At 43.3% G+C, this 60948-nt stretch overlaps 1 protein-coding gene across 1 annotated transcript; it reads left to right on the top strand.

Annotated features, from left to right (window-relative positions):
• The first annotated feature begins 384 nt into the window (after window positions 1-384).
• LOC102541874 (ankyrin repeat domain-containing protein 26-like) lies at window positions 385-53021 on the top strand. Its single transcript, XM_072942159.1, is given in 31 exon segments — window positions 385-4380; window positions 5049-5163; window positions 5326-5499; window positions 8904-9010; window positions 10328-10465; window positions 11915-11997; window positions 14078-14296; window positions 14907-14958; window positions 15337-15406; window positions 18065-18125; window positions 18213-18400; window positions 19677-19803; window positions 20216-20277; window positions 22789-22882; window positions 24581-24641; window positions 24643-24662; window positions 25295-25323; window positions 25509-25581; window positions 27339-27593; window positions 29211-29284; window positions 29766-29907; window positions 32044-32254; window positions 33430-33613; window positions 34460-34597; window positions 36057-36566; window positions 38003-38155; window positions 43903-44268; window positions 44844-45034; window positions 46631-46841; window positions 51558-51603; window positions 52745-53021. Coding segments are annotated over 31 exon segments (4389 nt in total). The 5' UTR covers window positions 385-4168; the 3' UTR covers window positions 52768-53021.
• Window positions 53022-60948: the final 7927 nt, after the last annotated feature.

Genomic DNA, 60948 nt, shown 5'->3' with positions numbered 1-60948 from the left:
GTGTATACTATTATTGTTTATATGTTCATGTTACCTTCTGTGTCATGGATACACATAATTCAGGTGCATAACAACTTATAAAAAAGTGGAAAAAAATGGTGACCTTGGTTCATTTAATGTCCCAAATGGGCCACTCCAAGACTGGAAAGTCAGATGTTTGCACATGATACTGTAAAGTAGTGTACTACTAGGGTTTGAATTCATTATTTATTATCAAGGTTTTTTTTTCCCATCTGACCAGGATCTTGAGACTCCAGGAACAGGATTTGTGAAGGTTTATCTTTTATTTCGTAGATTACCCGGAAGTATCATTTTCTTGAAGTCAACTGCCTTTCTATTAGAAAAGAAAGGAGATGTTCATGGTGCCTTCTTAACCAGGAGGCCACCCATGCCCAGCTCCTGCTGTGCCTAGAAGACCTGTCAGGAAGGACGCCAGGAGGGGACTGCAGAACAGTGACCGACCTTGGGTCACTGCTGGGCCCAGGCAACAAGAAGCAACGAGTCCCTGTGGGCAGGAGGCCGGCATGTGCACAGACAGCAGAGCAGAGGTGCTGGCACCAGGTGGCCGGGTGGACACTGGGGTGCAGACTTCCGTCTCTCTCCACCTGCTGGCCTAGCTCTGCATGGGGCGATGGCCGGCCAGGGGCTTTAGGAAGGATGGGAAAACTGAAGTTAGGGGCAGAAGGAACTTCCCAGGGTTCACGTGGGGGCGAGTCCAGGGTGTGCGGTGCTGGCTTCCTGAGGCCAGGACAGCTCTGCTGCATCTCTGCTCACCCGGGCCAGGAGTGCCCCCCACCCCTGCTGTGAGCAGGTGGCACATGGCCAGCACCCTCTCCTTAAGCAGGGCAGGTCACCCCAGGGTCATTAGATTGGGGTCAGTTGGTGAGTTCAGGGGTGGGAACTCCCGCCTCCTCACTGTGACCCTGTCTGAGCCTCAATTTCTTCACCTTGAAATGAGGGGAGGGTAACAGTGCCAGCCTGGCCAAGGCAGGAGGCAGTGGTGGGTCCAGGCTTTAGCTCCAGGAGAGTTTGGAGGGGTTATGGGAGGAAGGGAGCTTCCTGGCAGGAGTGCAGGTGGGAGACTGAAGGGGACACCTGAGGGGCCATGTGACAGGCAGCGGGGTGGGCGGGGCAGAGAGGAGGCAGTTGGATGTCAAAGTCACAGCCAGAGACTGAGGTCTGACCCCATCCTCATCCTCCAAAGAATAGGTCACTCTTGATGTGAGGAGGCAGAGGTGGGAGGGGTCTCTGCACTGACATGGGCTCAGGTTCAGAGAGTGGGGCTGCAGGGAGGCTGGGAGATGCCTGGAATGACCTTTCTCCTCTGCTCCGCTGTCCTGCATCCCCTCTGGCTGGGTTTGTAGATCCTTCCCTGAAAGATGGGGTTGGGGAGGGGTGAGTTCAGAGAGGCCACAGAGGCCCAGGATGGTAATGACCCCCATGGCCACCATGGGGCGTGCAGGCAGGCCCAGAGCCCATGGGGCCGTGCCAGTCTGTCTGCCCATATGGGCACAGCCAAGGCTGCTGTTGGCTGTGGCCCTGGCCGGGGCTGCCCACTGTTCCCACCCAGGCCTAGGTGGGAGAGGGCGTACCGGGCCCCTGACTTCCTGTCTCCCTTTGAAATGTGAGGGCTTGGCTTCTCTGTTTCATTCAACAGGAAGTGGTCAGAGTAGTTGAAATCCCTTTTCTCTCCCAGTCTGCACATTTAGGTTCCAACCTAGTCTTTGTCCCTGAAAGATCAGCATGTAACCATAGCTCTGAGTGGAGCACTTTCTTTTTAACATTTTTTTTTATTGAGTTATAGTCAGTTTACAATGTGTCAGTTTCCAGTGTAGAGCACAGTTTTTCACTTACACATGAACATACATATTCATTGTCACATTCTTTTTTGTTCTGAGCTACCATAAGATCTTGTATATATTTCCCTGTGCTATGCAGTATAATCTTGTTTATCTATTCTGCACATGCCTGTCAGTATCTGCAAATTTTGAACTCCCGGTCTGTCCTTTCCCACACCCCACCCCCTTGGCAACCACAAGTTTGTATTCTATGTCTATGAGTCTGTTACTGTTTTGTATTTATATATATATATAATATATATATATGTGTATATATATGTATATATATATATGTGGTTTTTTTTTTTAAGATTCCACATATGAGTGATTTCATATGGTATTTTTCTTTCTCTTTCTGGCTTACTTCCCCTGGAGAGAGAGGGTTAGACGAGGAGAGGGCAGGCCCAGGGGAGGGCAGGCAAAGGACATGACAGGCCCAGGTGAGGGTAGGCCCAGGAGAGTGCAGCCCCATGAGAGGGAGGGGAGGCCCAGGAGAGGACAGGTCCAGTAGATGGCAGGCCATGTGAGGGGAGGCCAGGGAGATAGTGGGCAGGCCCAGGAGAGGGCTGGCCCAGGGGGAGGGCAGGTACAGGAGAGGGCAGGACAGGTGATGGCCGGCCCAGGAGAAGTCCTATTAGACTTCCAAGAGATGACGTTGAGAGGCAGTGGGTATTTGAGTCTGGAATACAGGATGGAGGTCTGGATTGGAAATAGCAGTTTGGAACTTACCAACTTGTAGAGAACACATAAAGCTCTAAGGCTGTTGGGGGCGGCAGCAGACAGTAGCAGAGGCCAGAAGACTGAGCCTCAGGGGTGCTGTGTGCCAGCACTCAGGGGCTGGGACTGAGAAGACTGGCCAGGGCCGTGGGAGGAAACCAGAGCAGCCTGAGAGCCAGGAAGCCCCAGGCCGTGCGAGGAGAGGACAGAGCTGCCCGTGGAGTCAGCACCTGGTGGGTGGTGGGGGACCCTGTCATGAGCAGTTGCAGTGAGTGGACACTCTTGCTTGGGTGGAAAACGAGAGGAATCAGAGGAAGCGAATGTGAACAGCACCTTTGCAGGGGCAGAAGGCGTGTGTGCCGGAGAGCAGAGAGATGGGGCCGCAGCTGGAGGGTGAACGCATCTTTGTTTTTTAAGATGAGGGAAATAACAGTGTATGCTAATAGAAAAGATACGTTAAAAGGGTAAATTAGTAACACCACAGTCACTTAGGTCAGGGGAGTTGCAGGTGGGGGCACAGAAATGCCCCTGAGAGAGTCAGCTTGAAAACACTTGCCAGGTCCAGTCCACTCAAGACCAGCTCCTAGGAGTGTCAGCCACTTAGGAACTCTCCCGCCCTGTAGTTTTGATCCTGGCAGGGCCAGAAGCCGTAATTAGCCAGCTGAGGGAGGAAGGATGGAGTTTGGCAGGAAGAAGAGGCCTGCCCTGCCTCCCCCCACCTCCTGCAAGTGGTCATCCCGCAGCGTGGCCTCGCTGAGTAACTGACGTGGTGTTTTCATAGTCACGTGGTTAAAACGTTCTCAAATGTTATATTATGCTCCCAAATAAACCTTGGATTGATTCAAGGTTTAATTGGTGGAAATAAAAGCAAAAAATAAAATAAAGTGAAGAAAGCACGTAAACATAAGGCTGAGGGTAAACATAAGGGTCGGCAGGCGTGCGGAAACACGTTTCCATTTCATCTGGAGAGCGTGTGTTGGTTGCTCAAGTTTGTACTTAATGATACATATTGCCATAATCTCTGAAGCCATGAAAACAGCTTTCTGCTGTTTGCATGTGGCTAAATTCCCTGGAGACTGGCTGGGGCCCAGAGGGATGGGGAAAGGAATAAACTGAGGGATAAGGAGATACAGAGATTTTTGGTGGGGAGCTCTCTGGGGGACTAGGCCTTCAGCCTCCTGTGGTTCCACCCCACTCTAACCGCAGTTGCATACAAACATGGCTTTCTCAGGGGCAAGCCTCACTTCTGGAAATGTCCCAAAACACTCAGCCACCCAGCACCAACATTTGAAAGGAATCCAAAATGGCCCACAAGCAATCAGAGAGATTTGAAATGCCTTAGGCTCCCACGTGCGCACCGGGCACACTGGGCCTCTCGGCCTCTGTGCGCACTCACAGGGACACTGGCTCTGGAGGGACAGTTGATGGACAGTTGAGGGTCAGTGCTGTTGCTAGGCTACGAGTGTTCCGGACCAAACATTCCGAGCCGTTGAGCTTCGCAGCCAAGGTGTGGAAGCGAGACCTCTGTGGCTCTTCTGTAGCGCCAGCGCTGAGATCGGGAGGCAGCAAGAGGCCAGGAGGGAAGTGAGCGGTGTCGGAAGGCGATAAGCCAGATGAAGAAGAGACTCGCTAAGTTTGTGAGCTGGGTGGGCTTCAGCGCCCTTCAGGGAGAGCACAGGGATCATGAGCACCCCGTGCCTAGGTATCCCATCCGTAAGCACGAACTAAAGTTCCACAAAGCCGCATATGTTGGCGATCTGGACACAGTGGAGGTGTTGCTGTTACGTAAGAAAAATGTCGTACACAGCAGAGACGAGAAGGACAGGTAACAGGGGCGGGGCGGGCCTGGGAGGAGCTGCCAAATAAGGTTGTAAGACATGAATTTTAGATTGCCTTCCCATGTCCGAGATGTTGAAGTGTGAGACAATGAGCATGTTAGAATCATTGAAGTACAGTGTTCTCTCTCATCCTTGCAGCAGCAAAGTAGATATAGTATCATTTTACTTAATTGAAATGTTGTCTTTGTAAAATAGTAATGGTAACAATTATAGTATTACCTAACAATTATTGAGCTGTTATTTTGTGCAAGGAACTGCCAGACATTTTGCATAGCTTTTCATTTAAGCATCACAGTGGGGTCCTGTAAGATAACTACTACTTCACGCCCATTTTGTTGATGAGGAAATTGAGGCAGAGACAGACTAAGTGAGAGCTAATAAGTGACAGTGTTAAAGGAGAAGTCAGACCCAAGTTGAGCTGAATCTCAACGGCATGCCGTTTGTATTCAAACAGGTAGTTCTTCCATTAATGTGGTGAGTACTAAGGGCTAATGAATATTGTTCTTTCCCCATAGAAAGAACTAAGATAAGAAGACTAAATGTTAGTTTTAAAGGGGTAGGAATAGCATGCTGTTGAATGTTTACAATTACATGAGTAACTGTATCTTTGAACTAGTGAGCTCTGATTTCCTAAAAAGTCCTCTCATGTTCGCAGGACTGCCCTACACTTAGCCTGCACCAGCGGCCAGTCACCAGTGGTGACTCTCCTTATAGGGTGGCGTTGTGATCTGAATGCTCGTGACAAGGAAGGCAAGACAGCTCTCATCAAGGTGTGTAGCAGCCAACCGTGTCCATGTGAGAGGGATTTGATTTAATTACTTAGAATAAAAGTGAATTTATCTGTTTTAAATATAACGAACTGCTGGGACTTGAGGAATGTTAACTTGGAATGCCTAGCACTTACAGTCTGTTTCTTGGTGTGATACCAACAGGCTGTACAATGCCAGAAAGAAGTGTGTGTCAGTATCCTGCTGGAACAGGGTGCTGACCCCAATCTTGCGGACGACTTTGAAAACACTGCTCTGCATTACGCCGTCTTGGCTGGAAATACATCAGTTGCAGCAGAGCTGCTCCGCTATAATGCAGATATCGAGGCGATAAACAAGGTATAGCTCAACTGACTTTTATTTACAAGATATTTGAAATACAGGGTCTTTTCTAGCTATAGGTGTTTTATTTATAGTAATATGTTTACTGAATACAATACATCAGGCCCTGTTATCATGGAAACAACTCCAAAGTCAAGGCCAGGGGCTAGAGGTAGTGCCCACAGAAAGGGCAGAGCTGTGTCTCCCAGCCACACTTGTACCCCAGAAGGAACAACTTCCTGTTAGGAAGTGCCTGGGAGTGGGTGGTAGGCTCATAGCCTACAGAAGATGAAGGCTTGCGGGGAGTGAAGTGATGGCAAGGGCGGGCTGCCTGCCTGGGGATGGGTGGGAGGAGGAAGGAACCCAATACCCAGCAGGGGGTGCTGAGTGACTGCACCTGGGCAGGGGAGGCAGCAAGCCACAGGCCCTGAGCACCCCAGGATCCCAGGTTCTAGAATCTGGGCAAGTGAGGTCAGGTCATGTTTGACAGCCAGCAGGGGCATTCATTTGTGCTGGTGGCCACATGGCCCTCCATGTACACCTTCACCTTGGGGTCTTCCACGCTCAGCCTGGTGTAGCTCCCCTGCGGGGCTGTGGCTGTAGGTGGGGAGCAAGTGATGGCGCAGCTGGTCCTCCTGCTTTTCCTTCTGGCTCTCCCCTGAAGATTTTGATTGAATAAATGTACTCAGGTCTAGACACAGGTATTTAGAAATACTTGCTTGAGATTCTGATACAACCCTTGGTTAAGGACTACTGAATGGATACGTGTAATGCATGTAAAATCACAGATCTCAAAAATAAGACGTCTCTCGAAGAGCAGGGGTTTGATAGATGCTGCTTCTTTCAGTGCTCTCCTTTCCAGCCGTGTTAGCCTGACTTTTATCCGTCTCTTCCTGGCAATATTACTGGCAGCATCTATTGCCTTGAAGAATAGCTCCTTTTCCTTTCTAACCACTGATCATTCAGTGGCACTCAGTCTTAGAAACTTGCTTGTGGTGAGTGATTCAATAAGTAGAGTCGGACCCTTTATAAAGATTTTGCACCTTTTTCCCCATCCAGGTCATTAGGTCAACAGGGTTTTTCTGATTGCAATAATAAGAAATCATGAGCCTTCTTTTGGTTAAAGCTGTGTAACGGACTCTTGCAATATATCTGTTAGATTCACTGAGCCTTAGCATAATCAAGATGACAGTTTTTTTTTAAATTAAAGTCTAATTGAATTACAGTGTTGTGATAGTTTCTGGTGTACAGCAAAGTGATTCAATGATATATATATTCAGTTATATATATCCTTATTCACTTATATAAACATTCTTAGTTATATATACTTATTCAGTTATGTATATTCTTATTCAGTTATATATATACTCAGTTATATATATTCTTATTCAGTTATATATATTCTTATTCAATTATATATATATTCTTACTCAGTTATATATACATTCTTAGTCAGATACATACACACACAGACACATTCTTTTCCCTTATGGTTTATTACAGGATATTGAGTGTAGTTCCCTGTAGTATATACAGTAGGACCTTGTTGTTCATCTATTTTATATGTAGTAATTTGTATCTGCTAGTCCAAAACTGCTAATTTATTCCTCTCCCACCCCCTTTCCCCTTTGGTAACCATCAGTTTGTTTTCTATGTCTGTGAGTCTATTTCTGTTTTGTAAATAAGTTCATTTGTATCGTATTTTAGAATCCACATATTAAGTGATATCCTATGGGATTTCTCTTTCACTTTCTGACTTACCTCACTCAGTATGATAATCTCTAGGTCCTTCCATGTTGCTGCAAATGGCATTATTTCATTCTTTTTTGTGGCTGTGTTGTATTGCATTATATATAAGTATACCATGCAAGATGGCAGTTTTAAACATCAAGACCCATGACATTAGTAACAAGTTGGAATTGTTCTAATAATTTAGTTTCGGCCATCTCATGAACTAATTATCCATTTGATTAACAATTGGGGAGAATTAGATACAGGTAGATTGTAGTTTTAGTAGGCATTGGAAAAATTCTTGAAGCAGTTGTTATGAGCCTTTTTAAAATGTATTTATTTTACAACCTGTTTTTTTAATTGAGGTGTAGTCGATGTACTATATTGCATGTTACAGGTACACAGTTGAGTGTTTCACAGATTTTTAAGGGTTAGGCTCCACTTAGGGTTATTATAAACTATTGGCTCTATTCCCCATGTTGTGCAATACATCCTTGTACCTTATTTTATGCCTGATTGTTTATACCTCTTAATCTTTAATCCTAATTATCCATTTGATTAACAATCAGGGAGAATTCGATACAGATAGATTGTAGTTTTAGTAGGCATTGGAAAAATTCTTGAAGTGGGTATTATGAGTCTTAATCACAATTTTTATTACATGTTGGGGCCCAGTGTTTTTGTGCATAAGACATATGATTCTAAAGAAGGGCAAGGTTTTACATACAAATACTTGATTTATACCCAACTGTTTGGAAGCACAGCAAACATAAAAACACAAGTGGGCTATAGACCAAACATGCCTGGATATGTTCAGTTTGTCTCCACACATTGAGTCAACATTTAAAATTTAGGAGACTTGTGCAGAAATCTACACTTCAGAACTTCTAAAGAATCAAATCTGGTCCCCCTTGAGCCCAGGCTCCTATGTGGTCTGCTCTGCAGAGGTGGCCCCTTCTCGGTGGGGCGTGTGTTCTCCAGTTTGCTGTCCTCACTTGTGACCTTCACTTACTCGAGCCACCTATGTTGCCTCTGTAAGCATTTGAATTTCAATTCCTGTTGTATATTTTGATAAATATATCAAGATTTTAAAGACAGTCTATATTAATTTATAGTCTACTTTGTATTTTATAATAATCCCTTAAGAGTGGGATGGAATTTTTCAAATTAGAATTTATAAGTTGGTTTAAGAAACACTTTTTCTTTACATGCAAATAATCATATTCCCACTGGAATGTCTGCAAGCTTTATGAGATTAGTCGTAGTGGTAATTGGATCGGTTATGCATGTTGCAGACAGTATGGTATCTTTCTCCTCAGCGTGGCTCCTTAGAAGTGTAGTTGATTCAGTAGCTAAGTGGTTCTCTCTGGAGCAGTGTTTAGAGTGTCGGGAGTAGTAGTTGAGCAGTAAGGTAACTAGAGAATGCCTGACACACGCTGCAATAGAAGTGAAGATTCTTGGAACCAGCAAATGTCTGAAGTGAGTTTCGGAGAGTGACTTCACAGGGAAACTTTGGAAGAGGTCAAGGAGGAACCTTTTAAAGAGAAGGAGCACAGAGGGGTGAGGAGGAAGGGGCTACTTTTTATTTACTTTATAGTGTATGTTTAAGTTCAAAGACTTAAGTTTTTAAATTCAGTTTTGAAATTTATATGTAATTTTGTACATTGTAAACTGTTTTTACTATTTTACAGTATAACTTGACACCATTTTTACACGCCGTCCGGAAGAACAAAGAAGAAATGGTCAAATTTTTGATAGAGAACGGGGCAAATGTACATGCAGTCGACAAGCTGCAAAGGTACAATAGTTTGTTCTCTCTCTCTCTCTCTCTTTTTTTTTAATCTTAATGTTGTTCTAGAATAGTAACAGCCAATCAGAAAGATTAACTTAATTAAGAAGAGGATTCACTTAGAATCAACACATCATCAGTTAGGTAGAAAAGCAATTATTCTGCCTGGTGTCACAAAGAACAGTATGCAGCAGGATTCATCTTCCTTTATGGTAGTGACTGATGTCATTTGCAGCCTGATTTTTTTGGTCATACGATCTTACAGTAGTTCAGGGATTTCATTTTAGTTTTATTAGTATGGACTCTAATTTTTATTTACCTTATGAGACAGTGTTGAATTTCTTCATTCTTTTATAATTTGTTTTAACCTCTTCTTGGTATATATTTCTTTCTTAAAAGATGCATATGAGACAAAGAGGAGTTTGTTTTGTCTTTTGGCTGACTCTGCTTTAAATTACTTTCTTTGAAGGATACTGATGTTATTAGGTTCTCACTAAGTGAGTATGACTAAGAGAGTAACTATGACCAGATACTGTGGGCTCATCAGCTTTTATCCTTTTTCATTTCTAGTACACTTTGATGTTTTTATTTTTAATTGATAATGGTAGAAGGAAGAAAAATAGCTTTAGTCATTGAATAAACATTCCCTTCAAAGAAGACAAGTCTTTGGTGGATGATAAAGAGGAAAGAGCTGGGCTTTAGAGTCAGACGAGGTTGAATTCCCAGCTCTCCTGCTGGCCAGGGGTGTTACCTGGGGGACATGACTTACTACCAACCAGTATGTTTCCTGACACGTAAGGGAGGGTCGTAGTCCATCCTTCAAGGGTGGTTGTGCCTGAGAAAGACCATACGCAGACTCTTCAGGTTAGTGCCGGGCACATGCTCCTCAGCGTGATTCACTGCAGCCGTGACTATTTTTGTTGCCGTTTTTATTCATATTACTGTTTTCAGCCTGCAAACAGCTTCTCCTTACTCGACCTCTAGCTGATTTTCAAGTATTAAATGTTTCAGACGAGGGAAGAAATGGGGAATCCTTTATTTAAACCTTTACCTACTTCAGATAAGTGACCTCAGCGTCCTTTCTTGTCCTTCAGAGGACTTTAAATTAGCCATTTCTACTGTGTGCTACCCAAGTAGGACAGGAGGCTTCTTTTTTGTCCGTCCGTTTTGGCCTTGGAGGTCATTTGCAGAGATGAGCGCTCGAGCATGTACATGGTCAGTTCTCCGGGGGTGGGCAGGAGATTAACTTGGTAAAATAGATCAACTTAACTGTCTAAGTTTAAGCTAACTAAGTTCCTAAGAGTGAAGTTGTCTCTTTTATTTTAGATCAGCACTGATGCTTGCCGTACGTCATGACTCACCGGACATAGTCAAGCTGCTTCTTCAGAAAGGTGTTAATGCCGATTTGCTAGATGTACACGGACAGTCTGCTGAACAATATGCTTCTTCTAATGGTTTTAAACAGTAAGTGTTTACATTAAAGTGCCAGTTATCTCTAAACTGAGGTTGGAAATGACCTAACTGTGACTTGTTACGTGACAGGTGAGAGTTCCTAGTTGGGAGCAGGCACTTTGGGGATGGCAGTGAGACCCTCCACACCATCAGCTGGAAACCAGCAAAAGGCCAGACTAGTGAGATGGAGCAGTGGGCACGGGGTTCTTTATCTCAGAGTTTGTAAGACATTCATCCTTAGGGTCCTGCTGTCTTCCATTTCATCCCAGTGTAACCCCAATGCATGGGGTACAAATAATGTCACATTTCTGAGTTTTCTAACTAGTTGTTTGGGTCTTGAAATGTTTAGTAGAGCAGAAAATCCTGTATTTTCCTTTGGGGACTTTCTTCTGTAATCGTGCTCTTGAATTTTCCAGGAACCTAAGGGATTCCCTGAGGCCACAGTGACAGTCCTCTCCCACAAGGCACTGGGGCAGGGCGAGGGCATGCTAATCGTTCTCGTTTCCCTTGATTCTGTTGCTGCAGCGTTGGTACTAAAACTGGTTTTAACAGGATCTCTTCGGCAGCTGGGTCTGGGGTCTGGATGTTGCTCTCTAAAGACCTTTAATAAAATTTTAAAAGAAGAAAAGGAAAAAGAAACCGGTCCTGCAGTCGGGTCGTGACTGACCTCTGCTCCCGGGACGCCCGTGCTGATCCAGTTTCCGCGGTCTTCGTGGCCATCGACACGTAAACTTCTGCGTGACGGCTTGTTTAGTTCTCATACATACGCTTGTATGAGATCATATGTTTATAAAGAAGTTTAACTACAAGTTATATAGTAGCTGAGGTGCCCTGAAGTATAAACCACGAAGAACAGCTAATCACCGTAATTTGTAACATTTTCTGAAAACTGCCACATTTAAATGTTACACCTATGAAAAAAACACATTTATTTGGGATTCTCAAATAGTTCCAGCATTAAAGTTCAAGGACAAATTATTCCATTCTTCCACTATTTCTCTGAGCATATGGGGGATACATTATCTCATTAAATCTTCATAATACTCTTACGAGTATTAATAACTAACTGCCTAACAAGACTGTAAGATCCCAGTATTATAAAGGGAGACTTTGAGCTGAAGGAGAAAGAAGCACCTTGTCCAGGAACAAATAGCTGTTGGTTATAGAGCTGGGACTTCTGAGTTTGAGATAACTTTCCTTATGTCAGGCTCGCTCTCGTTAACTTACTGAGCTGTACTGCCCTCAGTTCATGACTACTTCACCTTACTTTTTTCTTTTTTAATTACACATCCTAAATTTAAAAGTGTAGATTGTACAGATTTGAAATATATGGGACAATTGAAGTTTTGATATTACCTGTGGTATTGTCTGAAATAATCTAAGAATTTAATATATTTGGTAATTGTTTTTCATATTTGTATTCAAGTAGTAATATTTATTTATCACTGCTTTTATACATAGCCTTTACCAACTGATTGTCGACTACAGAGCCAGAAGGATACCAAATACTCCCCCTCAAAATAGCGACCTAGGACAGAGTTCAGGTAATAAGTTACTCTTGTTGGGCCTACCATAGATAAAGAAAGTAAGATTGAGGAACTTTTGATAATGAAAGAGCAGTGAAGAAAGCCAGTGTGTAAATTTCATGTATGTTTTTATTTTTTTCATTAATTTTTTCTTAATGGTCTAGTATTCAGAATTATTTAAGAAGTTAATTGTAGGTAATGTAAAATCTGAGACCATATTGTCTGAAAAGAAATTCATTTATTTAATCATGGCCCCTGAAATCCCATATTATATCTTTGTGTAAATAAGAAAAATAGGGTTTTAACTTTGTACATTTCCTGTAACATTATAACAAGTTGGCCTTGTTACAGAACTGGCTCTTTAATTTTTACAGCAAAAGGATTACATCGGGTAAATGAATGCTAGTTATTGCTTAGTGATTAGTCTCACTAAAAAGTGATTGTCTTTAAAACTGGGAGCTCAGCATACACCTTCCTGGTGCTGTAAACAAATGGCCAACAATTAGAGCTGCACAGCTGGGCCAGTGTGCAGCATAGTAATAAGAGATTGTTTTTTAAAGATACCTAGTGATAGGGCAGAAGTCAGGAAAGCAGTGCCTTGCTGAGAAGCACTGGTTACTTTTCACATCATTACACCAACAAGGGCTCGCTCTCACCAGTTTCATTCCTCAGAAGTGCAAACAGAATGAGATACGTTGTCTGCATCAGAGCCAGATGATTTCTTCTTTTTTGGGGATACTTGTCATGAAACTATTTTGTTAGAACAAGATTTTCTATTGCCATTAGTTAAAGGATTGTCATAGTAAATACTCAAATAGCACAACTCAGGACTCAACAAATTGTAAAGAAAGCACAGGAGTGCTTCACATAAAAAAAAAAAAAAAAAAAGAAGACTGTGTTGCCTAGATGTGACCCCTCACGTGCTGTTCGGTCTGAAGTGTATGAGGGCACCTTTAACTTGGTAGACCTGAATCAAGCAAAGAACTTCTTTTGTAGGAAATACAAAGATGGAAAAGACAGAGTTTTGGTCTTCAAGGTGCTCATAACACAACAGAGTTGTCCCTGGTTAACGTCTGTATTTTTTTAAACAGGATTTTCGCAGAAAACATTCTTATCTGTTAATTCATCCACCTAACAGATGACTCTCAAGTGTCGTTTAGGTACTGAGCACCACTCTGACGTTACAGAATGCAAACAGGTCTCAAGCACAGTTCCTGGCCTCCGGGAGCTTGTTACTGTCATCCTGATTTCTATGATTTGTTTTACTTTATTCTGTGCTAACTGTGTCCCAGAGCCCACTAGGACTTTGTAACTGTCTTTATGTATTTTTTATTGGTATTTAATATGTACCAAATACTTTTAAGTCCATGGTGAGGAAAGAAGTTTTTTTAAAAGTGGGTAGGATGTCAGGTAAGCCATGCAGAGCAAGTAGAAGTTTACCAGGGAAGGAGGCAGAAGAGCAGTGTTTGGTGGGTGGAACATCTTTGAAGATGACCTTTGGCAGAAAGGACAGTGGTGCAGAGGCTAAGATGTGCCAGTGAACTTTGCAGGATCTATGAGTTTCATTTTGTTGGTGCAGAAAGGATGCTGTAGGAATGGTTGGGAACGAGGTGACTACCTAGCTCAGGCACGCTTCTGAAAGCCTTTCGGGTACTATAGAAAGGAGGAGGTCTGCTGTAGACCTTGGGAGATTTGTCAGAATGCTTTTAGCTGCAAATAACAATAGGAGCCCTAAGTAACAGTGGCTAGAGCAACAGGAGTCAGGATTGTTTAGAAGGTTCGGTGATGTCATCAGGATCCCAGATGCTGTCCCTCCTTCAGCTGTGAGGCTGCTGGTGTTTGATGTCGCCTTTCCTGGTCTGCTGATTAGCAGCAGCTCCAAGCATCATCTTCTCACATGACGGTATCCACAGGCGAGGGGGGCTGCTTTTCTCTGCATGTTTTCTGTTAACTAGGAAGGAAACAGAGACGCTTCCGGTAGAGTTCCCCTAGCATCTTATTGGCTGGGCTACATCACAAGCTCATTCCTAAAGCAGCCACTGGGAAAGGAAGTGCAGTTACTGTGATGACCGTAAAACAATCATTTCTCTTTTTGCAGCTAAGGAGAGCTTACCTTCTTCGCATACTGGGGCAGAAAACATCCAAGAAAAGTTGCAATTGTCCAGCAAGGACAACGAAGAAGAAAAGGATACTGGGGCAGAAAATATCCAAGAAAAGTTGCGATTGTCCAGCAAGGACAACGAAGAAGAAAAGGTTGTCGAGTTGGGAACCAGCAATGGCAGCTGCATGGATCCACTGAAGAATGTTGAGCAGAAGAGTAAGAAGAGTCAATTTGAGTCTTAGGGTTTCCTGTTATGACAGAAAGCAGGGATGCACAAGCTTTTTCTGTAAAGGGCCAGAGAGGCAATATTTTAGACCATGTGATGTCTGTCACATCCACTCATGTCTGCCATTGCAGTGTGAAAGCAGTCCTAGACCGTATGTGAGCGAATAGGGATGACCGTGCCCAGATAACACGAGGCCGACAAAGCCGAATGGCAGGGTGGGTTTGTCCCATGGGTATCGTCCAGAAATACCATGCTATGTAAGCTTGGCATTGTCAGTTTATGATACTGATTCTACTGACGATTATCATTCTTTTGTGAGTCTCATAAAGTTTGGTTGGGATTTTGGTCCTTGTAAACAGCAGTTCACTTTAAAATATCAAATTTGGATAAACACCCTCTTTTTTTGATAAATATAAAGGAGGGGAAGTGGTTTTTATGCATTAATTACTTACCAGGAGTATATTCAGTATTCACTCAAGTGTGTAGTCTCCAGGTGTGGTCCCAATGGAATGCTTTTTAACAAAACATTGATCTCATACTTTTAATATTCTGTATTTTTCTATTGCCGTATAAACTCTATTTTACTTTCTTCTTTAATAGAGATTTCAGTGATTAAGGTTGCACCGAGGTTTGAAGGCATCTCTGTAAGCAGGTAGGATTTTATGGATTTTTAAAAATTACATGTTGACTGTGGGATCACAGAGAAAAGAAACAAGGCTTGTTGAGTGTCCTACTCTGGGTTAGACACCGTGTTATGTACTTGGCATTTGTTACCTCGTACAGTCACCACAACAGCTTTGCAGAGTAGCTGTGCTGTTACAGCTTGCTTCTAGTTAATTAGGCAGCTGTAGCTTAAGGAGGTTGACTAGTTGACCCATGATTCCATGGTTAACAAGTAGTTAACCTGTGATTTAACCATCAGGCAGCCTGGCTCCCAAATCTGCTTTCTCATCCCTCAGCATAGACTTGTGTGACTTGTTTGTTTAAAGAAACGAACTCACTCATTTTTGATGTGTATTTTTCTCCAAAGTATTTCACCCAAACATGATATTGCTGATTCACGGCCTCCATCAGATGGTAACTTAGATCTTGCTCCCAAGGTAAAGTGTTTTCTTGTGAAATTAATTTTTCTGCTCTGAATTTAGTTTGGTGTAGTATTTACTCTTAAAATTTAGCAGTGTTCTGCCTATCATTGTTTTATGTTTGTATGAGAAAGTTGGTCAGAGTAAACCATTTTATTAAAATATGGCAGGTTTTTTTTCTTTTTTTCTTTTTTTTCTGTTTTTCTTTTTTTTTTAGTTTGGTAAATACTGAAGACGAATGAGGCTGAAGCAAAATGGAGTAGAAAATAGATCGTGACAGGAAAGTTGTACTGTGGAAAGGTTTCGCACAACAGAGGAGGTGTGAAGCTTGGCCAAGGATAAGGATTCTTTGACTTTCAAACCACACTGATGGCATTTGTATAATACTCGTGCCTCAGGGACCTCTTCAGTGCACACAGCTACTTACTGTGATAGTCATGGCCTCTTCCTGGGGCCTTTCATTTCCAAAACTTATGTAGCATGTATCTTTTTTTTTCCCCCTTGGACACTTATTATTTTGGTATCAGAGAGTTGTGAGGAAAGAGGGTTTTTTGTTTTTTTTTTACTTTATTTCTATCTCTGGTTCTGCATTAAGACTAAAATAATAGTTGAAATTCTAGAAATTTAGAAATTAAAATTCTGTTTCTCAAAATCCGTATTGTAAAGAGATTCCTCTGTGTTTTCTAAATTATCCCATTATGAATATATTCAAAACTCTGCATGTAACTGAAGAATACATGTTTTCCCTAAAATAACAGCCAGCTTTAAAAGTAGACTCTTAATAACAACCATATGATGAAACCTATTTCAGAATTCTTTCGTATTACAGTTTTTAAAAGTATGTCCAGTCCTCGTGTCCCATTCTAAAATTTCAAGTTTCAGACATTTTGTAGTATAGTTATTTACATATTCATCTTATAGCCCCTGCATCATTATACACCGCTAGAGATTAGGGAACGTAATTGTGCGTTTCCTGGAGCACCTAGAATAAGGTCTTAAATGTAAGAAGCATTTTAGTGTTTTATGAATGTGAATGCATGAAGAGACCTGGAATTCTGCATCATGCTGCAGGTAATACAACATGCACACTCTGTCATAATGAAATGTATTTGATGATACAGGTAATATAATATGCGTACTATGTCATAGTGAAATCTATTTGAATTCTAAAAATACGACTTAAATTTCTATTCCCTTTGTTTAGGCTGTGAAAAGTTCAGTTGTTATGAGAGGAAATATGTCATAAATGCCGAGGAAGTAGATAAGAAGTATATGATAAATAGGAAAAGGTTACAGTCTGTTTTTCAGTATCCGACTGTGAGCTTAGAATTTGAGATGAAAACTTTTTAACCTTCTTTTAGCCCCCTCTCATGTTCCATTAAATATATCTTTTCAAGCTATCTATTATCCTTAGAATCCTGATTACCAGTTCTTTGTCTAGGTGGAAAGCTGATGTGTTAGGAACTTTCTAAAGTCTGTTTTTCTCTCTCTCTAGTAGTAATTTGCAGCATTCAGGTAGTGAGAGATGACCATGTTCAATTGAGTGACTTACAGTTACAAAATTTAACTCTTACTTATAGTAGTATTTACAAACAAACAGTTGTGGAGTAATACAAGTCAGTATCATTGGGGATATACTATGAACAAAGGCCTTTGTTTTATATATCATTTATTTTGATATTTTTATAAAATTTGCTGAATAATATATATACTTGCATATATAATTTATATACTTTTATATATATAATAAAAAGGTAAAACAGAGGCTTTCACTCATCGTATATCCCTAACAATACTGATACATCCCTGACCTATTATATATAAATGCTGAAATACATATATTTCTCCACATGCCTTGTTATACTTACATTTTCCTTTTTTTCTCGCCTTAAGTTTCTACTTGACTAGTCATGTCTCATTTTTTCTTTTCTTCCTCCTCCCCATTTTTTTTTTAATGATTTTCCCCAAACCTAATATTTCTCTGCAGAAAACACTTCCTCGGTGTCTGCTCTTTCCGTCCATCTCACTCTGCCTCTGTGAACATATTTAGTGACAGCTTTCTGTTTACTATGTGTGTGGCTTTCACTCATGAGTCATTGCCCCTCAGAATTACTTTTGTTTTTATTCCTCTTTCTTAGAAGTAACTGACTTTGAACAACCATTTGTCTTTAGCTTTTTGGCGAATGGAATAGAAGTAGCTTATAGTGTTTGCTGTTCTAACTCATCCAAATGAGATACTGCTAGAAAGTAAACTCTCATATTTCCCCCATGAGGGATCATTCACACACATATAAATCATACAAGCACATTTCAGAATACAACAACCACTTTAAATTTCTTAATGTGAGTTTTTTCAAAAGGACTCTTATCAGGTATAAGATTTTGTTCTAGATCATTTTGGTCAAGAAAGTCATCTAATGGATACCATAGTGTTTGTATAATAATCAATGAGGGGTAAAGAAAGTAACATTTTGGGACCCCTGAGGTCATCTGTCATAATCCTCACCCCATGAGAAGATGTAGGTTGATAAATGACAGACCCGGGACTTGGATCCATATCTGAATGACTCCAAAGCCAGCGCTCTTTGTGTTAGATCATCTAGGAATGGGGAATGTTACAGTTATTTTATTGAGTTTCGTATTTGTTGTTCTTAAAGCTGCTATTTTCTTCTCTAGAAAATCCGGCATCCAAGATTCGCCAAGCTAATTCGGGCCTGGGAAGAACCTGTGATAAACAGTAAGTTATTTGAAGACTGTCTTTTTGTGTTTTCACTGATGAGAAATTACAGATAATTTCATCTACCATACCTTGTTTTCACTACAGCAGAGGCAAAAGATGGTGTTTTGAAACCAGGAACTAGCACCTTCTTTGAGGACAATAATACTAATAGTGAAAATGAAGATGCAGTTAGAAACTTTTCCCAACCATCGACTGAAGTTTCAGGCTTTTCTCACCCTGCCTTCCCAGCACCGGAATCTCTCTCGTCTTCAGCAGTCCTTGGTGTTTCAGAGGTAAGTCGTTTTGGTTTTAACTTTTCCTTCCTGTGCTTTCTCACTTACCGTCCCCCTGATTCTCATGGGGATGAAAAGGATCCTACACAGGAATGGAAGTCCTCAAGATCACAATAGGAAACGGTGTGATAACAAGAGAGGTGCACGTGCAGGACTGAGATTTGTAAAGGTTGGTGGCAATAAACAGTTCTCAAATATGCCATTAAGAAAAGAAAGAGTAAGAGAGCAACAGGAAAGAACAGCTGGATGAATATGAAGATGGGCAGGGGTACAAAGGGGAAGGGTTCATCTAATAAGGACAAAACAAATGAGTGTCAAAATGAGAGAGATGATTATACAAACACAGCAGAAATAGTGGGGTTAAGTGAGAGCAGGAACTCCATAGTACAAATTATGATAGAAATCACCTCAAATTCAAATTAAGAGAAGGAAAAGTCAGGTCATGGAAAAAAGTGCTCAGACTCTTCTGAAGGACACATAGCCGATTTTATGAACAACAAGAAAGAAAATGTGATCCTCACCTTTTTTCTTTTTGGTTATAGAAGTTTGTTTTTTAGTTCAAATGTAGTTGATGTACAGGATTGTATGAGTTACAGGTGTGCAGTAAAGTGATTTGGTTATACATATCTCTGTATATATATCTAATTCTTTTTCTTTCTTTTCCATTGTAGTTGTTTGTGAGATAGTGAATATAGTTACCTATGGAAGTTAGTTTTAACTTGAAGTTATTTCTTTTTTTAAGAAATCCTCACATTTAAATTGATGAAGTGATGTCTTATATTTAATCTAGCTAATTTTGTCTCTCCATTCCATCCCCAGTAACTGAGTTCTAGTTTTCCATGTGACTTCTCGTGCTGTTTCACATCTCGACCTTTGGCTCAGGCTGCCCTTTTTAGAATCCCCTTCACATCTGCTCTCTGCACTGGGTCTGTCTTTTAAGACACAGTCTGGTCTTCCCAGCATTCCCGGAGCTATTGACATGCAGCAAGTCTCTTCTCTCCTTTGTGCCCTTGCTGTGTCTGTTCACTTCAGGTGTAGAGCTGTTGAATGATACTTGTCTGTGTTGATTCATTTTCATGTGTCTCTGCCTCCCCTAGAATATAGAGCAGAATCTGTCTTTTATGTCCATTGCCAGCTTCTCCCAGGGTAATGCCTATGATCTGATGCATACAGTAAATATATGTTGTCTTCCTGACTGATTGATTGAATGACCAAGCGTAGGAATACGATGTTTTCTGAAGTTGGGTTTTTGTTACGTTTTGTTTTGTTTTTATAGGAAGAGGCAACAAAGCCAAAAACTGGGGGAAAAGAGAACGGCACTCGGACTGTTAACAGTGTCGTAAAGGAGCAAGCAGATCACAACACATTGATTTCTACTGACGGAGCACACAAAAGTGCCAGAGGTGGGACGTCAGTGAGCATCTGTGGATTTTCTTCCCTGCTTGAAAGCTAATGTGGTTGGAAGGGGGAGGGTATAGCTCAGTGGGAGAGCGCATGCCTAGCATGCACGAGGTCCTGGGTTCAGTTGCCAGTACCGCCATTAAAGAAACAAAAAAGGTAGTGTAAGAAACCTGAAGTGTGTAGATCCAAATACGATATCCATTTCTTCTTCAGTGTTTTTCTTTTGCCATCTTCTTTCACAAATACCCCAACTGTGACCAACTTTTCTTCCAGAAAATGTTTCAACCTTCCGAAATTCTTTTCTGCCACTTTAATTTATTGACATATTCATGAATCGAGATAGACTTAACATATATATTTAAACTTCCCGGTGGTATGTGTTGTCATTAACGTATCTGTGACTGCATTTTGTAGGCGCCACTTCAGCATTAGGATTAGAAGAAAAGGAGGACGTCAAATTACCCTGGAATTCTGAGGTGCTGCCTTCTATCAGTATTACATTCAAATATAAGCATTGCGCGATGTTAAAACGTAAATGGAGGGATGCCTTGACTTCACTGTCTGACTTGTGCATTTTCCCAGCAAAATGTTTTCCTCATTTTAACCCACACTTAGCAGAGTCATTCGGTGCTGCATGTCATACCACTGCAGAGTGCACTTCTGTTAATTTTCCAGACTCACGTAATGAAACTGGTGTATGTAGTGCAAAAGCCAAGGCTTAGAAGTCACAGGGAATCGGCTTGGGTTCTGAAGTCACCTTTTCTAAAAACTAAAGACAATAATTCTTGGTCAGCCTGTGACCAGATGTTTGTTTCTTTGTTATAAAGGAATGTGTAAAGCTCTTCGTGAGATTCAGAGAGAAACAGGTTGTACCAAAAAAAAAAAAAAAAAAACCCACCAAAAACCGGTGCTTTTGTTTGTTTAACCACTTTGTCCTTGAAAAGACAGTGCCTGTGACTTGAAAGTACTGTTATATTTGGATTGTCAAGTAGAGCTGCAATGAACATTTCAGGATAAGCCAAAGCATGGGGAACAGTAATAAATATGTGGGGTTAAAATACCAGCAGTTTGGCTTAGTGATGTTTTACTGAGGACAGCCCATTTTGGGTAGGGAAAATAGCGTACACTGAGTACCTTTATGGCGACCGAACTTGAAGGAAGCTAAGTGCAGGGTAGTGATGACCTATTCCAAGGCGATAGCCGTAGAAAGAGGTAAGGAGAGCCTGAACTCTTGGATCTCGGCAGCTCCTGCCTGGTGGCACAGCACTGTATCTGAAGTCAGCAGACGTAGCATCCTGGTTCTGACCCACTGTGGGATCTTGGAAAAACCTGTCTGACTTATTTGAATGTCAGTGACCTCATTCAAAGACATGGTACTGATACCTACCTCTCAGGTTATGTGTCATGAACAAAAATGTGGTAACAAATGTGAAAACACGTTGTCAACTGTAAAGGGTGCTATAGAAATGTAAGACAGAATGATCACAGTGGCCACTAGGGACCTAGTGAAATGCTGAGGACACTTTTTTAAAATCTGAAGGACAATAAAATGGGAAAGTTAGAGCGGGCATGGGGATTTCTCATTTGGGGTATGTTGAGTGTTGGTAGACTATTATCAGACATCTCTGATAGGTATAAATTGCTTTGGTACTTGAAGCCCTCTGGGGATTTTTAGATGTTTTGACCTTAACTAAATTCCTGTTCCTGAACACCAGCTATGCACCAGGCAGTTAGACACTGAATGTAGCAGTTGAGGGGTTAGGCTGTAGTGGCAGGAACAGAAGAACTAGTAAACAGGAACCCCCTTTATCAGGGACAGTAAGTCCTTCATATAAGGAACGTGGAGAGCGTTAGGTTAGACAACAGTGGGGGAGTTTGTAGTTAGGACGAGGGTGGAGTAAGGGTGGAATTTAGGTAGTCAGAAAAGAGCTGAGTGTGACCAAAGCTGCCAGGTGATGGACAGGAAGGAGCCAGTCACACGTAGGTCCCGGGGAGGGATGTTCCAGACAGAGAGAACAGCGGGTCCCATCTGCTCATCACGGTACTCCAGCATCTTGGAGTGACCAGGAAGCAGCAAGTGGGTAACTGTCCTTAGAATCACTTTTATTATTGTTGTGTGTAGAAAAGAGAATGTGCATCATAAGGGCCTGGCACATGTGGGTGGTCACTAAACAGTGTTCTTATTCTTCCCTTAGTAAAGTAAAGCTTATGGTACTTTTTTGAAGAGCTGCATAGCTACATTTAAAATTTTTCTGCTGTTAATTTAAACAAATGTTTTTCTTTCTACTTTGGTACTTTATTCAACTATTTTCCCTATCAATAAAAGTTTTATCAAATAATAGATTCTGCTAAGCCTTTGTTTACTGAAATGTAGCAGTTTCCACAGTGTTCTGTTAATACCCAGCATGACAGACTCCAAGGCTTCTTTTCATGCCGTGTATGTTATTTTAATGCTCAAAACAATATCTGTCCTAAGAAACATTTTAAATGTATAGCATACTTATTAAAGAATATATTTAAATATGTATTTTAATTTTTTACTGAAGTGTAGTCAGTTTATAATGTTAGTTTCAAGTGTACCTGCAAAGCAATTCAGTTATACATATAAAAATACATATGTTTTTAAACGTCCTCTTCTTTTGTCGAGGAATGCAAAATGGAATTAGGTGCTTTGAAGTTAATTCTTTGTTGAAATCTGCATGTAAGTCAGTATTTTGTCTGTGAAAATATTTGCTCTAGCTTTCCATGCTCAGTTTACAGAGTCAAAAGCCAACTGAAGATAAAAGATAGACTTGATCTAAAGAGTGTATATGAAATTTTCTATTTAAATGTTTGGGTTTCCAGGATATGCTTATTTTGTTTTCGAGTCTAATTGCTTTTAAAGTAGGAAATTAAAAAAAAAATAATAAGGTAGGAAACACAGGTATTTTCTTAGAAAGGGATCAGGAAATCTTTATGCAACTCATTATTAATATTAATCTTAACAGAGTATCTCCGAGAGTGAACTACCGAACCGTGTTGTTCATTTATCTGGAGCTGCAGGTCTAGGAGAAAAAAAGACATTAAATGGACAAGTAGAAAGTAAGTACTGTATTTTATTCCAAAAAAAGTCGTTTTAAATCAACATTCTGTAAAATATGGATTTGGATCTGTTCTCTCAGCCAAAGAACATCACCTGTTGAACATATAGTGAGAAAAAAGAGGAGAAAAGGAAGTAAATTGTATATCTTACCAGGTGTCAGCAACAGATTAAACTAGAATGCTGTGTAAGGAGCTCAGTTGTCAGCTTTCTTTCAAGATGCTCTGTGACCTGAGGACAGTCAGGAAACCAGGAGGAGGGAAGGAGGGAGCGAAGAATGAGGGAGGTAGAGAGGAGGGGAGTAAATGAAGGAAAAGGAGGGGGGTCCCTGGCAGGAGGTGGTAATGTAGAATAGTTCTTTAGAAGAAGGAAGAGAAGAGTGTTTGAAATGAGACGGGTATGAAGTGAACTCCTTCCAGCACCAAACCTTGTCCGGGAGGCAGGGCAGAATGTCCCACTCCCTCGTCCCCTGACCCTTAGGAAGGCGGTGAGGACTGCGGTACCTGATCCCGCAGAGCTGGGTGTGGCTGCCGGTGAGCACAGGCGGGTGTGGTCAGCTGTCAGTGTCTGGACCTTCGTGTCATGCAGCGTGTTGCTGCCTTATAGGATGGCGTCTCATAGGCCAACAGAAGAGAGTGGGAAAGAGGTGGAGAGCAGGGTGCGTTCCGGGGAGGTCAGGGGCGCTGGAGCCTGGTAAAGAGTTCACTGAAAAGTCTGCAAATCCTGATGCAGTTTTTGGGGAAGTGTTAACAGTGAGACGCGTGTGGCTGTTTCAGAGGGATCAGTTAAGTCCGAGTGCTATAGAAGCAGACGCGGTATAGACCAGAGTTTCTCAAATTTTAGTCACCTGGGGACCCAGTGAAAAGTGCACATTCTGAGTAGTGGGTCTGCGTTTCTAACAAGCTCTCAGGTGATGCCCTTGTTGCTGGTCTTCAGATCATGCTCAGAGGATAGACTTGTGTGTAGGGGAATCTGGAAGAAGAGCCACTGGGGAGTTTAAGACAACAGCAACAAGGAAAAGCATGATTTTGTTTTTCTTTCTGAGCACGTTCATAGCCAGAGGGAGGCAAAGAGTTGAAGTAGAAATTAGAGATGTAAGCTACTGCAGCTAAGCAGAGAGGAAAAAGAAGTGGTGGGGATCATCTCTGTCAGAAGAATAGAAAAGGGGAAGATGTAGAGGTACCTTTGAAGAGGAAAGTGAAAGGAAGGAAGGAGGAAAAACAGGCAGCAGGTAGGTGATTTTGGAATTGAGGAGGAACCTTGAGAGGACTCCTTTTCGATGGCATCAGTGTATTTGCACTGAAGCCAGGTTAGATCATTGCCACTCCAGAGAATACTGGAATCAGGAGGGGGCCTAGAATTGGGGTAAACCACGGCCTCTCCTCCTATCAGGCTTCAAAGATAAATGTTGTACTGGTATTTGTTATTCAAATGAGACTAACTTGAATATGAAGCATTGGCTGTGTTGTTGTTGTTGTTTTTAATGATACGTAATTTTTTGATAAGATACTTGTTTCACAATAATCCTTTTAAACATTAGCCTGATTTACCAAACCAATTTTGGGAATAAAAGAAATTAATAGGATTCATTCCATAAATGCTAAAGTTGTTATTTTCAGTGAATACTACACAGGTTTTGAAACATAAAAGACTTAATGTCTAATAATTCTGTGGCAATGAAATTTTTTTTTGATCACCAGATTTCAATATTGAAAACTCAGTATACATTCTTTCTTGCATGAGTGGATCAAGAAACTTTGACAGCTAGAGGATCCAAGAAATGTAGGCATACCGGTAGCCCATGTGGATATGGGAAAAAATGAATATTTTTATGAACGATTATTCTACAAGTGTGTATGTATCCAGGCTGATCAATTCATAACACTTTCTCGGACGAGAAGTGAACTGCACATTCAAATGAACTGCCATCACAACTGTGGACTTCCTAAATCACAGGACAAATTGAAGGGCATGATAAACACTTGTAGTCTAATGGTGTCAGTCGCATGAAAGATGTGCTGTTGCATTTTACCGTCAGCTTTCACTTTTGTCTTCTTGGAGCCGTGACTTGTTCCTCTGATTAAAGATCGCTTTTCTCCTCCTCAGGCAGCATGTTCACACTTGTATATGTGCCCGTTTCTATTTTATAAAGTCATTTGAAACATAGTCGTACTTTTGACATCTTAACTGCATGTTTTGTTAAACCTATATTCCTGCTCTTTATTCAGTATCTATAATGGATTCATATGTCTGTCTTGTTGCTGTCCTAACTGCCCCTGAAAAACAAAACACCGAAACCTAACGTGTTCATTTCCAAAGCAAGCATGAGGATTGCGCTCAGTACTAACCGCATGACTGGATAGTTGGCTTTCATATTTACTTATAATTGATTATGTGTCCCTTTTGGCTTTTAGGTTCTACTGGAAAATGTCCTCACCTGAAGGTAAAAACTTTTATACTTTTATCTTGAATTTTTTTTTTTAATGAGGGTACTGGGAATTTAGCCTAGGACCTCATGCACTGCTAAGCAGGCACTCTGCCACTGAGCTAGACCTTCCCCCCTTGAATTATTACTACAGATTGTATCAAATGTACATTATTAATCGATTTGTTTCAAAAACCATTCAGCCTGCAGTTGGAGTGAAAGATTCTGTTCCTAAAAAAACAGGAGCAATGAAGAATTTACAAAGATTCAAATCAGGTAAATTTTGCAATACAAATTTAACTATGAAATGAAGTACAGTCTTCTTATTCCTAATTCCTTTTATTTTTTCAAATTTAATTGAAAGATGACATAAGTAAGGCAGGTGTTATGATCGGTATCCATGTTTGAAAAATATATATAAGCATAAGAAATAGGTTTTTAAAATGTCAGCTTTGACTCGGACGTTTCTATTGATGTTGGGAGACACCAAAGTGCTCAGTTTGGAGTCCCTGTACTTCTCAGGGATTCTGAGAGATTGATTATTAGGTTCTAAGAGTTTTCCAGAGTTTTAAAATGCTTAATTGAATTCTGACCGTTACGTGGGGTAAAGCTTCACTGGCTAACATGTCAGTCGTATTTCACTTTAATTATTTCATCGAGTGCTATCACATTGATGATGTTTATTTATTTCTGTGTTTATTTATTAATGGAGGTCCTAGGGATTGAACCCAGAACCTTGTGCATGCTAAGCATGTGCTCTACCACTGAGCTATTTCCCTAGCCTGAAGATCTTAAGCCAACTGGATGTTTTGATTAGGAGAGTGTGTGTGTGTGGTGTCGTGTCTTTGCTTATTAAAAATGATGGGAGTTACTAGTCCTACCTTAGTATTTGGTAGACATGATCTTTTAAAACAATAATCCCAGAAGTTTTGGGGTTTTAGGATACTTTTTATACTATGAAAAATTATTGAGAATTCTGAAGAACTTTTAAGTGGGTTGTATCTATTGATGTTTATTATATTAGAAAATAAAACTGAAAGATTTAAAAAACAAGCACACAGAAACATTCCATAAAGCTATGATGTTATCACATGTCATGTATCTGGAAACCTCCACTGCACACTTAACGGAGAATGAGAATGAAAATAGCGTTCAGTATTATTGTGAAATTAGTTTCGACCTCCTGGACTCCCTAGATGGACGGAACTTGGGGCTTCAGGGCTTCTCGGATGGCACCTGAGAACTGCTGTTTTAAACAGGGCTCATGGATGTGAAATGATAAAGGGGCCCTTGTGATGAAACGGGCTTTAAAGTTCACTCCTACATTTCTTGCCTTTTTTTCTTTAACTTGTCTCTAAAAGTTTAAATTTGACAACTTAATTCTTTTAAGAAAAGGAAAGCATTTTTATTACATATTTCCTGTCTCGTGGCACCCTGTACTCTTTGGATCTAGTTAGTACCTAGACTTACCCTGTTTTTATATGGAAAAAATTAGTCACTCAAGGCTGTCCTTTCTTATGTAAGTTTATGATGTTTATCTAAGGCTTAAGGTAAGAATTCTGAAGATATTGGTATATTGAGGAAAGACTGTCTCATTGTAACGTAAGTAGTGCCATTCAGTAAAAGTTTTCTTAAAGCCCGTGTCTCTAGGACACAATACTGTCATGCATATTTAAACGTCTGGTAAATGGCTGGTTAGACATACATTTTGTTAATGAAAAAATTCATATGTTGAAGAGTCATAATTATTCATAAAGCTCTTACAGAATATAGACTGTTTTCTAGAGAGTGATGAGTGAATCCAAATTAGTAATACTAGAAAACTAAAGGTAGAAAAAAGAGAGACAGTGGTTCCCTATATGAACAGCAATGACATGTAAAGTACAGCCAGCTGGGAAGGAGCAGTGTGTTTCGGGGAGAGGAGGGCGTGGGGCTGCGGACGTGGGGCTGGCTGCTCTGGGAAGAGAATTCGTAAAAGTTAGTCAAGTTTGTATTTTTATTCACATTCTAATAAGTGGAAACTTTGTTTTCAGGTTCTTCAGACTGGGTTTCTACTAGTTTGAGCCTGAATAATGAGGCTGGTCAAAGAGCCAAGCATTTGAAAGTTGGCAAATGTCCGTTGGCATCACAATCAGTGACCACAAACCAGTCAGCACCCACAGAACTGAGGCAGACGGCCCTGGTAGATAAAGACCGGATGAATATTGGAGCCGTGTCTCTGTCAGAAAATGCAGCGCTCCGTGGCCTGTGTGAGTCACAGCTGCCAGAGAACAGAAGCCGCAAAGAAGGTAATAAAGCAGCACAGAGAGCTAGCCGTGGCCTACCTGTGCGTGGCTTCACCATACGCTGACTTTGCAGAAATCATTTTGTGGCAGGATCTCCTTTGTGTTTACTCCTTTTATGCAACCTACAACCAGACAATACCTTTTGGCATGACATTTACATTCAACCTCCGACCAAAGCAACATATTAAATAGCAAAGAGAATTAGGAGAAAGTTAGTTCGTTCAGAATAGTATTTAGCACACTCCTGAGAGCGGGTAGGAGGATGATGTCTAGAGCTTTGTGAGTAGTTGGGAAACCTAGGTGGACATCCAAAGATTCCCTTCTCAAAGTATGGTTTCTTAGCTTTATTTTTATCTAGCTCTGAATTTATAAATATTTGTTACAGCTGTATTCAGTGTAACTGAAAAAGTACCTCTGCAACTAAATATCAAAGTATTTCTAGTATGTTCTCTGCCTTTCTGTACGTTAGAAGTGGCTTTCCCAGCGGTAGTGGCAGACATTGGGAATTTGCTACACAGGACCTCCTTCTTATTAACTGTGTCCGCACAGTATATCAGCTTGTTTTATTATTTTTAATGGATTGATGGGTCGAAAAGGATATTGGTTTTTAAGGAGTGCTTTATCACTTAAAAATAATATATGGAATATCAATTCTAATTCTTCTAGGATACCCAGTCTGTTGATTAACCACCTCTAATACGTGTTCTATTTTCTATACCAATTAATTTAGTGCCTTGATCAGTGATATAATCAGAGCTGTAGTAATAAGTCATACAATATTTTTTCTGCTCCTGTAGTTTTATCTTTTCTATCCTTACCTGCAGAATTAATGTTGTATTTACAAAAGAATCTCAGTTATCTCCTATAGTAGTGACTACAAGCTCTAAACTCAGTTTTTCTAATAAGTCCTGTTTATACAAAGATACTTTTAAGAGTTTGTCCTCGGCAGCAGAGGAGCAAAGAGGATAGACATGTAAAGAAATAGTTTACAGTTCAGCTGGTGAAGTTACACTAGAAAAATCTGTGAAGTACCAAGGTAGCTCCAAGGAAAGAGATCCCTGTGTCTCTGCAGAAAGGCAGCTGTAATCAAGGAGGACTTCACAGAGCAGGCTGAGTCTTCAAAGAGGAAAAGGAACTTGTCAGAACAATAGAGGGAAATGTTTCAGATAAAGGAAAGATAAAAGCATAAAAAGTAGCAGTAATTTTGGAAACCATGAATAACATTGCTCTTGAAGCTTGGTATGTTGTTAAAAAGGTACTGTTAGGAGGTAGAGTGTTAGGAGGTAGAGAATAGAGTCTATCGTGACTTTGTATATTTCTACTGTATTTTTAAATTTTGTTTTATTTCTCTTTGTTTTGTTCATGTCTGGTGAATCAATTTGTGAGTGAAACTTTGAGATGTTTGTATGTCTTTAATCTGGTAACATCTAGTATTTCCCAAATAGTTTGTTGAAGTTTTAAATAATTAGAAGTATTTCTTAAGTAAATATCCGGCTAAAGATTAAGCTTAATTTAAACTGTCAATTGATGAAATGTGTTTTATGTTTTTATAAAGATGATGCCTTTTATCTAGCTGTTCTAGATAAAAGTGAATTTTAACTAAGCATATTCATTTTTCAGCAGACCTAGACTTAGAAAGGACATCCGAGGAAGAGGAAGAAAGACTTGATGGAAGTGAAAATAACCACTCACAGGTATGTAAAAATGTAAATTTAAATTTCTGGTTTAATACTGTTTCCTGTGCTTTAATAACACATTTCAAAAGAAATTGCCTTTCAAACTAGACTTTTAGAGTCAATAAATAATTATTTAATATTTAGTTTTTAATAGCATTTTATCTAGTTACAAAACTTAGGATCTATAATCATTTATAGTTAAACTTTATCCTTGGAATTGAGGCAAAAAAACCTTCCTGAATATTGTTTTCCTGTAGTAAAAAAAAATTATAAAAGATAGAGTGGAAAAACAGAAAATCCTCCTTTGTTGTAGAAACATTTACTTAAAAATCATTTAGAAACACTATTGATAAAGTTAGCCTTTTGACAGAAATCAGTTCTTTCGAGAAGTGTCTGTGTTTTTGCTCCCATAAAAAGATGGATATCTATCACCTCTGTACACTGAGCCTATTTTATAACTATGTTGGGGACACTGTGAAATAGCATTATTTATTTGTAGGTCAAAGAGCAGATGAATTCTGTGGATGGCCTCGATGACTTAACTCTGTCACCGGGGACAGCTTCCGAGGATTCCGAGTCGCTTTTGCATAATTCTAAGAACACCCTGAGGCCGATCAAACGACTTGGCCCGGAGAGTAAAGGTAGGCCCCCCGTGTGACTGCACAGCCCGTTTAAGTGTCTCGCGGTGACGTGCGCACACCCAGCGCTGCCCGGGGAGCGCGGCTGCGTCACAGGCCGCTGCGTCTCAGAAGCCTGCTCTGTGTTGAAGCAGAATCAGACGTGTGCGCTGCCAGCCAGGGGCTGTGGCCGTCCCCTCTCCCTGTGCTTTCTGTTGCCTCTGCTGCTCCTACGCCTTCACCCGGGGTCAGGTCATCGCTGCTTCCCTCCTAGAACGCTGAAATCACCTCAGGACTTTCTTCGCCGCCGCTCCGCCTCCTGGGACCTTGGTCTACACCGCAACCGGGATTACTAGACGGTTTTTAAAATTCAGGTCTTTGTTACCTCCTTGCCTAAAATCCAGCTCCTGCTTCTCGTAGCTCCATGGTCAAAGGCCACAGTCCTCTGGCTTCATCTTGTTTCCTTTTATTACCCTTCTTTCCACGTGAATTTTAGAATCAGCTTGTCAGTGTAAAAAAAAAAAAAAGTCTGCTAGTGTCCTGGAAATGAGATGTAGATTATGTTGAATCTGTAGATTAATTTGGGGAGAATTGACTTCTTAACAATACGGAATTTTTAACCCCGAACAAAGTTTACTTCTCCGTTTACATAGGTCTTCCTTGATTTTCTCAGTAATATTTTAGAGTTTTTAGTGTCTGGGTCTTTCCGTCTTTTATGAGTTTACCTGTATTTCTTATTTTTCAGTGAGGTTGTAAGTTGTATATTTTCATTTATTTGTTTTAAAATAATGTATTTTAAATTTCAGTTTCTGATGATGGAAATACAGTTGATTTCTGTATGCTGACTCTGTGCCCTCCAACCTGGCTGAACCCATTTGTTAGTTCTAGTAGCCTTTTTATGGATTCTCTCAGATTTTCTACATAACCAGAGGTGGTCAAGCTTTTTCTTCTTTAAACTACTGTCTTACTAAAGACAGTTCACACTTAAGACTTGCAGCCAATAAATAAATACATTCTCTGTCACAGCTAATCAGCTCTGTCAGCATTGCAACAAGAGTAGCCATAGACAATACACAAGTTAATGGACGTGGTCGTATTTCAGTAAAAGTTTATTTACCAAAGCAAGCAACCCAGCCCACAGGTTGGAGTTAGCTGACTCGGACCATGTAATCATATTTCCCGCTGATTAGCAGACACTTTTACCTCTTCATTTCCCATCCAGATGCCTTTTGGTTCTTTATTTTGCCTGATCGCACTGGCTCCAGTACAGTGCTGATTAGAAGGAGTAAGAGAAGCCACTCCTGTCCGGTTCCTCACCTTCTGGGAAAAGCATTCCGTTTTTCACCGTTGCGTATGGTGTCAGCTGTAGGCTTAGCACAGATCTTTGTCATAGTGAAGACGTTCCCTTGGTTCCTAGTTTGCTGGAAGTTTTTATCAGGAATAGATGTTGAGGTTTGGCAAGTGCCTCTTTTTATCCACTGACATGATCATATGGTTTCTTTTTTAGTTTGTTACTATGATGAATAACATTGAGTTTTACGTGTTAAAACAGCCCTGCATTCTTGGGATACACCCGACTTGGTCACGATGAGTTATCCTGTATTGTTGGATTTATTTGGCTATTGATTTGTTTAGAATTTTTACCTCCATTTTCATGACACTAGTTTTCTTTCTTGTAATATCTTTGTCTGGTTTTGGATTCAGGGTAATGTCAGTTTTATAGAATGAGGACGTATTTCTTCCTCTTCGCTTTTTGAGGAGAATTTGTGTAGAATTGGTATTAAATTTTCCTAAAATATTTGGTAGAATTCAGCAGTGTAACCATTGGGACTGGAATTTTCTTTGTCGTGAGGTCTTTAAATAGGACTTTTGGTTTTTAAGATCTAGGGCTTTTTAGCTTATTTGTTCTTTCTTCATTGAGCTTTTGTAATTTCTCTCCTTCAAGGAATTTTACCCACTTCATCTGAATTGTCAAATTTATTTGCATAATGTTCATAATATTACTTTGTCATTCTTTTAATATCTGCGTTATAGATGCTCAATATCCATTTGTTCAACGTATGGATGAATGAATGTGAAAATGCACAGTCCTGCACAGTCCTTTATACACAAAAATTATTCATCTATTTTGTTTCTATTTTTGTTTTCTTCCTAATGCAGATTCTGATCGGTTATTGAAAATTCAGGATCCAGTTGATTCAGTCAGATCAATAGAACTTGAAGAATCTGACTGTGCAGTACTTAGAGGAAAACTTAAAGAAATGGAAAATAAGGTGAACTGGCTACACACAGAGCTGCTGAAAACAAGAGAAGCAAAATCACAGTTAAAACTTCAAAATGTGGAGTGGGAACGAGAGCTCTGCCGCATGAGGTACTGAATTTCTTGGTTTTAAAGAAATATTTGAACTTTTTATATTTACTTTAATACTGTAGGTATGTAGGAGAAGTCTTATAATTGCTAACTTACCTTTTGGGATTTTACAGGGGAGAAAATTTCATTAATACTGTGGAATATGAGACTCTTGGAAATAACACAGCCAATAATATATATATATATATATATATATGTATCTCCTCATTCTATATTTCTTTAAAAAAAATCTTTGATCTTTATCTCTCAATTGTCCTCCAGAAAGTTTATATTACTTTACGTTCCCACTTGCAGAATTATGAAATGACCATTTTTCTCAAGGCAGAAACTTTAAAAAAAATTTATGCAGTTTGATTCTTAACATATGAATGGATGGACTGAAAAGCAAAGTGGAAAGTGATTACTGGTTAGCTTATTCAGCATCGCTCTCATACAGAGAGAAGATTAGTTCAAAGGTCTGCGCTGAAAGCATGGATTACTCTTTATTTTTTAATTACTTACTATGGATCCTGCCTTGTACCAAAAGGGGTTTAAAAATGATTTACTAAATAAATAATATTCAACAAGGTAAGTTCAAAGTGTTGCAAAAAAAGAAACATAGTGTAGGGCATCAGGGAGTAGACTCCCCAGCCTCGCCTTGGATTATGCTAATTAGCGGGTCTGTGTTCTGGAAAAGACCCCTGCGGATGTTACCTTCCCCTGGAGATCATGTAGGAGTCCCTGTAATACCTCAGGAAGTTGAAATTTTATCTCTCATGAACTTATAAACTTGTTTCTAAATAGCAACTTCTCTTTTAACTAGTAACTAAATTCTCTGTCCCAATGAAGGAGTAATCTATGACTATGTGGGGAAAAAAGGGTTATTTTCAATTCAAACCTTACTGAATAATTGCAAAATTTCTTTCCTACACTATTGACCAGAGTTGCTCTTGTCTGAAACCCAGTAGCATTTTGTCTTTTCATTGCTACTTTTCAAACGTGTGTGTGTGTGTGTGTGTATCTTTATGAAGAGATTGAAGTGAGGAAATTAAAATGTGAGACTTAGAAATGAAAAAAAAATTGAGAACATAGAAATTCCATTAGGGTAATAAATCAGCATGTGAAGAACCAGATCATAAGATGAACTTTTTATTTTCTAACAAAGTAAATTTTAAGGTAAGCATATTTCACTGCAGATTCACATTAGAACAAGAAAAAAAGAAGAAGAAAGATGCTTATACGTTATACGAAAAGTCTAAGGATGATTTAAAAAGAAAAGAGAAACAATACAATGAGCAAGTTGACCTGAAACAACAACTTGAAAGCACTGCCCGAGCACTAGAATGCAAACTGAAGAGCGTAAGGAATAAACCAAATCAGGTAAATTAGTCGTAATGTGAAAGTTTCGTTCCTCTAACACTGTTTCATCAATATTATTTATAATATTCTTTTGAATTAACCTATATTTTCATTTAAAACAAATAAAAGTTATCTCATCCTAAATATGAACTATGACATTTAGAGCTTAATTTACTGATTTCTTGGTGTTCTTGGCATGTAATAGATGCTCTGTGTCTTTTCTGAATGAAAGAATGGAAGTTAAATTGAGCTTAATCCTTAACATAAGGATTGACGGTTTGGGTCCATTCAACAAAGTAACAAGTCTAATTCAAATCCAGGTGTTAATTTTGGCTTTTTGAAGTTAAAATCCAGGCTAAATCACCTTGAGACTATGATGGAACTGGTTAAATGCCTTATAAAGAAATTTTCTGTCACTGGGATTTCAAAATTTGTAGATACTGATAGGCATATGCAGAATAGATAAACAAGATTATACTGTATAGCACAGGGAAATATATGCAAGATCTTGTGGTAGCTCACAACAAAAAAAAGTCACAATATATATATGTTCATGTACAACTGAAAAATTGTGCTCTACACTGGAATTTGACGCAACATTGTAAAATGACTATAACTCAATTTAAAAAGTGCTAAAAAAGTTTTTCTTTCATGATACTACATCCCTTGTGTTTTTGCTCTGGGATACATTTAGCCATCATGTATATTAGAATTTGAGTTATTTATGTGCATTAAAGGTCCCTGTGCTTAAAAAGGCTACTTCTTATTAACAGGTTTAAAAATGTTTTTAAAAGATTCCCCTCCTAAGCTTTTTTTTGACTTTTTTTCATGGTATAAAACCCAAACCCTAATGTAATATGTCTTCAGGTTTTAGAAGAGCGAAATGATGCTCAGAGACAACTTTCTCCAGAGCAGAATGCCCGAGTAATACAAGATGAAATCCTGGCCCATCGTCTTTCCCAACAAAAGGAGGCAGAAAAGGCTAATAAGAAAATGAATGCTGAGGTATTTTCTTTAGTCATCTTCAAACGTGTGTGTGTGTGTGTGTGTGTGAATTTGTATACTTAACATAGTTTAAAAACCAATACTGTAGGTACAGAAGGTATAGAGGGTTTTAAAAGCCTATATATGTAAATGTATTTTCTGGAGGTTTCATTTCCGGTCTATTGGATAAAGCGATATTTTGAATTCAAATCCACTTGCCGGCAACAGTGGTGTAGTGACATTCACGATGGCCTCATCCAAGGAGAGGCTGTTAATATTGTCCGTAGGAATTGATGAGCTTTCCATTATCTCAAAACTGTTGCTACTAACGGCAGGCATTCTAGTTTCTGGCAGTGGTCCCACTCCTTTGATAGACGAATGGAGAGGTTACTTTATCATTTCCACTGATGGTAAGGAGGAAAAAGTATAGCCAGTTCAGAAACCGTAGTTTGGGTGTCATTCTCCTACGTGTGATAAAAAGTAACGCTCTGCTCCATGTGGTATCCGATTTCAGTACAAGGAGCTTTCAGATATAGTGATAGATATGCCATAATCTATACTTAGTGGTAATTGATTGATCAGTATTTTATTTTTAATAAAACAGTTCACTGTATTTCCCTGCTATTTCACACCCATTACTGTTACAAACAACCATGAAGAAGAAATAAAAATTATTGCAGAAGCAAATAGTCTCCTGATTTTCTAAGAAGAGCTCTGTAAATTTGACCTTCTTTACCTTTAGTGTATTCACCATTAGGGAAATAGAAGGCTTCTCTTGTGTTTATGTATTTATCCTAGAGAAGTAGCTTTGGTTTGATGTAAGAGTCAGAGAGTCAGAAGCCCTGGGGAAAACCCTGCAGCTTGCTTGTGTTTTTAACCCTTTATTCCAGAATTGTCACAGCTAAATGAGTTAACTGATGTTTGTAGACGTGCTTAGTACAGTGCTTAGGTTTATCATTTATCCTTAGATGTAATTCTTACAACTCGCTCTAAAAATGTTAGAAAGGGAGAATATTTATGGAATATTCTCAGGAAAGAATTTTTTAGGAAATCTAACCTGTCCCAATTTCTACAGAGCTAAGGCTCTTACTTTGGGGGTAGCTGTAAAGGCTAGATGTCAGATATAATTTTTAAGTGTAGTCAGATTTATTCTTTTTTTATTTTAAGCCTTTTGGGTTTGCTGTATTTCAGAGAAAGAAGGGCCTTTCCGATTCTGAGCTTCTTAAACATCTTTTTATGGTTTCTTTTTTACTTTCATGGATTCACTGTCTTTAATTAAATTTTCGAACTTTGGGGGATTTCTGGTTGTTTAAAGTTTGAGATTTGTATCCACCTTAAGTTTTTCCAGTTGGATACCCAGTTACTGCAAACTTTTTGTTGTATAAACTTAGAGATTAGTCTTTCACTTCAAAGGAAATTATGATATGTCAGTTTATTGCATACAGTTCAAAGAGTAAGAGATGAGGGGTTTCACTTACAGGACACAATGGATTTTGAGCTGCCTGACCCAAAAGATAGCAGCGAGGTGCTTCCTCAGCAACTTCTTGAAGCTGAACGTCAATTCCGTGGCCCAGAAATTGAGCTCCATCCCAGGAGAGATGCTCTTAGACCAACGACGTTGGTATTACAATGTGTGCATAGAGACCGAGGCCAAGCCCAGCGTTCAAACAAGGACACTGACTTGTCTCAGAGCAAACAAGGGGACGTCATCAAATACATTGCAAAGCAGGCACTCTTGAAGGAGACAATATGTCAACTACAAAGTGAAAACACGTTGCTTCGACAGCAACTAGAAGTTGCTCGAAATGAAGCCAGAAGTGAAAATACAATACTTAATACTCCAGAGCCATTTCTGGATCACATGGGAGAAGTTGAAGCCATGAGCAGACGAGTTCTGATGCTGGAGGAAGGAAACAAAGAGTTAATTAAAGAATGCAGATGTTTAAAGGACAGACTGTGTCAGTATGAAATGGACAGAGCAGAAATGGAAGTAAGTACCCAGAAAGGGAACTAATTTTCAGACTTCCTCAAAATTCAAAGTAGTATCTGATGGAAGCTGAACGTTGAAACTCGTTGAATATAAAAAATGTGCGGGCTATAAACATATACGCTGTAAAGCAGCCTAAAGGCATTTCTTGTATCCAGCAAACAACAATTAGACCTGAGAGGTGCTTTACTTTGTGTAAAGATGCCGTGTCACCTGAAATTCTAAGAGACTACGCTCTAAGCTGTTGACAGATACAGTCAGGTCTTACTAATTTATACTGCCCAAATCATTTTAATCTTTGTGTCACCACATTTTAGTATCATGAAGCAGATAAATGAAATGCTCAGACCTAAAATGAGTATTCTGAAATTAAGATTCAGTTGTGTGAACAAAAAATGTAAACAAAAACAAAAAAAGAGAGAGAGAGAGAGAGAAAAGATTCAATTGTGTGGATTACCTTGACAGTTAATGTGTAAATGCTGTATCTTGCAGTACTTTTCCTTCAGTAGCTTTTCATACATTTTTGGTTGATAAAACCTTATTTTTATTCATGCCAGTTGGAATTAAATTCAGAAATACTTCCATCTCAAATCATGTATTGTTATGACCTCTCCACTCCTTAAAGGCATCTACTTATCATTCAGTCATAATTTGGGACAAATGTAAATTTTAGCAAAACTGTGTTTGACTTAGTCTCCCCTGTTCTATTTATAATTTACTTTGAACATTTTTTCAAATAATGTGCCCACAGTTCTCATTGCAAGGCTCAGTTACTGTCATTCGGATCTAAGTTTGTCCAGTACAGAGGAACTGGGGCGCTCTGTGATGTTCGAGTCTGGCACTGGGGTCCCATTTTCAGACTGAGGAGGAGCAGCCAGAGTCCTGAGTGGCAGGAAGGGAGTGCGTGGGAGGGGTGGGGGGAGCCGTAGGAGCTGCAGTCCAGGAGGCAGGGGACGCCAGGTTGTCTCGGGTCCCCAGAGGCCATTGGAATAACCTCGTTTTTATTGTGAGATGGGAGTCTGTTGGAAGGATTTAAATACCAGATTGAAGATGTGAAGAACTCTGAACTTAAGCCTCTAATGAGAAAGAGGGAGAATGTTCCACACTGTGAAACTGACCACCGCTCAGCCCACCCGCGCACCCCTTCCTGTCTGAGACTTCAGTGGGGGTGAAGCTCGGCCGCTTCCTGGGAGGGGCAGGGAGTGGCTGGTGGGGCTGCCTCCATTGTCTAAGTTAACTTCCTGTCGGTAAGGCAGGAGGGTCACGTCTTCTGTGGGTTTAATGAAATTCAGTAAACAGGAATGTGTGCCTATGAGGAAAAGAAGGTGAACTAATGTCTGTGGGGATAGTTCTCAAAGCCCATTTGTTGGAGTTACATACTATTAATGTAACTTGATGATAAGGTGCCTGAAAATTCAGTAACAGAGTTATCTTTTTAGGCCCGTATGAGACAGCTTCAGCAAGAACTGGCTGACACCCGAAAGAAAGTGTCCACGTTGGAAGCATCCCTGGAGGTGACAGCACATCATCAAACTAACTCAGAAAATAAGAGACAGGATGGAGAGAGGAAGCCACATCAAACTGCGAACCCAGTATGTATGAAATCCAGCACGTCGGCCGTGAACGTGCAGCGCAGAGTGTTGCAGGGCACTAGCTTTTCAGGGACAGCTTTCTTTTGCATCTTCATTATAATTTCACTTTTATTACCTTTATAATGCACTTGTTTCTTAAATGTTGGCTTTCATTCTGCCATTCTTTATTTTTTTCTTATAATATTTACCCTTAGAGAAGTTGAGAATTATACCTCTTTCCTCACAGAAGTTAACTTTTTTTTCCTATTAAACAGTATGTTTTAGTGATCTCTCACCACAATGAGCCAAGCTAGATAAAATCAGAGGATAATGTTTCATGGAATGTTCCAGAAAATTGTCATGTCTCATCTTCACTTTTGTGAATGGATATAGAACCTGTGTGTATTTATTTCATGGATTTCAGAATACCTTGTGCCGAAAGGTCATTATACAAACCAGTTGAAGTTAGACATTGCCTTCATTTTCTATTCATTTTAGACATGTTGTCAAAGCATGGAGAAGTTCAGATCACATCTGTACACCCAAAATAGAGAATTAAGAAAATTGTCTAGATCCTGCCTTTGGATTTTTTTTTTAACTTTGTTGAGATATAATTCACATATTATAGGGGGATTGCATAACTCAAGTGGTAGAGTGCATGCTTAGCATACACAAGGTCCTGGGTTCGATCCCCTGTACCTCCTCTAAAAATAAATATGTAAAACTTAGTTACTTCCCTCCACCAAAAAAGAAAAATATTCACGTATCATAATAATTCGCCCATTTAGGATGCATAGTTAGTATCTCCTAGTATATTCAGAGATGTGCAGCTGTCACCACAATCAATTTTAGAACATTCCCATCACCCCAAAAAGAAAGCCTGCATCCCTTGGCCATCACCCCCCCAGCACCACAGCCCCCCCATCCCCCAGCAACCACCAGTCTGACTTCTGTCCCTATAGATGTGCCTGTTCTGGGTGTTTCCCAGGAATGGAGTCGCATGCTGTGCGGTCCTTCATGATTAGCTTTTTTCATTTGACAACACGTCTTCAAGGTTCATCCATGTTACAGCGCTTGTCAGTATTTCCATTTCTGTTTATTGTCGAACAGTACTCGGTTGTGGGGCTAAACCGTTTATCCATCCATCAGTTGATGGACCTTTGGGTTGCCTCTGCTTTTTGGCTCTTGCTAATAATGCTGCTGTGAACATTTCTGTCCAAGTTTTGGTGTAAACATGTTTCCACTTCTTTGGGGAATATACTTAAGAATGGAAATGCTGTCATACGGTAACTCTGTTTAACCCTTTCAGGACCTGCCATACTGTTTTCCAGAGTGGCTGCACCATCTAACATTTTTACCCAAAGTGTATAATTCTCCCAATTCCTATGCATTCCTGTCACCACTGGTCATCAGCTCTCCTGGTAGGTGTGAACTGGCATCTCGTTGTGGCTTTGATTTGCATTTTTCTGATGACTAAGAATGTTGGGGATCTTTTCATGTGCTTATCTATTTGTGTATCTTCTTTGAAGACCTGGCTGTTTAGGTTTTTGCCCATTTTCAAATTGGGTTGTCTTTTTATGATTGAATTGTCAGAGTCCTTTTTGTATCCTGGGTGCAAGCCTTCGATCAGATGTAGGATTTTCGAGTATTTCCTCCTGTTCAGGAGCTTGCCTTCTTACCTTCTTGATGGTGTCTTTTGAAGAGTAGAAGTTTTTATTATTGATGAAGTTCAGTTAATCTATTTCTGTCTTCTACTGCCCTAAGAAACAAGTGCCAGATCCAGTCATGAAGACACACGCCTGTGTTTTCTTCTAAGAATTTTGTAGTTTTAGCTCTTTCGTTTTGAGTTAATTTGATATATGTTGTATGAGGTAGAGGTCGAATTTTGTTCTTTTGCATGTGGATATCCAGTTGTCCCTGTACCATTTGTTAAAAAGACTATTATTGTCTCATTCAGTTATTTGACACTCGTATTGAAAATCAATTGACCGTAAATGTGAGGGTTTCTTTTAGATTCTCAGTGGTGATGCATTGGTCTATGTCTGTCCCATGCCAGTACCAATTCAGATGTTATGAGAACTCTTTCCGAGTCTTCTTGCATATTAGCAGTTGTTTTACATCATAATAAAAAGTCAGTGTCGCGGAATGTCTGTGTAACTCCACTTCTGTGGAGATCTGCTGCATCCTGAAGGGGCCTGTGGCCAGCTTATGCCTTGCTGACTCTGACATGACAGAAAGTAGGCTTGCAAAGGTAAAGTCCATTCCTTCCCCCCATTCAGATCTTTAGTTTCTCACCCAGTGCCTCCCACTTCACTCCAGTTTCCATCAAATCATGGTCACGGGATCTGCTGACTCAGTCTGCAGTACACTTCATTATGTTGCATTCATTATAGTTCATAGACTCATCCATAGATTTCACTACTAGAGGCAAAAGATTAAGCCTGGAAAAGATTAATTCAACCTTCCTCTTTGGAAGCCTCTCTAATCCATCATCTTGCGGTGCACGATGAAGTCCTCTTTCGGCTTGGTTCTTGTGTGTAATCCTGCACTCTCAGCTCCCTGTGTCTACCTCCTTTTTCTTAAAAGGAGAGATGCCTAGCTGTATTCTATAGCTTAATGCATAATGAATGAAATAAATATTTCATCCCATCCAAGGGAAATTTTCCAAGAGTACAGCTGTTAAAAGTTAGATAATATTCAATCAGTTTATCAGAAGCAGGTAACAGATTAGTAATTTGAATTTCAAAAGTTCAAAGCCAATCTGTGTGCTACGGAGAAGCATTGTGCTACAACACGAAGCTGAGACAGTCTTACGTTCCCTTACCAACAAGCTTTTAAGTAAGGTAAAGGAAAGTTTGTATTTAATTTAAATACTGCCAAAGGACACTACATTTATGGTTCCATCATATTTTATTTTCTCTCTGAGGAAAGGAAAATGAAGAGTGAGTGCTAGATTGGTAACTTCTCAAAGCTGCCTGTCTCTTAGAAGTTCAGTTCGTTGAAATGAGGTGAAAAGGTTGATTTTGGTAAACTATTTCTTGTTGTTTTTCAATTATTAGACTTCAAATCCTGTGTCTCCTTGCTTACCAGTCTTCCTTATCCTCCAAGTTGAGGGGAAACTGTGAAATACATGCCTGTTTGTAAGAAGCTGTAATTGGAGGGGGACTCTAAAGCATCTTCCTTCTCGCTAGTTCTGAGGTCTTTCTTTCAGTTTTCTGCTGCTTCTCATCAGCACTTTGTCATTGATAAGTTAATCTCAACGTTTGTTGCATTCCAGTTTATAGGAGAGCAATTTCTACTCTATTCAAGTTACATTTCTTATTATCTTTTTTCATCCACTCTTCTGTTTATCTGTTTTTGCCTAACAAACTCCCCAAAGTTCAGGGGCTTAAATAAGCATTTATTTTGCTCACAACCTGCACTTAGGAAAAGTGTGGCCAAGACAGCTGGCCTCTATTCCTCTCAGCTTCAGGTGGGGCAGCTCGAAGGCGGGGGCCTGGAATCACGTGAAGGTTCATCCATTGATGTCTGATGGTTGATGTCGGCGGTGGGCTGTGGCTTAGGTGGGGCGGGCAGGTGGACCACCTCCCCTGGAACACGGAAGCTGTCTCTGTGGCCTGAGCTTGCCCGCCTGAGACTGGGTTCCAGGGTTAAGAGCAAGGCAGAAGCTGAAGTGCCTTTTCAAACCGAGCCCTGCAGTTCACTCGGTGCCACTTTCACCGTTTTCTGTTCATTAGGAGCAGGGCATTTAAGGTTGGCCCATACTCTACCTTTTTTATGGAATTAATTCTGAAAACTTACGGAGACATTCAAAAACCAGCATAATCTACTCACTAGCCACAATGTTTTGTTACTGCTTCCATACGAGAAATCCACTTGTCCCTACGCGGTCATGAGCAGGTCTCGGTGGCTGTGGTGTTAGGCTCAGGCTCCAGCCCAGGGTCTTACTTTCCCATCTTCACCAGGTCCAGGTGGGGCTGAGGCTCCTGGGCGTGCTTTCTGGAGTACAGCCCTTGGGTACACGCCTCTCAGTGCTGAGGCTTGAGGATAAGGAGACACGGGTTATTTGCCGCCCCACGCCCGACATTCTGCTGAACTGCTGAGGACTCCCTCGCTCACAGATGGAAGATGGGAGGCACGCTGGCCCGTAGGAGTTCTGCAGTGCAGCCTGATGCTGCCGGCTCTTTGATTAGGACTTAGTCCTAACCCTGGGAGGGGTTCTCCTTCGCTGCCCTCTCTGAGCTCTTTGTTCTGTCCCTTTCATGAGCAATGACCCGTGTTTGCAGCTGAGCAGTTCTCTCCAGCCAGCTTCCTCCTTGTAGACCTTCTAAGAAAAACCCAAAGGCCGCCTCCCGTTTTGCACTGTCTTGTCTCTTTCAGTCCAAGCTAGTAAGCAGTAGTTTTGCTACCACAGTTCTCTTTAAAACTGAGTTTCCTGTGAATTTTATTGGGGTTCCTGCCATTGGAAAAGCTACTGTCACGTCTTTTTGAGATAAACTCTTCACCTTGGGCTTCCTGTGAAGCTGTTGGGGGACCACGCCTTTGAAATTCTTACGCTTTTAAGATCTTTAAAGGAATTTGAGGCAGCACGTTAAATCTTTGCAAGGTCTTAACAAAGTCTTGGCTTCATCTTTAGACTGTTTTCCTGGCAGCCCCCTAGATTTGATCTTTGCCCGGAAGCCATTTCTCTGCTTACCCATTATGTGACCATTGGGCATGTGGAGATGCTTTAAATGGGATACAGATAGTTGAACCCAGTGAGTCCTGGTTCCTTTCTATTTAATAATCTTTGTGTTCGTTTTAGCTTATCTCTCTCGTCAATTTTACTTTCAGCTGTTCGGTAGCAAGAGTCCCGTTTCCCCCGGTTTCAGGGTCGTCATTTCTTCCCTGGCCTAGAAGCCTTCACTCTCAGCCCTTCAGGGGCCCTCAGGCTTCCACTAACAGTCTCGTGGACACTTTGGGTTTTCACTCTTACTCTTCTCTACATCTGTTCAGGTTTCGCCTACCTCCAGGTGCAAAGGCATCCCCACAGTTTGGGTTCTTTTTTAATGGCTGTGCCCCATTTTTCACATCAATAGCTGTGCCAGTTATTTATTGCTAATAATTTATATGATAAACTGCCTCAAAACCTGGTGACTCAAAACAGCATTTGCTTGGTTCCCAAATCTGTGTTTAGACAAGGCTCAGTGGAGCCAGCTCATTTCTTCTCCACTTGGCATCAAGCGGGCTCTAAAATAATCTAAAGGCTTGTTCATGCACATGTCTGGAAGTTGGAGCTGGCTTTGGTTAAGGACATTCCCTGGGGTCATCAGCTGGGACAGCTGCGTGTACAAAGACTCAGTAGGTGGCCTGGGCTTCACAACGTGGTGGCTGGGTTCTAAGGGTGAGCATCCCTATGGAGTGAAAGTCAGAGGCCATTTAGCCTTAGAAATCACACAGCAGTGCCCCCACATTCTGTCCCCTAGAAACGAGTTAACTGAGGCCAGTACATACTTGAGGGGAGGGAATTTCGCAGGGGAAGTGAAGAGTGTAAAGTCAAGTACAAATGTATAACAAAGATGATGACAGTAAACAGTGTATTTTTGTGACTCTTGGTGGTTTGAACTTCTTTTCTTGATTTTCTGAGTAATTTGAGTTTCTCCATTCCACAAGGTAGATACACCGTTTTATTGTAACTGAATTTATTTCAACCTCTGATGCTGGGTTAGAGTTAGGCTGTTCTCAGTCTGCTAACCTCATTACCAAACAATTTTACCTTTTTCACGCAGAATGCTGATCTTCCAGCAAAAGAGGAATCTACGTCTTCAGTACTTCTCCATCTGAGTGCAGAAACTCAGCTTCTTCTAAAGGAGATACTATCTGTGAAACAGATGCAAAAGAAATGTGAAGCACTAGAGGAGGAGAAGAAGAAGTTGGAGGAAGAAGCAGTAAGCCTCAGACATCACCTCGAAGTGAATACAGTGGGACACAGTCAAGTGGAGCAGGACAAACGGGAGACTGAAGAACAAGCAAGACGGGATGTAGTAAAAACAGTGAAAAAATTGAGGCGAGCTATGCAGTACAGACGGGAAACTGAAGAGCAAGGAAGACAGGCTGTATTAGAAAAACTGAAAGAAATCAGCCAGTTTCTCCAGGTGAGACACTGATCTGTAACGTGCTCTAACTCACCTCGCTGAGAATTACAGTTCGGATGTGTACATTTTACGTGTTTCCTCTACTTCCCATATAGCAGTTTGGTTTGTAGGTTTCTGGAAGGAAGGCCGCATTGGATAGTCCCTTTAAATAATTCAGTTTCCATCATCACTATCACTAAATTGATCTTTCAGAACAATTCTCAGTAGAGAATCATTTTTAAGACCAATTGGTGTAAATCAAGACTACTAGGAGGAAAAGAATATATTGTGATGTAAATGCTGTGCCACACTCTGTACTCTTAGGTTGTATTGTTCAATTTTTAAAATTTAAGTTGATCCTATTATTCTTCGAACTATCACATTCCATGAGTACTAATGTAAGAGTGATTCAACTTTAATTTTGTAATTCAGATTTAATTCACTTGACATTGATGATAAGTAGTTTAACGTTCAGCTTTTTTCTCACACTTAAAATTGCTCTCTGAGTCATTGACTGAAAACTAACGGGAACAAACAGACTGCAATTACTCAGGTTATAATTATTTTTATAATTGTATCCTTTTAATGTGCTTTAGGCACAAGCAGCACTTCAAGAAAACGTGTTAAGAGAGTGCAGACCTGCTTCAGTCAGTCAAACGGAACAGAGAGTTAAAGATCTGGAACCTGAACTAAAAAATGATTCTAATGAAAACAGATTGGAAAAGTACAAACAACTGTACCTTGAAGAGCTAGAAAATAGAAAGTCTTTGGCAAGTCAGCTAACCTCGTAAGTCAAAACGCAGAATTATAGAAGATAATTTAGGTCGTTCATTTGCCTCTAAGGCATCATTTTTATTGAGCCAGGTTCATGAGGTGAGTAGCAAGTGAGAGCTAACTAGATAGTGTAATTTTGGGGAATGATGTTAGCAAATGAACCCTCTTTTAAAATGTCAGTCCAGGGCAGTTTGCATCTCCCTGCCTTTTGTTGCTTTTACATGACTTTATTTTTTGTATTTGCATATATTTAACCTGATCTAGTCTTTAAGCTAGGGGTTTTGCAAACTTTGTAATTTAGACAGCCATATTACCACAAAATTTCCAGCTGGAATTCCCATAAATGGAAGTGTTAATGAGTTTAAAATTAACTGTGTTTTGAAAGAGCGCAACGTAAACCCAAGGGGCCCCATGCTGGTGTTTGGTGAATTTACTTTCTTGATTGTGATATTTGGTGTCACCGCTCGTGGGCACCCTGAGACGAAGTACTGTACCCTTCTAAGTTTGCCTCCGCTACGTAAAGGCATGCTTGGGGAATAGGGGGAAGTTCACATCGGGGTGAAGGGCAGCATAGTGGTTCACAAAGTGGCTAAGAAGACTATGGTGGCCTGCCCGAGGGGGTGTGTGGAAGACAGAAAGGGTGGGTCCCACCTCCGGTGCCTGAGTAACGGTGTTACGAGCTACAGGTCTCCCCGCTGTCCAGAAGTAGAGCGTTCCTGTGAAAGTTGTCGGTGTAAAGCAAAGGGGCAAGTTACCTTAGGACACATCTTGCTGGTGGATGCATGAAATAAATATGCATGAAGCACAGGCGTTCACAGACACAGTCCAAAGCCGTGGCGGCGTGATGCCGGGACACTTGAGTGTGGCTCTGCGGAAGGAGCTTGTTGGGGCCCCTCTCGCTGCTCGGGGTGCTCGTTGCCCCTCTGATGGCTCGAGCTAAAACAAACACCCCGCGCTATTCTGGCTTTTTGCTTTTTTTCCATAAAAGTGAAAATCCGCTTGAGATTCTGTTTGCTTATGGAAAGCAGGTGCTGATGTAGGCCTCTGGTAAAAGCGAAGTTACAAAGTGAGCTTTGGGAAATTGGGGGACACTTGGAATTGCCCCTGGCGCTGTCGTAGTTCTTTCCCACCATCGACTCTGCCGCCTGGTGCCCCCCAGAGGTGGTGGCTCTAAACTGTTGCTCAGTGCCACGTGCTTGATTTCTCCCAGGTAATGAGTGAAATGTGTATGTAAGGGGGGTGAAAGCAAATGCTTGACAATGGCTTTGAGGGATGGTTTAGTTTTTATTTCTAAACTGGTTTACTGAGGGTGAGTATGTCTAGATGCAGCCGGTGCAGAAGGCAGTGGGGGTCCTCTGTGGGGGCGTCTCCATCTCTGACTCTCCACTTTGAGGTACTTGTTAGTTAAGGGCCCCCCCCAGGGACATACGTCCTTCTTTAGGACAGTTTTAAACTGTAATTGTTTACAGTAGGTCTTCGCTGACGTGTTTTTGGTGTTGAAACGCAGTTTAATGGGACAATCTGTTCACTGTTATAGCAAACTTTAAAAATACACATCACTTAGGAAGAAAATGAACTGAACGAAATCTGTGTTCTGCGATCCTCGCAGGGCTTATGAGAGGCTGGCCGAGGTGCGCACTAAGCTTCAGCTGGAGAGACAGCGCAAGAGCTCTTCCTCCGGCCTTGTTCCTACAAGGCCTGTTGGCGAACCGCCTTCTGCTGCTGGTACTAGCGCGGAGGCCAAAAGCAGTCCTACTCGAAGAAGGCGCTTCAGGACTTCTTCAGAACCTTCGACTAACTTGAGCGATCCCTTGTTCCGGGTTAGTTACATTACGTTTTTTTCCTTGGGTTTCAGATTTCTAATATAATTCTTGTTTTTAATTTGATGAAATTCTGAGTTGTTTATTTGACTCACGCACGCTAAGTAAAAGCCATAATTGATTGTGCTAATAAAGAAAGGAGACAGAAGTTTTATAATTTTTTAAAGTCCCTGGACTTGTAAGTTTCAAGAGATACCTGTCATTAAACTTTATTCAATAAATGCAACTAAACTGACAAATTTTAAATTCCTTAAAAAGCTCCATTTTAAATTCTATTTTAGAAGTTAAGTATTAGTGCCAAATAACTAGAGATCCACTTTCCAATGTTTGGCTTAGTTTCTGATGGGTTTCGGTTTGGCACTGGTTGATACTAATTTTCAAGTTTTACTGCACCCCAGTTTTTCTACCCCTAAGCATAAGTAAATGATTGGCATTGAGCTACTTAACCACATGCGGGTGTTTTTTATTTAAACGAATCCAAGATAAATTCTTTTTATGAATTCAATAAACTTGTAACACTAAAAACATTAAGTTCCGTTTTTAAGTTTAAAATTTTTATCATTTTCTTCTGTAAGAGTACATCCTTAAATGCTGTTTTACTTATAGCACTGTTATTTTAATTGTTATAAAATGTCTTACTGAGCAGCTGTAGAACATTTCTAACTATGCAGTCAAGTAAAGCAAATACTTAAATTTTTAAAATGAAGTTCGCTTATGTCTCTGTCTTGCCCTCACCTGCAGGCATACCGAGGTGGCAACGATAGGGAGTCTTTAAATTACAAGTAGTTTTCATTGTGTATCGTTGTTAAAATAGCCATTTAAATCAGTGCACGTTGGTTTATGGTTGGATGGTGTTTTCATGATCTTGATGCAGAGAAGGGTAGCACGGGCCCTTCCTTGTTAAGTGAGGTCTCAACCTACTTTTTCTCACTTGGCTTCATGTCATAATCAAAGAAGAAAAAAGCTCAGGTTTCATAGACAGTGTTGTGGGTAAATTGAGTCTAAGTGCTTCAGAGTCATGAAACCGGACTGCGTGGTTTTAAAAAAAAATGCATGGCTAACACTTCTGTCAGTGGCTAAGCATGATGCAAACTCGAAATGTTTTCATTGGTTGTCACCAAAAAGTCGACAATGGGTCTCTTTACAGGATGATGGTGGAAGAGTGTGAGTGCAAAAGCAATGCAAGAGAAAGCTCCTGAGGACAGTTTTTTCATTTGATGTTTTTGGAGGAAAGAGGTGTCTATTTTTTAGTACTTCCAGGTACACTGGAAAATAATTTATTTTAAACTCAGGGTTGTAGTTCTGAGGTACACGTAGTTCTTCTGTGGGGCCGTGGGGCCGAATCATGCTGGGTTTAGCCGGGAGGTTCACGAGCCCCGCTCTGTCCGGGCGCAGAGACACGTCTTCCTCAGCGCTGCCGGGCGCCTCTCAGGAGTTACTGTACAGTTACTGCTTACAGATTTCTTAGTCAGAATTAGAGAAAGAAGATGCCTTGTGGAATTGCTAGGGATGTAATTACTTCTGCTGGGAAAACATAAAGTAATGCTATGTGAGCTGTGAACATACTGTTTAAAATGACAGGAAGGGATGGGTTTTTGCATGGGGCTTAACAAGACAACAGACTTGCACAGCTTTTCAGCTATGGCTCTAGAAAGCAAAATGTTAAAAATGGCATTGGGGTTGAATTTAACATTCTCCTTTATGTGCAAGGTTTTAACGTTTTGGACTGTTCCTACTGTGACGTTCCAGCTTACTCAGCATTTTCTCCCAACTTGACAGAAGTGTTGCTGCTCTCAGTCTGTGATTTCAGTCGTGCTGGTTGTCGAAGCAAGTTTCTTCCAGTTCGTAACACTTGGGTTTATTGCCTCTCTTACTGCTGCCTGAAGTACAGCCTTGTCACGTGACATCGTTGTAGTGGTGACAGATGGACCCCGTATCTGTTTTGCTAATGTTTACCCTCAGATTTCACATTCTAGTTTATTTCTGGGATGTTTTGTCCTACATGTCAGAAGCAATTTTGCAGTTTTACTCAATTGTGTTATTTAACTTATATTACTATAAAATACGAAAAGTTAAAATTAGCCTGAGCAGATACATCACTGTTAGATTTTCTTGCACATAGAATTTTTTTCTGAGAACTGAAAACTTAAAAATGGATTCCAGACAATATTATAACGGACAACATTTCTCTGTTTTAAAGATTTTTTTATGTTCAAGAGTTTTTAAGTATTGGTGGGCCTAACATGAAGCATCGCCATAGTTAATAAATGTCCTTCAAATCTATTTTAAATAGGAAGACTAAATTTTACACTCATTGATTTTGGACTTTTGGTGTATTACTGACACTTTCAAACATCTTCTAATGATTTATTTAAGTAACTTTTAAATTTCTCAAATGTCCATTCAGTTTAGAAGCCCTTTTTCTAAATGGGATCATACCAGTGCAGCAGAGCTACAACGATTAACCTTCCTAAGACTTTAACTTTTTACATGACACAGCACGGCGTCTCAGCAGGATCTGGTCACGTTTCTTTTAAAAGTAGGCTTCCAAGGCAGGGCACATCCACTCCGAATTTTAATTCTAATCAAACTACCACAGTAGTTAATAAGCTCACTTCTCATAAGGCGGAGATAGAGTTCAGTAACCTTGTTTCTGGTATCAGTTCTCTGCCCTGTGCACTCCCTCCTGGTCTCGTTTCATTTTGTCTGAATGGACAAATGAGGAAGCGTGTTATCTTTTGAAAGACAATCACTCAGCTTCTTCCAGTTCTTTTTCTTTCATTCACTTTTTTCTCTGTACTTAATTTTTTAGCTCCTTGATCAACAAATACTTTCTCATTTCTTCACTCTGCAGCAAAATACATGCATTTAATAGTTACAAACTGACAAGTGTCATTTCCTTCATGCATTAACCTATTTACAACAGGATAATGAATCAAAGCAGTTAAATGACCTGATTTTATTACATTTCTGGAATTGTACTTATTTTTACAACATTTAAAATAAGAATGGTACCAAGTTTTAACTGAAAAGTATCAATAATCTGAAAACATATTCACTTTGGAAACCAACGTGTGTGTATACGTGTGGGGCAAGTGTTTTTTTATCAAATTGATCTCGGAAAGAGAGGGCAGCATTATCTTCCAGCCTGTGGCCTCAGTTTTGACCTCAATCCTGCAGTGTCCCCAGTGGGACCTTCCATTTCCATGGGACATAGTCTGCAAACTGCCAGTTAGGAGAGAATCCTCCTAGTTAAAAATCATTAGAATTAAAACTTGCTGATACATTGTCTTCCCGTGTATTATTTTCTCACCTTTCTGTGTTTTTGTTAAATGGAAAGATTTAAGTAAACTGCAGGTGCCTTCTCCTTACTAATGTTGGACTTCAGGCCACTTCCACCATCTGGACATGGGGGTCCTCACCTAGAAATAAACGTAAAGGTCCCAAAAGTACCTGTTTAGGAAAATAGCTTTGCAGAGGAAAAGATAGTAATCTTACATTCAGCTCATGTGAAGGTGTGATCTACATTTTGCATAGTGTTTATTAATGGTTACATGAATTTATTTCAGTAAAGTCTCCTCCCTTCATCTGTTAGGCGTTTTTCACTTCACAGGACCCGCCTGGCACTGTTGTCACGTTGTTGATGGCAGAAGGCCTCTGTAGAATGCTCTTGTCAGACAGTGTTACGGAAAACAGGCTCTGAAAATACTGGCTAATGGTAGCCCCAAAGTTTGTCTTTGCACCTAACATTTACAAAGGCCTCGGCTCTTGTGTCGCTGTTATCACCACAGTGTTTGTTGTGTTCATGTACTGTTTTAGACCCTGTTTAGTGAGCGGGTGACTTTAATAAGAAAGATTTTAAAAGAACACTCTAGGTGGGGACATTTGTAGTTTGAAATGTCCCCACACTTCATAATTAAATATGTAACTAATTAAGTCAAGTTTCAAAAAGTTGGCCCTAATTCCTAGAATGGAAACAAAGTTACAGTTAAAGAATTATGTATTGTTTTCCTTATTTCTAACTCTAGGAAGTTGTGAATCAGAAACCAACTTTTGAAACTGGCGCTAGCCTCTCCTTTTCTTTTCTTCAAGCAGATTTTCTGATATAAATATCTTAGTCATATACAGAGAGCAAATACATTTCCTTAACTTGTTGGCCAGTAGAATTTTCACTTGACATTATAGCAGAACCCTTTTCTTCATTTTATGCATCTACGATTCTGTGCTAAAAACATGAGCAAGAACAGACCTTAAAATTTTAGTTTTCTCAAAGTGCAGGAATGGAAAGCTCATTCTAAGGAAAAAGCCATTAACGTTAAAGAAACTAAACTTTTATAAAGGGCAGTTTCTCTGAGAACTGCAGAGCAATGCATTCAGTGTAGAACGTGACTTGAGTTGTTTAAACTCTGTGCTGATGAGGTCGGGCGTCGCCCTCTGAGAGTGTGTGCATCCGCCAGGGCCGGGCTCGCTGTGCTTTCCACCAGGGGACTCTTAAGTAGCCTCACATGCGTGTGTTCTCTATTAGCTAAAGTCAAAGGAAGTAGGAATTTATTTGATTTTACTCCTGTGATTATTTTTCTGTTTAAGCAATCCCCAAGGTAGGTCAAGTCTCTAAAAGTATTATTTAAAGGCCACATTTCATAAGCGAGCTGTCATTCCTATGAAAGTGTTTCTTGTTTAACTTACACGTTAAAAATTGTATTTGACTTATTTCAGATGCGGAAGGAGTTGGAGAATAACGTAGCTAGAGAATTAAAAGAAGGTATGTTGCCAACATTTCTGAATTAAATTTAGACATTGATTTCCGAAATACGCTGTAAAGAGTAAATGGCACCTCATCCTATTGTTTGAATAACAGATACTATGTTAAATTTTTTTCTTACACATATCTAATGAAAAATGTGAAAGCATGATTTCATTCATAATGATAAGTGTACTTATTCCTCATTTACTCATCATGATCCATAGCTTTAAAAAAAATCCCAGGAAGTCTGTGTTCTCTATTTCTGGCCGTGCCCTTCCTCTCCTGCTGTCCCCGTGGGCCTGTCATCTGCACACGGACCTGTTCTCAGAAAGCATGGAGGTCATCAGCTTCTCGAGTTTGGTAGTGACTGAGGCCAAAAACCCAGACTCTGTACCTGTCCCCTGGTGGATGACAATTAATTTCCTGTCACTCACTTTGTCAGGGGTTAACTTTTGCCCTCAGGAAAAATTCCAAATTCCTTAGCTTGGAAGAAAAACACCCACGTTGATTTGGCTCTTGCCAAAGTCTTCAGCCGTATCTCTCTACTCCCCTGCTCGGCCCCTTGGCTCCAGCGACTGGTCAGACTGCGTCCAGCTCCGCGGGTGCCCTTCCTGCCTCTGCTCTCTGTGTTTGCTTCTTGCCTCTCCCTCCCACACTTTCTCCTCCTCCTTCAGGTATCTGCTTACACATCACGGCCACCAAAGAGGGGGCAGTATTGACACAAAGCTGGACGTCCCTTCTGAGTGTTCCGACTGTGCCCTCTTCTATACCTGTCATGGCATTTATGTCTCTGTACCGAAATTGCCTATTCATCTATTTTTCCAGTTTACGGTACATGATTATTCAGGGTGGACTCTGTCATCTTCATCTTGTGATTCCAGTGCTTGTCACAGTGCCTTAGCCCATGGTTGCTGAGTAAATGAATGAATGAGAAAACCAGGGGCTCTGATCCTTAGCCACAAGAGCACTTAATTCAACGTGCAGCCCTGGGCAAAGTCTAGAGTAGTCATCTTGTATTTTGTGCTGTAATCGTGTGTAGGTATTTTTCATTCTCGTTAAAACTTAGAAGAGTCTCAGCTTTTCTTAAAAAATAAACTGACATTTAGTTACCTATGAAGTATTTTAAGGAAAGAGCCTAATTCTTTCATTTTCATTCCAGCTACTGCTGAACCTGAATCTTAAGTCCTACAGAGTCTCTCGTAGCCTTGATGGACGAGTCAAGTCTAAGTCCAGATCTGGATTCGAAAGCACGTGAAGAACATGTGGAGATTATGAAGAAAAAGTATCTGATCTTACAAGATAAATACTAAACATTTACCTGCTGGGCTGTTTGCCTAACATTGTATTTACTTCCCGTTATGTAAGATACTGACACTGTTTATTAAGGGAAAACACTCTTGCATTCTATGTGCGTGATTAAAATTGACGTATTTTAAGCCACGTTTCTCTGCATCTCATTGACTTTTAAGCAGACTTTGGGAATAAAACCCAGCACTTTGGAGCTTTTGGCAAGACCAGGAGAGGGCAGGCCCAGGTGTGTGCAGAAACCAGAGTGTGCAGAGACAGGGGAGTGTAGCCCCAGGAGTATACAGGCCCAGGGCTGTGCAGGTCGTGGAGTGTGCAGTCCCAGAGGTGTGCATACACAAGACGGAACAGGCCTAGGAGTGTGCAGGCCAAGGAGTGTGCAGACCCAGGACTGTGCAGTCTCAGGTGTGTGCAGACACGGGGTGGAGCAGGGACTCCAGTGTACTGGCCCAGAGGTGTAGAGGCCCAGGTGTGTGCAGGCTCTGGGATGAGCAGGCCCAGGAGTGTGCAGGCCCAGAGCTGTGCCAGACACAAGATGGAACAGGCCCAGGAGTGTGCAGGCCAAGGAGCGTGCAGACCCAGGACTGTGCAGTCCCAGGAGTGTACAGACACGGGGGAGCAGGCAGACGAGTGTACTGGCCCAGGAATGTAGAGGCCCAGGTGTGTGCAGGCTCTGGGATGCACAGCCCCAGGAGTGTGCAGGCCCAGGAGTGTGCAGGACCAGGAGAGGTCCGGCCGAATTGGGGGCAGGCCCAGGAGAGGAAAGGCGAAGGAGCGTGCAGGCCCAGGAGTGTGCAGGACAGGTGAGGGATGTCACAGGAGAGGGCAGGGCCAAATGAGGCAGGCCCAGGAGTGTGCAGACACCAGAGTGTGCAGATACAGGGGTGTGCAGCCCCAGGAGTGTACAGGCCGAGGTTCGTGCAGGCCCAGGAGTGTGCAGGCCCTTTAGTGTGCAGTCCCATGAGTGTACAGGCCCAGGTTCGTGCCGGCCCAGGTGTGTGCACGCCCTGGAGTGTGCAGTCCCAGAGGTGTGCATACACAAGACGGAACAGGTCCAGGAGTGTGCAGGCAAAGGAGCGTGCAGACCCAGGACTGTGCATTCCAAGGAGTGTGCAGACACGGGGTGGAGTAGGCACTCGATTGTACTGGCCCAGGAGTGTAGAGGCCCAGGTGTGTGCAGGCTCTGGGATGGGCAGGCCCAGGAGTGCGCAGACAGAGGAGTGTGCAGGCCCAGGACGGTGCATTGTCAGGAGTGTGCAGGCCCATTAGTGTGCAGGCCCAGGCCAGGGCAGGCCCAGGAGTGTACAGGTCCAAGAGTGCAGGCCCAGGAGTGTGCAGGACAGGTGAGGGCCGGCACAGCAGAGGCCTGGGCCAAATGGGGCAGGCCCAGGGGTGTTCAGGCCCAAGATTGTGCATGTCCAGGGTGTGAAGACCAATGAGTGTGCAGTTCCAGGAGTGTGCTGGCCCAACACTGTGCAGGCCCAGGCCAGGGAAGGCCCAGACCAGGGAAGGGCCAGGATTGTACAGGTCCAGGAGTGTGCAGGCCATCGAGTGTGCAGGCCCAGGAGAGTGCAGACAGGAGGGTGCAGGCCCAGGCCAGGGCAGGCCCAGGAGTGTACATGCCCAGGTTCTTGCCGGCCCAGCTGTGTGCAGGCCCTGGAGTGTGCAGTCCCAGAGGTGTGCAAACCCAAGATGGAACAGGCCCAGGAGTGTGCAGGCCAAGGAGTGTGCAGACCCAGGACTGTACATTCTCAGGAGTGTGGAAACACAGGGTGAAGCAGGCACTCAAGTGTACTGGCTCAGGAGTGTAGAGGCCCAGGTGTGTGCAGGCTCTGGGATGAGCAGGCCCAGGAGTGTGCAGGACAGGTGAGGGCCGGCACAGCAGAGGCCTGGGCCAAATGGGGCAGGCCCAGGGGTGTTCAGGCCCAAGATTGTGCATGTCCAGGGTGTGCAGACCCATGAGCGTGCAGTTCCAGGAGTGTGCGGGCCCAACACTGTGCAGGCCCAGGCCAGGGAATGCCCAGACCAGGGATGGCCCAGGATTGTACAGGTCGAGGAGTGTGCAGGCCATCGAGTGTGCAGGCCCAGGAGTGTGCAGAACCAGGTGAGGGCAGGCCCCAGCGTGTGCAGGACCAGGAAAGGGCAGTCCCAAGTTTGTACAGGCGCAAGAATGAGGAGTCCCAGGACCGTGCACGCCAAGCAGAGGGCAGGCCCAGGAGTGTGCATGCCCAAGAGTGTGCAGACACAGGAGGAAGCAGACCGAGGAGTGTGCAGGCCCATGTGTGTGCAGTCCCTGGAGTGTTCAGGCACAGGAGGAAGCAGACTTAGGAATGTGCAGGCCCAGGAGTGTGCAGACACAGGAGTCAGCAGGCCCAGGAGTGTGCAGGTGCAGGAGTTTGCAGGCCCAGGAGTGTGCAGACAGAGGAGGGAAGAGGCACACGAGTGTGCTGGCCCAGGAGTGTACAGGCCCAGGTGTGTGCAGGCCCTGGTGTGTGCAGTCCCAGAAGTTTGCAGACACAAGACGGAACAGGCCTAGGAGTGTGCAGGCCAAGGAGTGTGCAGACCCAGGACTGTGCAGTCTCAGGAGTGTGCAGACACAGGGTGTAGCAGACACTCAAGTGTACTGGCTCAGGAGTGTAGAGGCCCAGGTGTGTGCAGGCTTTGGGATGAGCAGGCCCAGGAGTGTGCAGGCCCAGGAGTGTCCGACAGAGGGGTGTGCAGGCACAGGAGGGTGCATTCCCAGGAGTGTGCAGGCCCATTAGTGTGCAGGCCCAGGCCAGGGCAGGCCCAGGAGTGTACAGGCCCAGGTTCGTGCAGGCCCAGGAGTGTGCAGGCACAGGAGCGTGCAGTCCCAGGGGTGTGCCAGCACAGGTGTGAACAGGCCTAGGAGTGTGCAGGCCCAGGCCAGGGAAGGCCCAGGCCAGGGAAGGTCCAGGAGTGTACAGGTCCAGGTGTGTGCAGGCCCAGGAGTGTGCAGACAGAGGAGTGTGCAGGCCCAGTAGGGTGCAGGCCCAGGCCAGGGCAGGCCCAGGAGTGTACAGGCCCAGGTTTTTGCCAGCCCAGGTGTGTGCAGGTCCTGGAGTGTGCAGTCCCAGAGGTGTGCAGACCCAAGACGGAACAGGCCTAGGAGTGTACAGGCCAAGGAGTGTGCAGACCCAGGACTGTGCAGTCTCAGGAGTGTGCAGACACGGGGTGGAGCAGGCACTCGAGTGTACCGGACCAGAGGTGTAGAGGCCCAGGTGTGTGCAGGGCTGGGATGAGCAGGCCCAGGAGTGTACAGGCCCTGGAGTGTGCAGACAGAGGAGTGTGCAGGCCCTGTAGGGTGCAGGCCCATGCCAGGGCAGGCCCAGGGGTGTACAGGCACAAGACTGTGCAGGCCCAGGAGTGTGCAGACACCTGAATGTGCAGAGACAGGAGTGTGCAGCCCCAGGAGTGTACAGGCCTAGGGCTGTGCAGGCCCTGGAGTGTGCAGCCCCAGGAGTGTAAAGGCCCAGGTTCGTGCTGGCCCAAGTGTGTGCACGCCCTGGAGTGTGCAGTCCCAGAGGTGTGCAGACACAAGACGGAACAGGCCTTGGAGTGTGCAGGCCCAAGAGTGTGCAGGACCAGGAGAGGTCCGGCCGAATTGGGGGCAGGCCCAGGAGAGGAAAGGCACAGGAGCGTTCAGGCCCAGGAGTGTGCAGGACAGGTGAGGGACGTCACAGGAGAGGGCAGGGCCAAATGAGGCAGGCCCAGGAGTGTGCAGACACCAGAGTGTGCAGATACAGGGGTGTGCAGCCCCAGGAGTGTACAGGCCCAGGTTTGTGCAGGCCCAGGAGTGTGCAGGCACAGGAGTGTGCTGTCCCAGGAGTGTGCCAGCACAGGTGGGAACAGGCCTAGGAGTGTGCAGGCCCAGGCCAGGGAAGGTCCAGGCCAGGGAAGGTCTTGGAGTGTACAGGTCCAGGTGTGTGCAGGCCCAGGTTTGTGCAGACAGAGAAGTGTGCAGGCCCACTTGGGTGCAGGCCCAGGCCATGTCAGGCCCAGGAGTGTACAGGCACAGGAGTGTGCAGGCCCAGGAGTGAGCAGACAACAGAGTGTGCAGAGACAGGAGTATGCAAGCCCAGGAGTGTACAGGCCCATGGCTGTGCAGGCCCAGGAGTGTGCAGACTGAGGAGGGTGCAGGCCCAGGCCAGGGCAGGCCCAGGAGTGTACATGCCCAGGTTCTTGCCGGCCCAGGTGTGTGCAGGTCCTGGAGTGTGCAGTCCCAGAGGTGTGCAGACCCAAGACGGAACAGGCCTAGGAGTGTACAGGCCAAGGAGTGTGCAGACCCAGGACTGTGCAGTCTCAGGAGTGTGCAGACACAGGGTGGAGCAGGCACTCGAGTGTACCGGACCAGAGGTGTAGAGGCCCAGGTGTGTGCAGGCTCTGGGATGAGCAGGCCCAGGAGTGTGCAGACAGAGGAGTGTGCAGGCCCTGTAGGGTGCAGGCCCATGCCAGGGCAGGCCCAGGGGTGTACAGGCACAAGACTGTGCAGGCCCAGGAGTGTGCAGACACCTGAATGTGCAGAGACAGGAGTGTGCAGCCCCAGGAGTGTACAGGCCTAGGGCTGTGCAGGCCCTGGAGTGTGCAGCCCCAGGAGTGTAAAGGCCCAGGAGTGTAAAGGCCCAGGTTCGTGCCGGCCCAAGTGTGTGCACGCCCTGGAGTGTGCAGTCCCAGAGGTGTGCAGACCCAAGACGGAACAGGCCCAGGAGTGTGCAGGCCAAGGAGTGTGCAGACCCAGGACTGTGCATTCTCAGGAGTGTGGAAACACAGGGTGAAGCAGGCACTCAAGTGTACTGGCTCAGGAGTGTAGAGGCCCAGGTGTGTGCAGGCTCTGGGATGGGCAGGCCCAGGAGTGCGCAGACAGAGGAGTGTGCAGGCCCAGGACGGTTCATTATCAGGAGTGTGCAGGCCCATTAGTGTGCAGGCCCAATCCAGGGCAGGCCCAGGAGTGTACAGGTCCAAAAGTGTGCAGGCCCTGGAGTGTGCAGGACAGGTGAGGGCCGGCACAGCAGAGGCCTGGGCCAAATAGGGCAGGCCCAGGGGTGTTCAGGCCCAAGATTGTGCATGTCCAGGGTGTGCAGACCCATGAGCGTGCAGTTCCAGGAGTGTGCGGGCCCAACACTGTGCAGGCCCAGGCCAGGGAAGGCCCAGACCAGGGAAGGGCCAGGATTGTACAGGTCCAGGAGTGTGCAGGCCAACGAGTGTGCAGGCCCAGGAGTGTGCAGAACCAGGTGAGGTCAGGCCCCAGCGTGTGCAGGACCAGGAGAGGGCAGTCCCAAGGTTGTACAGGCACAAGAATGAGGAGTCCCAGGACTGTGCACACCAAGCAGAGGGCAGGCCCAGGAGTGTGCATGCCCAGGAGTGTGCTGGCACAGGAGTCAGCAGGCCCAGGAGTGTGCAGGTGCAGGAGTTTGCAGGCCCAGGAGTGTGCAGACAGAGGAGGGAAGAGGCACACGAGTGTGCTGGCCCAGGAGTGTACAGGCCCATGTGTGTGCAGCCCTGGAGTGTGCAGGCCTAGGAGTATGCAGGCCCAGGAGTGTGCAGACAGAGGAGTGTGCAGGACCAGGAGTGTGCAGACAGAGGAGGGTGCAGGCCCAGGAGTGTACAGGAGCAGGTTCGTGCCGGCCCAGGTGTGTGCAGGCCCGGAGTGTGCAGTCCCAGAGGTGTGCAGACCCAAGACGGAACAGGCCAAGGGGTGTGCAGACCAAGGAGTGTGCAGACCCAAGTCTGTGCAGGCCCTGGAGTGTGCAGGCCCAGAGGTGTGCAGACACAAGACGGAAGAGGCCCAGAAGTGTGCAGGCCAAGGAGTTTGCAGACCCAGGACTGTGCATTCCCAGGAGTGTCAGACACGGGGGGGAACAGGCAGACAAGTGTACTGGCCCAGGAATGTAGAGGCCCAGGTGTGTGCAGGCTCTGGGATGCACAACCCCAGGAGTGTGCAGGCCCAGGAGTGTGCAGGCCCAAGAGTGTGCAGGTCCAGGAGAGGGCCGGCCGAATGGGGGCAGGCCCAGGAGAGGAAAGGCCCAGGAGCGTGCAGGCTCAGGAGTATGCAGACAGAGGAGGGTGCAGGCCAAGGCCAGGGCAGGCCCAGGAGTGTGCAGGCCCAGGTTCGTGCCGGCCCAGGTGTGTGCAGGCCCTGGTGTGTGCAGTCCCAGAGGTGTGCAGACACAAGACGGAACAGGCCTAGGAGTGTACAGGCCAAGGAGTGTGCAGACTCAGGACTGTGCAGTCTCAGGAGTGTGCAGACACGGGGTGGAGCAGGCAGACGAGTGTACTGGCCCAGGAATGTAAAAGCCCAGGTGTGTGCAGGCTCTGGGATGCGCAGCCCCATGAGTGTGCAGGCCCATGATTGTGCAGACACCAGAGTGTGCAGAGACAGGAGTATACAAGCCCAGGAATGTACAGGCCCAGGAGTGTGCAGACATAGGAGGGTGCAGGCCCAGGCCAGGGCAGGCCCAGGAGTGTACAGTCCCAGGTTCTTGCCGGCCCAGGTGTGTGCAGGCCCTGGAGTGTGCAGTCCCAGAGTTTTGCAGACACAAGACGGAGCAGGCCTAGGAGTGTGCCGGCCAAGGAGTGTGCAGACCCAGGACTGTGCACTCTCAGGAGTGTGCAGACACGGGGTGGAGCAGACACTCAAGTATACTGGCTCAGGAGTGTAGAGGCCCAGGTGTGTGCAGGCTCTGGGATGAGCAGGCCCAGGAGTGTCCGACAGAGGAGTGTGCAGGCACAGGAGGGTGCGGGCACAGGAGCGTGCAGTCCCAGGGGTGTGCCAGCACAGGTGGGAACAGGCCTAGGAGTGCGCAGGCCCAGGCCAGGGAAGGCCCAGGCCAGGGAAGGTCCAGGAGTGTACAGGTCCAGATGTGTGCAGGCCTAGGAGTGTGCAGACAGAGGAGTGTGCAGGCCCAGTAGGGTGCAGGACCAGGCCAGGGCAGGCCCAGGAGTGTACAGGCCTTGGGCTGTGCAGGCCCAGGAGTGTGCAGGCCCTGGAGTGTGCAGTCCCAGAGGTGTGCAGACCCAAGACGGAACAGGCCTAAGAGTGTACAGGCCAAGGAGTGTGCAGACCCAGGACTGTGCAGTCTCAGGTGTGTGCAGACACGGGGTGGAGCAGACACTCGAGTGTACTGGCCCAGAGTTGTAGAGGCCCAGGTGTGTGCAGGCCTGGGATGAGCAGGCCCAGGAGTGTACAGGCCCTGGAGTGTGCAGACAGAGGAGTGTGCAGGCCCTGTAGGGTGCAGGCCCAGGCCAGGGCAGGCCCAGGGGTGTACAGGCACAAGACTGTGCAGGCCCAGGAGTGTGCAGACACCAGAATGTGCAGACAGGAGTGTGCAGCCCCAGGAGTGTGCAGGCCTAGGGCTGTGCAGACCCAGGAGTGTGCTGGCCCTGGAGTGTCAGGCCCAGGTTCGTGCCGGCCCAGGTGTGTGCAGGCCCTGAATTGTACAGAGAGAGGAGTGTGCAGGCCCGGTAGGGTGCAGGCCCAGGCCAGGGCAGGACCAGCAGTGTACAGGCCTTGGGCTGTGCAGGCCCAGGAGTGTGCAGGCCCTGGAGTGGGCAGCCCCAGGAGTGTAAAGGCCCAGGTTCGTGCCGACCCAGGTGTGTGCAGGCCCTGGAGTGTGCAGTCCCAGAGGTGTGCAGACACAAGACGGAACAGGCCTAGGAGTGTGCAGGCCAAGGAGTGTGCAGACCCAGGACTGTGCAGTCTCAGGAGTGTGCAGACACGGGGGGGAACAGGGACTCGAGTGTACTGGCCCAGAAGTGTAGAGGCCCAGGTGTGTGCAGGCTCTGGGATGAGCAGTCCCAGGAGTGTGCAGGACCAGGAGTGTACAGACAGAGGAGTGTACAACCCGTGTAGGGTGCAGGCCCAGGCCAGGGCAGGCCCAGGAGTGTACAGGCACAAGAGTGTGCAGCCCCAGGAGTGTACAGGCCTAGGGCTGTGCAGGCCCAGGATTGTGCTGGCCCTGGAGTGTGCAGTTCCAGGAGTTTACAAGCCCAGGTTCGTGCCGGCCAAGGGCTGTGCAGGCCCAGGAGTGTGCAGACAGAGGA

This window comes from Vicugna pacos, chromosome 18 (assembly GCF_048564905.1).
Source record: "Vicugna pacos chromosome 18, VicPac4, whole genome shotgun sequence".
Lineage (NCBI taxonomy): Eukaryota > Metazoa > Chordata > Mammalia > Artiodactyla > Camelidae > Vicugna > Vicugna pacos.
This window is presented reverse-complemented; position numbering and strand designations above follow the sequence as displayed.